This window comes from Labrus bergylta, chromosome 3 (assembly GCF_963930695.1).
Source record: "Labrus bergylta chromosome 3, fLabBer1.1, whole genome shotgun sequence".
Taxonomy (NCBI): domain Eukaryota; kingdom Metazoa; phylum Chordata; class Actinopteri; order Labriformes; family Labridae; genus Labrus; species Labrus bergylta.
Window position 1 is genome coordinate 14501300 of NC_089197.1, and position 69284 is coordinate 14570583.

The window sequence follows — 69284 nt, forward strand, 5'->3', positions numbered from 1 at the left end:
TTGCTCTGTGGACTTATGCATGTAAACTGAACCATGTAGAGATAAAGCTATTGTACCGATTGTCAGGTTGTTGAATTCTAACAGTGCGTGATATTTAGTTAGTGGATCATGTGTTTTCTCAAAGCAATTAATGCAGCCGTGAGATCAGTTTTGTAGAGTGAAAAGTGCCATACAATAAAAAACACTGAAGTTTTTAGTTACTTTCGATCAGTGGCGATTCTAGGGTATGTTGGGGCCCTAGGCAAAAAACAACTGGGGGGCCCTCCAACCAATGTCAGCAGGGAAAAGAGAGTTCTATGAGATGGGAATCCATGAGGGAGGTTTCCTACCGTCACTGCAAAAGTTTGCACATTTTTCACCACTGCTTTGGGGCCCCCCCTAATGGTCTGGGGCCCCAAGCAGTTGCCTGCCTCGCCTGTTGACAAGCAGCGCCTCTGCCAATGTAGTAAATGTAAAATGATTGTTTTGGAGCGATGGGGTGGTTACATGGGAAACAGTTCTGCTCTGCACCATCTGTTGAGTCACACAAACCTAATTACTAATGTCCTCCTTGCCCACTTATCCAGACATGCGTATGTAGCATTATATAAGACCTGGTGGAGAAGGGAAAGTAACCTCAGTCACTGTCATTTGGTCACAAACACCACAGAGCGATATGTTTTCCAGAACCTTCAGTTCAGCCCTGCACATGGTACACAGCATGCACGAGTACTACCACACCAACCAAATGGTAAAACCTGACGGGAAATAACAACATGATGCAAGCGTCCTCAGTGTGGGCCTTAGGACCATATCCTGTTATGGAGGCTCTGAGAGCAGACTGGTGCTGCCAGTCTGACGCTGACCACAGCCTCCCACTCCTCACCGGTCTGATTCACTGTTTACTTAGACAGGAAGGCCGTCCACTTCACAACATCATCTGCTGCTGCTCAATGTCTGTGACTCGCTTGTGGTTTTGGCGAGGGGGGGCGTTGTGTTTTCCCCCGACGGCCAAGTTTCTAAAAGCAGACACAAGTTAAAACCAAAATCTTGGAGGAGTCGGGCGCAGCCTCGGAAACCACACTGACTCGCAGCCGTCTGACTTTGGAGCATCATACACCCCCAACTGCTGGAAAAAAACATCGCCCAATTCAATCAGAGAACAAACTAATTAAGAGCAGATCCTGTTTGAGATGAACTCTGTGTGAATGAGAGGCAAAAACAGAGGCAAACAAGTTGTTTTCTTAAAATCAATAGGAATAATTCAATCTGAGAACCCTGAGGTGCTTTTCAATGTCCAGGGAAACGCTACAAAGTGAAGTTTGCAGACAGATTTCTTAGAAATCTCAGAAACTGAATGATTAATTAATGGCCAGATTCCATATAGAACTTAATCATTTATGTTCCCCTTCCCTTCATTCATAAATTAAAAACTCCTAAAATCACCAAAGTACAGCATTGAAGCGGGATCTGCTTGTTTCTGAATCATCTTAATTGGCCAGGTTTTGCTCACATACGAAGACTTTGACTCTGGTTTTACAGTTATTTCTGGCACAGACAGAAAAATTGATAAATACAATACAATAATAAATGTCAGATTTTAGTACCATATTAATAAACAAATGAAGATAATCTATACCTGCAAGATTATTTTTTCTTCTTTAAGGTTTATTTTGGTCATTTTATGCCTTTATTAAAAGGGATGGGACAGTGGATAGGGTCAGGAATGAGGGAGAGAGAGGAATGACATGCTGGAGGTGCCACAGGTCAGATTCGAACCCGGGCCACCTGCTTGGAGGACTACATCCTCTGTACATGGGGTGTGCCCTAACCGTTACACCACTGGGGCCCCATCCATTTGAGAGGCTTTTTAGGAATACGTTTGCCTCTAATGTGCACCTGCTAAACCTCTCAACATGATTACCAACCCAGGCAAAACATGTTTCCTCTTTCCTCTTCACATCACACTGACCCAGAAAGAGCCAAGAAATCTAAAACCTAGATCTAAAAAAAGTGTAACAAAAGGTGTTTATATAGTTTTCAACTGCATTTAGATATAAGGTGAAAACATGTCAAACAAAGCCTAAAGTCAAGGTACTGAGAACTATATTCACTATGTGGTTTCTGCACTGCTTCACTTTCATCAGGTTGGCATCATGTTGCCTCTCTCTCCCAGAGTCCAGACCCAGCCACGGCCACACTGTGGTGCAGTTTCCGCCCTAACATCACCAGGCGGGGTGAGTGTGTTTCCTGCTGTAGTAGTGAGTATAAATTTAGAGTTTTATGTGAATTGGACGGGGGTGGGACAGACACATGCTTGTGTTGGTGAAGAGAGGAATGTAACCTACTTTTCTGTCAACAAACTTGTGTTTGTGTGGCCGGCATGAGACAATGAGGCTGAAAAAGTGTGTGAAAAGAGACAATGTTGGTTGAAAACATGTGTCTAGTGTTGACCATTTCAGTTGCAAGTTGGTGTTATTGGGGAAAGATGACGCACTTAGGAATTCGGTAAACAAAGATCAATCTTGGAGCTTTGTTCTTCCAGCTCATTGATCACAGTTAATTAAATTCACCTGATCAGGTAATCAGGCTAGATGGATATAATGAAAAACCAGCAGAAAAGAGGGGCTGTGGAATTTGTTTTCACACCCTAAATGTTTTGTGAAGTGCATGGCTTACAGAAACTTTACAGGTTTTCATTTAAACCAATTAAAGTGGTAAGACTAAATATATAGTTATTCCTCTCTGGTTGTAGGTGCGACCCCAGCGGGTGTAAAAGTGTTAAAGCAATGAGCGGATCAAGGAGCACATTTGCCCATCTGGTCTCTGCTGACACCTAGTGGACTGAGAGAATCAATACAGTTTGTATAGTTAATTATACATCCATCAGAGGTGGGGTTACACCCTGGAATAGTCGCCAGTCAATATCAGGGCTGACAGATAGAAACAGACATTCACATCTATAGGAAAAATATCACTAATTAACCTAACGAGCATGTCTTTGGACTGTGGGACGGGGCCGGAGAACCCAGAGGGAACCCACTCATCCACAGGGAGAACATGCAAAACTCCGCACAGAGAGGCTTCTGTCTAACTGTGAGGCAACAGTGATAACCACTGCACAGCCTTCATTTAACATATGGGCCTGAAATGTGGTGGTTTACACCATTTTATATGCAAGAGCGTATGCGTTTTACATTTTGACATAAAAGCGTGCAAATTCTTCAGTTCATACAAACCATTAGATCAAATCCACAGCTCAGAAGGTGTACCAAGACCAGGAAATATAAAAAAGAAAGAATGTTTTTACAAACCAGTTTGCTTTGCTTTTATTATTAACAGTACAAACAGCACAGGGGGGTTCAGGTGTAAGTAGTGCATAGAGGCCTCTTAAAATATTTCTTTGACAAATATTTAAATGCTGTGTTTGGTGGGGGTCAAGTTTGTCACTTACTGTAATCCATTCTGAATGTATCCGAACCCCAGACAAACGGTCAGTTAAGCTTAAACAACATTCCTGCTCTATAGCATTCAACACTAACAGGGCAGCAACAACATATATTAACACTTAATGTTAAAGAAAATACAGCACACAGTTCTCCTTCGGGTCATTGTCTGACGACTGTAAAAGTGTCTTTGAGGATTTCCTTCTGTTGTCAGGGAAGGGCTAGAGTTTGTCATCACAGGTTGATAGTGAGATGTAACCAGCATTTGATGATTTAGTCCATGTCTTTGGTTTGTGGTGATCTTGGCAATGGCAGATTTAAGGGTCATAAAAGAGTTTTTGCAAGTTTTAGCCCATTAACTGAAGATCCCACATTCTCTATTAAGCCAACCATTTTCCAAAGCGTATTACAGTTTGAGAGATTTTTAAACAGATTTTGAAATGATTTGTTCCCATACAGACCTTTCCTACAGCAGCCTTGGAGAACAGATACACGTGTCATCACACAAGTGAAGACACAAAAGGACTCAAGCTACCAAGATGACTACATCTACAAGGCATGTTCTGTAAACAAAAGCAGAAAAGTGACAACAGTCTCTAATGCTTTTGGAAACAATTTAAACAAATAAATATTGACGATAATCTTAGTTGTTCCAGAAACCTAATTTAATTTCTTTAAGTGTGTTTGACTTCAGAACATTCACCCTAAAACTAAAAGGATTTCCGTTGCAAACATGCTGCAAACTTGGGCATTGTGATTTTAAAATAAAACCTTATGTGAAAAACATGCTCGGAAAAAAAGGATTCTCTAGCTAGGCAACAAACCGTTTTTAAGTCATGTCTTTTTTAAGTTTAAACTGTTCATTTGCCAAATCAATTAGCACTGTCAACTGCTTTATCATGAAGCAAATCTTCCCCTGTTTGGAAATCTTACCTTGTCTACCTTGTCTTTCTGGTTCTCGCCTGAAATGATCATCGAAATCACATGCACTTTGGAAAATGGTAAGCAGTAATGTCTGCGTGAATAATATCTAGTGAATTGGCTATAAACGTACAAAAACACCTGTACGGTCCATTAATACAGCTGACATACTTGGGGGGGGGGGGGGTCCCTACGTTCTTTTAGCAGGTTTGGCGATCAGCTGCCTCTCTCTCTCAAGCTCCTTCTCACGTTGCTGCTCCTTCTCCAGCGCCTCCTTCTGCTTCTGCTGCTGCAGCTTCAGAGATCTTTTCTGGGAGAACACAACAGACAACATTTAATCAGTAATAAAATATTTAGCTTGCATCCAATCTACCATAATGTCCTCCATTCCTTTAAGTTTTCCATTTGACATAGATAAGAGGTACCTTTAGTTTAGTTGTCTTTTCGTGGAGCATTATCATCTCTTTCCTTATGTTCACCAGTTTATTGTGGTAAACCTTCGCCTCTGTAAACTAAGGAAACTGGATTAGAAATCATTCCTCCTGCCTGATGAACAGAACACAAACCAATATAGAGTAGAAAATTAGATTATGGTTCAGCCTGAACATACCAGTGAATTGAGGTCCAGTAAGGCGTTACATTCTCGAAACTTTGTGACTTCTTGGTCCAGAGTGTCTAATAATACCAGCTGATTTTGTCTGGTAAAAAAGGGATGAAATAAATGTCATAAAGTGCACTTTTAACCACAACTTTACTTGTTTTGGCATCTACTTAGTAAATAGATAGAAAGATGACATTTTTTAATATTTGTGACAGAAAGCTAACTTTTAACATGACATTAAATGTACAATTGAACGGCAAATTTATTAAAGGTGAAAGGTTTTCATGGACGGACACAAAGCATTGAAGCATAAAAGCTACTGGTGAACATGTCCGTCCTGTTCTTCTCGTCATATGATTCTCCGTGCCACATTTGTTTACTGAAAACTGCAATCTGTGTATGTCAACATGTTTGTGTGAATCACATTTCTGAAAGCTGTGCGGGTAAAGACGGCTTGTTAAAAAAAAAAAAAGTGTTTTGATTTTCTTCCTATTTACTTAAACACCAAATCACAAAACATTTTTAAACAGTTCTTTTGTACCTTAATATATATGAGATCGTTCTCAATAAAAAACTTAAAAAGGAGAATTTCTAAGCAAGTTTGTGTGATTTCAAGTTTTCAGGGCAATGCTTACGTGAGCTCTTGTAGGGCTCGTTTAGAGTTCTGTAGATCAGGTAGGTAGTGAGATAGTAATCCCTCTGTGAGTTTGTCCACTGCTTTCTTATCTACAAACACATTCTCTACAGGGGATGAGTCCTCAACAGGCAGTGGTTCTTGATGTGCCAACTCTTGATCTGAGAAAAGGAGATAAGAAAGATGCACAAAGCATTCATGTCACGAAAAAAAGCCTTTGATAAATAAACCAAATGTCATGGTTATTGGTGTTCTGGTGGCAGCAACTTTAGCTTCAAAAAGGACTTTACTAAAATGTTATCATGGCATGCTTGAAATCTGAGAGGCTACCTTTCATCTTCTCTAATATGTCTGCCGACTATTAAGATGCAGGACTGAATTGCTCTGAAACTCAACTTGCAACCCTCACTGGTGACTTCGAGAAATGTTTTAAGAAAGGAGGTAGCTGTTTTTATTGTTAGTCAAGGAACCTCATCATAATAGTGTCACCTGTAAGTGAGTACTTTGATTGAGTCATAAACTTGTTTATTTTGAGTTTCTTTGGTAACTCAAAATAACTCAATATATAATTCTCCTGACTTAAAAACACCATTAACACTTTTTAGCCAAGTAGTCTAACCTTGATGATACTGTTCAGATTATGTGGAGTTCAGCCGAGAGAGTCAAGCTGTTTACACTGTTTGACAAACTTCAGTATATTGACTTTTACAAGTCAAGGAAAAGTAATGCTGCTATGTTGTTAAACAGGAGAGATAGTAGAGATGAGTTTGAGTCCAATAGTTGTAGCATGTGAGCGTTTCTGTTGTTAGACAACACAAGCCAGTTGTATCTTTGCAGAGTTGTTAATTTGGGGATTCATAAAAAAATCAAAACACTTCAGATTTCGCTCAGATTTAGTTTTTTCTCAATTTAAATAACACACTTTAGCTAATGCTGTTTTTGATTTGTTTTCAGGTACTTCTGTATGAATAAGCACCAAGTCAAATATGTGAGAGTATTTAGAAAAAATGTAGACATAAACTCTTAGGAAAGATATACGCCAGTCTTAATGAAATGAAAATGGTAAATAAGATAACAGGGACATGTCATGAACATGGCATAATCAACAATGTTTCTGACATTGAACTCGATAAGTACATCTTAGTCTGTGCCACTGCTGCTGCTAGATTTTCAACATTATTTTTAAAACATCACAAAGATTTGAATGTGTACCCGGGCAAAAGCTTAGACAGACATACACAACAAACTGCAAGTTCAACCTCTAACTATATAACATTATTTTCATGTATTGTGTCCCGTACAAGTTAGTAATTGGTAATCTCGGGTGATGTTATTATAGTAGGCTACCCAAAAGACTAGGGCTAAAGCTGGATTTCAATTATCTATATTCAAGGTCAGGTTGGACAGGTACTGACAGTACAGTAAAGTCCAGGTTGAACATTAACATACTGTAGTGGCAATAACAACAAAAAGTGCAACTGGAGAGAATTTTAAGTCATTTCCAACTCATGGTGGGTAAAAAAGGGAATGTCCGCTGTTAATTATGTTTGCAGTATTTAACAAAAACACGGCTGTGTTGCCTATTCTGCATCAGACGGACAACATCTTCACACACTTATGGTTGAAAAAAACTGTGTGGCTTCCACTAATTCCCTATCCCCATTCACCTGTGTCTCCCCCTTTCTACCTACCTGTAATTGCCAACTATGCCCTGGTGACGTTTGCAGCAGAAAACACACACACACACACACACACACACACACACACACACACACACACACACACACACACACACACACACACACACACACACACACACACACACACACACACACACACACACACACACACACACACACACACACACACACACACACACACACACACCTTCACTTTGATGAAGTTCACTCTGGGACGAAGGTCCTTCATCTCCCATCCCCTCTTCCTCCATTTGCAACGACCCTTTCTCACCCAGACTTGCCTGAAGAAGAAAAAAAAGCACCAGACAAAACAAATGATTACTCTTATTGTCATATCAAAAGGCAATTATCAGTGTATTTTCTACCAAAGCGGTTATAACGTTAGCTTATAACAACACAGGAATCTCCACGCTGAGGAAGTGTCCAGCTAGCTGCTTTATTAGTAACCACACGGTTAGCCACTCCGCAACCTGAGAACATTTAACTTCACTCAAAAACACACTTACCTGGTTTTATTTCTACTTTAAATTAAGTGTAAGGATAGGTGACTTGACTTCTTCTGACCAAAAAAAAAAAAAAAAAAAGCTGGAGAGAGTAGATAACTGCGAGATGTTTGTTGCTGCAGCTGACAACAAAAAAAGAAACGTCATGTGACTCTCGCGTCATCACGTGACTGCGTGATGACGACACCAGACTCGCGCTACTGTTCCGGATGCAGAGGTAGCTACTGTGTAACTCCTGTTGTGACTCTGATGTTTACATTAGTATTACCATGACAGTTCTACCCGAGGACTGAAATAAGTTTTTCAGATTAGGAGAACATTACAAGGTGAGTGTGCCTCGTGTTTTTGTACAAACTATTTAAAGTACAAGTGATGTCTGCAGTCAAAACTGAAAAAAAAAAAAAACCGATATGGCTAACCTGGAACCAGCTAGCGTGTTACTGCTTAGTCCAGGCTGTTTTCTGTCGGGACTATTGAACTCAAAAGTTTTATCAGCTCGAATAGAAATGCGAGTTACCCGTGGATGTGTCTTTAACACGTCAAATCAGGAGCTCGATAGCGACGTAAACAGGTTTGTCGAGATGTCATTGTTGAAATTGCTGACGTGAAACGGCGCTGTCTTGAATCCTGTTTCTCGTTTCTCTCTCCCTCTCTCTCTCCCTCCAGGTGCTAACATGGACCTCGTCATAAACACGTGAATGATCTCCCCCAAGACGACACCACCTTTCAGGCAGTGCTCACCTGGGTATATAGTTCCGCAAGATGTCAGGTGGGAACTTTTTGAACAGGGTGCGGTCTGCCTTCAGGAAGGCTCCGAGCGACTGGGACCTGAGCGACACGGCTCCCCTGGACTTCTCCGACGAGCTGGCGGAGGATGAGGCTCCTAAATTCAACAAGCTGAAGGTGGTGGTGTCAGGAGAGATGTCGGACTACTCTGCCGGAGCGCCGTCCAACGGAGTGGCGGTGAACACGCTGGTCGTGGCGGATGATGACGATGACTCCTTGCTCGAGTCCTCCTCCAGCATGGGCAGCCCGGGTCTGAACATGGACCCCTGTGACAGCTGCAACAAGAAGAGGGAGAGTATTAAACACAGGAGGGTGATGAAGAGGCTTGCCATTGCAGCTGTGCTGTATTTCCTTTTCATGGCAGGTGAAATAATAGGTAAGAAGGTGCAAAGTTAACCCCACTCTACATTGTTATTTTTTTTTATCACTGCTGGCCAGAGAGGGACCTGTCTTCACTTTATGACCCAACTGTCACAGTTATTTGGATATAAAAAAAAAAGGGGAACCACTGTAAAGTGAAGTAAGTTTGCCTTTCTTGGCTGCTCAAACAAACCCAATTTTACAATCACACAACAAATGAAACAGACAGAGACAATGACTTTTCATTCGCTTATCAACACAGTTTAATAAACGGAACAAATTGACTATGTTGACCCCTGTAAAATGTTGGTTAACACCATAAAGACATTTTCTAACCTACCCCTAGAGGTATTTTGAAATGGCTACAGATCAGTTACTCAGCAGTGCTTTATAGAGGCAGCCACTTTCCATAAATGCTAATGTAACATCATGAAACATTAAGCTTCATGCTAAAAGGCTATTTCACAGAGGAAACTGTGGTTCAATATCTTGAGAAAAGTGCAGGTTGTTTTTGTAGTTAGGCTGAAATTTGTCAGGATGACATAATGTGATCCTGTCCTACACATTGCTTGACTACGCTGTATCTCTCAGCTCTACATCAAGATTGTTTTTTTCTCAGTCTGCACGAAAAAGCACCCCAGGCCCTGACGATTGTCTATACATGTCAAAAATCATTAAAATCTATAAAGCAGGAACCCTTAAAGCCGTCCTGTCGACTTGCTTGTGCTAACATCTATCCATGATTATTGATTCAAATTCTAAAAGCACTTATATCTACTTTTCTTTATTTTTTTATCATGAAGATACCAAAAAGAAAACTGTGGAGCAAACTTAAAACAAAATGTTAATTTCTGACTGTGCTGAAAACTATCATGTTGATATGCTTAAGACAATTGTTTTAGAGCCCATACATGTTTAAATCTCATCATATAAAGGTACTAGTTTCATTATCCAGCTTTTCTTCATGAAAGACGAAGACCAGAACAGAATCACGTTTTTGCACAAAGTGTGTGACAGTTCAACCTCTTGTTAATTAAGATGTCATTCCCCTCGGGATATATGAGTACATACACTACTTTTGTCAACCGTTTCCACAAAATTCAATCATTGCCTACTAAGGAATAGTAAAAAAAAAGTAATGAACCTGTTGCCCCAATGACCATCTGTCAGTTCAAATAAATATAAAAAAAAACCTTAGCATGAACTTTGCTGCTGATGTATTTCTGCCACACGCATCTCGGCATGTGTTGTGTATCTTAAATCTGTCCCTCCACAAATTGCTCATATTGATATAAAAAAGATTTTTTTAATCAAGTTTTTGTTTTCCTTTCAGGTGGTTATGTATCAAACAGCCTTGCCATCATGACTGATGCTGTGCACATGCTAACAGACGTGGTGGGCATTTTGTTCTCTCTGCTGGCCCTCTGGCTCTCCACAAAACCACCCACTAAAAAGTTCACCTTTGGGTTGCATCGTCTTGGTATGTCTCCTATTTCAGAAGCCTTCTCATTTTTTTTTGCAATTGCCCTTCCTATTGCAATTGCTTCCTTCATGTCTGAGGCAAAGGAATACTTCTCTTCCTTCATGTCTGAGGCAAAGGAATACTTCTCTTTTTTCAGAAGATGAGTCATGTTTGAGGATGAAAGTGTGTGTTCAGCAGTGTTCAGACAAGATCAGATCTCAGAGAGGATACTTTAGATTCAGTTGGACAGTCAGGAGACATTCAGATTATTGATATTTCTGCAAAAAAGTACACAGCCCCATTGGCTGATACTCTGTACTGTCACAAATATTATAACTTATATATATTATAACAGCCAGAGTGTGTGTAGTTTCCACTATTTGAGTTTACCTTTGTTGTATAACGTTGGTGTGTAGATATAGTAGTCTACAAAATACTGCTTTTACAACCTGCCACTATTTATTACTGAGACCCACAATGTTGCAGAATGTCTGCAACCACTCAGATAAAGAAGTACCCATTATTTATACTCAAATGTAGAAAAGAGCTTTTACTTCAGTTTTATATACCGTACATATATCTACAAAGTTTCCTGTTAGCGTCACTTTAGCTTTTTTGAGTCAGGTTCCCATATTAGTCCTGCCAGTTAAAATTCAGGTTTTCTCCCAGCTTCTATACTTACTCAACTGATTGTGATTTTTTTCCTGGCCCAGAGGTGGTATCTGCGGTGCTCAGTGTGATGCTCATCTACATTTTGACGGCCATACTGCTCTATGAGGCAATTCAGAGGACGGTACACCAAGACTTCGACATAAACGGAGATGTCATGCTCATCACTGCAGCTGTGGGGGTGGCTGTCAACCTCATGTAAGTGAAATGCTGACAAGTAAACATCTATTTAGAGAAAAAACTGTGAGTGGCTCAAAAAAAGAGACTGAAGTGTAGTTTGATGTTAGTGCTGACAGCTAATCTGTAAGTGATTGAATCAGCAAAAATTTCACAGTTGAGTCCAAAGTACTGTTTATTATGTACTCTGTAGCTTTATGTTTTGTAATGTTTGACCACAACAGAAGGTAGGTGAATAAATGACTAGACTCACTGGGCCTCATTCACCAATATCTTCTTCAGGTTTTTCTATCGTTTTTCTTCAGAAGATTTCTAATAAAACTCTCTGTCAGATTAACCAAGATGTTCCTAACTGAGTGAATTGTTCGCAGAAGTGTTATTATCTTACCTACTTGTGATCGTAAGTTGAAGGCTCGTGCCTGTTGTTCCCAATTAGCATAGGTAACCGCCCACTAACTCCTATAAAAGGGCATGAGTGCCGCCGGGCCCTGCAGACAGAAACACATGCTGGTAGCAAAAAAAAAACAAGGTTGTGGAGATGCCTATCAGAGGGGTGAAGATGATGTAGGTGGAGCACCTGACTCCTAATGGAGAAGAATCTTTAGTAGTTCTGAAGTGGAGATATTGCTGCAGAAGGTCAGCAGCAAACAAGTAATCGTACACAGGATACACAAAAAAAGACACATGGGATGAAGTAAACATAAATAATGTTTGTGAATTGACGTGTTGTGTGAATGTTATTTATTTTGAAAGCAACAGATTTGTATGATCATAAAATATGTATTTAATACTTTATTTTATTAATTATGAAACTAAATATTGTAATGGGCTGCACAGTGGTGCAGTGAGCAGGGCTGACGCCTCACAAGCGAGGAGGTTGCTGGTTCGAATCCGCTCCCCTCTGTGTGGAGTTTGCATAATCTCCCTGTGCATGCGTGGGCTCTCTGGGTAGTCCGGCCTCCTCCCACAGTCCAAAGACATGCTCATCAGGTTAAGTGGTGACTCTAAAACTGCCCATAGGTGTGAATGTGAGTGTGGCTGCTTGTCTGTCTCTTTATTTTAGCGGTGTGATTGACTGCCGAACAGTGCAGGTTGTACTCCGCCTCTCGCCCAATGACAGCTGGGATCGGCTCCAGAACCCCCGCAAACCCCGAAGGGGAAAAAGTGGTTTAGATAATGGAAGGATGGATGGAATATTGTAATGTAGAAACCTTTAATATTATACAACTTCAAACTTAAATTAAATGCAATTACTGTCTTTCTGCCCGAGCCTTTCTGCACTCGAGTGTTAGTAAATTCTGTTCTTACCTAAGAAGAAATCCCACGTGATCAAACATTGGGGAATCCCAGAATCTTCTCAAAGAGTTCATAGGTAGGCTGTAAGATCAAATTTGTTATTTAGAACGATTGGTGAATGAGGCCTATAGACTGCAGTTAGTCCGCAGAATGTGAATTGAAAAGAACTCGTGAAATCCTCAAATAAGTCTTTGTTTTCTTGTGTCTTTAGAATGGGTTTCTTGTTGAACCAGGATGGTCACCTCCACGGTCACTCTCACGGCCACGGTCACTCTCACGGCCCTCCAGCTCCCTCCGGTTCAGCTGGGTCGGGTCAGCAGCATAGGCAGCAAGGCAGCTTGGCTGTAAGAGCCGCATTCATCCACGCTTTGGGGGATCTCCTCCAGAGTGTCGGGGTGCTCATAGCTGCCTACGTTGTCCGCTTCAAGGTACCCTGCCATTTTAAAGAAACGCTTACTTGCGGTTTACTTTTCATTTGAATTCTCTGAAGTGTTTTTACGCATTTGTTAAACATTTCTGTAGATATGGAGAATATTTATTAATCTGTGTTGTGCTTGACTCCTGACTTTAAACTTTAATTTTTTACTTATCTGTAATATTTTAAAGACTCATCAACTTGTAAACATTAATGATGAAATAAAATATTGACAGATCTTACATCTACATGTATTCTTAGCTAACGACAGATGTAAACCACGCAGTCCTTGTCATTTTCCAGTAAAGTATTTACATGTGATTGTTGGACTTGATTGGCGGCCCCTGGGTTAGAAATTTGATTAACTAGCAACATGGTCGAGAAATGTAAAAGGCTCTGAAAAAATCAAATATCTATTATAGAATCAAGTTGTGCTTAAAGCAAATTAAAAAATAACTTTGCCTGTAGCTGATGTGATGTAACCCCCTGACTTTACAGCCGGAGTTTAAGCTGGCAGACCCCATCTGTACCTACATCTTCTCTGTTCTGGTCCTCTGCACCACTTTCCGAATCATACGAGACACAATAGTCATTGTGCTGGAGGGTGAGTCTTTGGTCACTCTGTGCTTTCAGATTATCATGTTTTTAACAAGTGTTCAGCGATAGATGGTTTTGATTTTGTTTTGTTGTGTCAGGTGTTCCAAGACACCTGGACACTCTGCGAATCAGAGAGGACCTGCTGAAACTGGAGGACGTCCAATCAGTGGATGAGCTGAATGTGTGGGCGCTGACAGCTGACAAGACTGCAGCTTTAGTGCATCTCCAGCTCAGTGAGTAGCGGCCACATATCCAAACAATCAGTAATGCGCAGTATTAACTCTTCAAGCTGCACTGACATATGAGGCATAGACTTCTCATATTTATGTTTGTCAAGCTCCACGTTGTTCTCAACACTTGAAAGTGTAATGAAACGTATAAAAGAAGCAGCAGCAGTTTCACTACAGATGTGGGCATGTTATTAATCCAACCAGTGGTAGTCAGGGGTTACAGTAAGCAAACATCTAAATGAAACTACAAATGTGGGTGTGAAACAAAACACTAACCTCATCCAAAAAACATCCTCCCAATTTCATACACACCAAAATGTGCACATTTTATTTTAAGATTTTGTGTGTTTTAATATTTGAGACATCCAAATAACAGCATATACTTAAAACTCATTTCAACATGTTTCCTTCTATATATTTACATACATGTCTGTGTTCACAGCACCCTCTAGTGCCAACAACTGGGAGGAGGTCCAGGCAAAGGCCCGCCACCTGCTGCTTCACACCTACGGCCTCACGAGGGTCACAGTTCAGATCCAGACTCACAGACAGAGGCTGGTACGTAGCTGTGCACACTGCCAGCAGCCCAGCGCCTGAAGACAGACTCACGCTTACACTGACTTCCACAGACGGCAGAGAGCACAGCACACAGAAAGCTGATCACAGCTTGGTGCTATAGAAGGAGCCTCAGCATGTTTTCATTAGGGGGAAAAAGACAGGTGCCAAAGGACGGAAAAACTTCAGATGCATATTTCTTATAAAAGGATCACTTCATCCTTCAGGGACTTTATGCAAAGCTATGTGGGTGGAGTTTGAATTGTTCAAGTGTCAGCTTAGAAGAATGGGAAAAAAAAAAAACCATGCTCTTAATTCACCATTAAAGCCTATTCCAACAGGTTCCTTTTTTTTTCTATTTCACTCTTTTGATTTTTCACACTGCTTTTTTTTTTTATTTGATGTAAATTTGACTTGTTACTAGCTTGAAGACTGAAAACTAAGATCGTGTTAATGTACTAGGAATTTCAGCTAATGAACAGGTACCTCATGTCATCTGATAACTGTTGTCACATTAAATATAAGCTGTACTCACGCACATGAAGAGTGTCACTTCAGTCATCTCATCAAATGCACTCAACCATTAGCATTCTTCAGCAAAGGTCTCATGTAAGGCTGGGTTTTAGATTTTGTTTTGTTAGTTGATTTTGGCCGTACTGACCCACAACTACCGAAACTTTAAACTCTCACATCTAACTCTAGCATGTTTTTAACTACGTTGTAGAAGACATCTGACAATCAAAGTGTGACTGACTTTGAAGAAGAATGAATTCTGTTTGTTTTCAGCCTTACTCTCTTTACACTTTTTTTTTCATATCAATGATCGACAGTATGATCATGCAGACAGGTTGGAGACAGTTGCAGTATCTCAGAGTTGCAGTGTTACGCAGGAGAGCGATGTGAGTTGAACTCTGCCAATAAAGTTGTTCACAGAGTTTCTCTGTCAAGTGTTGAGAGGCTGTGGTGGGTTTAAGGATAAACCTTTCCACACCTCTGATGTTAATCATCAAGAGAAATCAGGAACTACAGTATTGTTTTTGTTTTAAAATAAAGTATTTAATCTGTTGTTTCTGCCTGTCAGTATCTTGGTTTGTTTTTCCTGAATGCATTTGTGTAGTGAAGTTTGTTCTAAAAAATTCCATCTTTTTCCACATTTACATGATCCATGTAAACTAAACTAAATGAATAAATATTAGTATAAATGTGAATTAAAAAAAACAATTTGCAAGCTGATGTGTGCTGGATATGTAGTCCCACTTTTCATCACTAGGTGGTGCACTACTACAATAGCTGAGAAATACCTGTCTTGACAGGCCCCTTTTTGATAAGATAACCACTATATTTCCCTGTTTAGCAGCTTTAACCCCTTCAATGATGGCGCTCATATGGGCTAGAGAGTATCATCAAACACGTCTTTCTGATACTCAAGTTGTCCATCTATTACTGGAAAATAGAAAACAAGTATGTTCAGAGAAAAACACGCTTGTTCTATACATTACAAACATTAAAAAAACTAGTTTGCTCAAAAAGACACGTCTTAAATTTACCAAATCGATCTTTTAACATACCATTTAATGTTTGTTTACTCGTGCTTTGGGCAATAATTGACTAAATATAAATATGAATAAAATAGAGCGTGCTGCGTATGAACTTACAACATCTTAAACATAACCTATTTAGTCCTTTCACCCCAAACAATATTCATAATCAAATTGAGGCCGTATCAAAGGTTTACTTTTTAAAAGCATGAGTAAAATGGGAGTGTCCCAGTTTCCAGGCAACCGCCGCCTTAACACATCACCCCAGAGGCAAAGTGAGCAAACTCCTCTGTTTATATTTCAGCAGAGACAGAAGTTTACAGCATCCACCTGACTGCCCAGCCTCACTTTAGAGTGCCATAAACTGCTGTAATGGCCCCTCAGTCACATGTAGATAACCTTACATGAACCATATCAAATAGAGATACATGTATGTATGTCTATTTATTATATTTATTTTTGACTTCTGTGACAAGTGAAAACTCCATCTTTCATTTCTCATGCTCTATGTGAGTAATACCTTCATCACTTACAGTACATGGTCACATGGTCTGTGGTGTGATGAAGGCTGTGACCCGGTCACGTACACACATTCTAAGACCACGCACTATATCCTTCCTCTTCTGTCATTGTTTCCCGAAATAACTTACAGTAACTTGATGAGTGAAACTTATAACTGTAGAATGACGGCAGAATAATGTATTAGAAACTATAAAATGTAGTAGCTGGAGATTCAGGGCTTGTTCATGGTACCTTGTGTTTATTTTCTTTAAAGCTATGAAATGTGACTGTGACTCTGAATGTGTAGCTTTAAAAACCAGATGTAAACTTATACAAATGAATCAAGCCTGGAGTGATTTAAACTGTCAAACAGTACGCATGCAAACCAAACATGTGTGTATGCGAGTCCAAAAAGGAGAATGATTTCCTTTTTAAAAAGCAGCTTCAACACACCAGGAAGCAAAAAAAACAGTGCCTCTCCCTCTTGTTGCAGCCTCGTAACATTTCCTGGTTACTGTTTAATAATTCAAGAGAAATCCTCTCAGATTCATTGTGAGGCAAACAGACCCACAGGCTGCAAATGCCAGACAGTGCCATGGTTCAGACATTTTAGTAGGAGGGAGGGTTTTCTAGTGTTTTTTTCTCTCTTCTCTTCAGAGACACCAAATGGACGTTAAAAGGATTGTCTCTGATTATAAAACACGATGGGAGGGGTACATCCATAAAGTAAGCTGATGAGTGCATTCGCTCATTGTTTCGATGGCAGTAATTGCTTTATTGCTGTCCTAGAAAGGCAACATCCAATCACATTCATGTCTGCAAACAAGTAACAAACATTTCCTGGATACACTTTTTAAATAACATGTGAAGAATGAAAGAGCACAAGAAAAGTTGTTCTTGGTGGGCGTCCCCTGATAGACAGTGAGTGAACATGAATGACCTCATTGAGTCTTTTACTTCTGATTATAACTTCAGTTGCAAACAGCAGCAAAGTCCATTTTTGGAGCGTTCAGTCATTGCAGATATCTTCATAAGCAGTAGGAGTTTGATCTGCTCAAATGATCAATGCTCAAAAATACACACATATCCAATTGCACTGCACCTTTGCCAGATCTAACTGTCGACGAGGATGATGTGTGACCGTCAGGGTTGAGGCCTTGCTCTTTTGTTAGTTAAATATTAAGATTGTAAATAACCTTCTTCTTTATAGCAGCCTGTAAACACTTGTACCTCACTGAGGAAAGGCAACAACAGATCTGATAACATGCAATGAAACACCTACAAAAGTAAATGATGAATGTATACCAGAAATAGCCTAGGTAAAACTTAAAATCTGACATTCCTCTTCTTAAATGAAAATCTGAGGTTACAATTATTAATTTAAAAACTGGGGAAAAGACAGAATATACAGAGGGCCTACATAAAAAGCTTGGAGACCAGAAATCAGCTCAGACTCCGAGACTAAAGCCAGCAGAGGGTTAGATTAGCTTAGCTTAGCCCATCTTTGTGTAGCTTAAAGAACGGCAACGGTGAAGCAGCCTGGCTTGTGTCTACCTTTTACACTTAAAGGAAATAAAAAGAACAACGACTTGATTCATACAATAATTTATTAACACTATACAGTCCATTACTTTCACATTTAGTTTTGTTTTTTTACATTTATTTGTACATTTACATCGACTGTGGTAGCATCTGAGATTCCTGTTGAACAAAACACCACAACCTGCTCAATGAAAATATAAAGTTATATTCTCTCTAAAGTTTTCATTACAACGACACAGCGTTTTTTCCACAAAAAGCGGTATGACTATTTAGAATCCTTGGTTTTCTATTGTTGTGAAGGGCTGACGTTGAGCTGGGCCCTCAACCCCCTGTTGAGTGAGTGAAACCCCAACAGTGGAGCAGAAGCATTTCCGCACACTGAGTGTCAAAGTGTCATAGTTTGTGCGGAAAGGATTCTGTTAGACTGATGGGGGGGCAGGAGAAGAACTCAGACTGTGGATCTTTGTAGCAGATGCTCGCCTCTTTTCTCACTTGTAGAGACTCTTCACCAACTCCAGCTCCTCCACTGGTTTCCACTTCTGATTGATGGTGATGAGCTGCAGCAAAATGTCAGACAAAGAAAATCAAGCTTCTTTTGATCTCTTTGCAAGTGTTACAGCTAAAAGGTAACATGATTAGCAGCATTATGGTCTGCATGTGGCAACATAAACATTTCGACACTGAATATGATTACTTTCTTACTGGCTCAGCAGATTTCAGCTGCACGGTAACGGGGATCTGCTTTCATTTTAATTTCCAATAAGAACAATATGGGGGTTTCAATAACTACCAAAACCTGATCAATCGTTATGTAATGATCAAAATGTTAGAAATTACCTTTTGGGGTTTTGATGGGTCCAGTCTCTCCCATGGTTCTGGGTTTTTGGTCTTATTCAAACTACAACCAATGATTGAAAATATCTAATTATCATTGAATACTTCCTACAAAGTCAGATTAGGCATAAAAAAAAGTACAACTTCATGAATTTCAATAATAAAATAAATAGAGTGGAATATAATTTGATCAAAGACACTCACATAACATCAGGTTTAGTCAGCAGAAAGTAGATTGCAGCGGAAGTGGCTCCTGTCGCGGCAAAAGCCATGAACCCAATCAGAGGGATCAGCTGGAACAAATGTGTAAAAATATGAATTATAAAATCTACATAATCACATACACACTCTATGTTATGCTTATTTTCCCCCTGCAAATCCAGTGTGCTATACAATGACTTCTAACATGGTAAAAATATAAACGGCTCACCTCCTTTTTCTTCATTAACATTTGGAAAAAACCACCCATTTTGTTGTTTTCTCAAATACCTTTAGAACAAAAATAACATTTCAATTTAATGATGCTCAGAGTCAAATGCAGTGAATGTAAGTCAACAAGTCCTACAGGCATCTGTGTGCAGCAGGTCTCACCTGTTGTTGCTGAGAAGTCCTCGATGTCTGTTAGTGCAGCATCCTGTTGAGTCGGCTGATGTAGGCTGGATGAAAGGTAGTACGGGGTGAGACGCACGTAGACAGACAGAGCTTCCTGGACTGAATTGCATCAGTGGAGGTCAATATATCATCGGATCCACTTTGCTGATGATCAATACATTTTCTGAGTGAGCAGCGCCCTCTTGTGGCCACATTTTAGAACTGAAAGTCAACAGCTGGGACACAGTTTGCTCAACAGCGACCAAAAAGAACAACAAGAGAAAACACCAGACAAAAAGGTCAAGTGATAATTTTTTTTATTTATACATCATTGTATAACTATACAATAATAAAACACAGAAAAAAATGATCATATGTGCTTTGTCATCTGGGAGGTTTTTGATATGTGTTGATCTGTTGGGCGGTGAGAGAGGGACTCATTTTGCTGAGGGACCGGAGGAAGTATGTGTGTTTGATGTCAGAAGCCTCCATCTTCTCCTCTTGAAGTGCCAAAAGAGCAGCCTGGAAAACAAACAAAAAAAAAAATGTAGGTATTCGGTTACTAAATGAGTTTGTTTTCGTCATCATGTAGGATCAGGATTACACTTTGCATTATATACTTTAAATGTAGGAAAGATGGCTTTCTTGTGTCAATGCGCTCTCTCTAATTTTACCTCTTTACACAGATTTTGCAGGTCAGCTCCAGAGTAAAGCTCCGTCTTTGCAGCCAGCTCCTCATGGCACACATCGGCACACACGGGCATTGACTTTGTACACAGCTTCAGGATGCAAAGACGAGCCTGGATACAGACGAGGACACATATTATTAAAGTTAAAGTTTAGCAAATAGAAAGTCCCGAAACCATATCATCTTGATTTGAACTTCGAACCAAGTTCAAGCTGGATCTCTAGCAAGAACAGCTCGTTATGATCTGATAGTGAGTTGAAAGTGAATAATCTCATATTTGGACAGATATGGTGTTTTGGAAAAATAAACTTTAGCTTCCGGTATCCCATCATGTTTTTGGGTACCTCTGCATTAGCTTCCATTTATGAGTATCCAGATAGCTGATAAAATTCAGATCATTCTTAAAACGTTTTTTACATTTGTGAAGTAAACTTATTTTAACTTCTCATATTTGTATACCTTTAAGATGGATAACTTACCTGCTGGTCAGGTGGTGGGACATAGATGATGTGGTCCAGCCTGCCAGGTCTGAGGAGCGCGCTGTCTAAACTTTCAGGTCTGTTTGTGGCAGCTATAACCATCACTTCTTTGTTACATACTTCCTGGCAGTCCAACTGCACATAGAGGGAAAAAATAAATTCAAAAAGTAAAATGAAATCACCTCTAGCTGATCATACTGTATGTTGTGTAAGGCAGTATGATTAGTAGGGTTTGAATCATTTCTGACCTTTTCCTGTCTGTGATCGTCCTCCACTCCCTCTGCCTGGAGGATCTTCTCCGTCCCTCTCCTCTCCAGCGTCTTCAGGCCGACTCCATCCATCTCATTCAGGAGGACTGATAAAAGTCGGGTCTGTACACCATGAGCTGTCTGACTGTTTGACCGGGAGCCAATCAGAGAGTCAATCTCATCAAGGAACAGGATACAGGGAGCACAGGCCCGGGCTTGACGAAACAGCTACATGTAGACACAGGTGTTCATGTGTGACACGGCAAAGAGGACACAAACACAGCTGACATTCAGAAATACCACAGAGCGATAAGATAAAACATACCTGTGCTAAAGCCTTCTCTGAGTCTCCGACAAACGGAGAGTAGAGATCAGCACCGCTAACAGACAGGAAGGCGCAGTGAGACGAAGTGGCTGCAGCCCTGACGAGTGTTGTCTTTGCACATCCTGGAGGTCCGTAGAGCAGCACGCCACGAGGCCGACTCAGACCCAGGCGAACAAACGCCTCGGGGTACTTCATCGGCCATTCAATACTCTTTCATGTGCAGCAGGAAGGCGGGACAGATGGGAAACAATTCAAATCAATACAATCTTGAGGCATATTTTCTTCTTGACTCATCATGCCTGAGTGACATCTATTCTTATTTGATTTGTCATTATTCAAGCCCTGCCACTTCTTTACCTGTCTTAGTTTGAGTTTGACTTGCTCGAGTCCTCCTATCTGCTCCCAAGATATTGGAGATAGATCCGTCCTGCCCAGGCTGCTCCTCAGGCAGGAGGGACGCACCGACTTCAGAGCCTCCTGGAAGTGCTTCAGACCCACCACCTGCTCTCCTGAACCCTGCAGACAACAATTAGAAAAAAAACACAGGAGTGATGACAGTCATTTTTATGCCAGGCAGCAATTTAGAGTAATTCAGTTTACTCTGTTCGACCAGGATAAACCAATCAGTATTAATGCTGCTTTTCATGGAGTCCTTGATACACACAGTGCACTAAATGCTGCTTGAATAAATAAGATTCAGTTCTTACAAGGGCAAAGCTTTACTATGACTAAATGCACTAGAACCTTACAGTGAGAGCAACATTTCAGTTTTTACCAGCCAAACATGACTTTATGTATACATTGTTTAGTGAATGCAAGTGCATCCTGTTACATACATGGTCAACAACATCGGTACACATGCATCACAACACACTTCCAACACTACTTCATATTGCAAGCCACAACTGAAACACAATTTGTAATACACTAACAAATGTTGGATTGCCAAATAACCTAAGACTTTTCCTGAGCTGCTAAATGAAGCTTAAATTTGAATTTTCTGAACCCCTGTATGCGATGTCGATATATATATATATATATAAATATAATTTGGTACATGGAAATATAAAGGGAAAGTGAATTAATCTTTGCCCATAAGTAATACAATTAAACCTGTTTTGTTTTATATTCGACACTTTGCTTGATTGCTTTATTTACCTTTGAGTTCTCCCGTATAGCATGCATGGCAGCCTCTCTGCACAGGGCGCCGAGGTCCGCTCCTACATAACCTGTTGTCTTCTGTGCAAGCTCTGTCATGTCCACACTGGGACACACAGGAATCCTTGCACACAGAACAGTCAAGATGTCTTTCCTCTGCTGCAAGGTGGGAGCGCCAATGATAACCTGAAGGAAATATAAAAAAATAAAGCCTCACAGATTGATTTTCAGTTTAAATAATATAAGTACCAAAAACATATCGCATCATCTGTACCTCTCTGTCGAATCTCCCGGGCCTGCGCAGTGCAGGGTCCAAGCTGTCCGGCCGGTTGGTGGCGCCGACGATGAGGAATCGATCAGACTGATTAATCCCGTCCATCAGCGTGAGCAGCTGAGCCACCAGGCGGTTCTCTGGGGCTGATGAGCCGGTTCTCCTCGGACACAGAGAGTCTAACTCATCTAAGAAGAGCACACACGGTCCCTCTTCAGCTGCACATCGAGCCCGCTCAAACACAGAGCGCAACTTCTCCTCACTTTCACCTGGCCGTGATCCCACCACCTGAAATCATCATTCTTAATTAATATTGATAACGTAGAAGTAAACTGTACAAACACTTTGTTGACACCTTTTACTATAGTCTATGATGCAAAGAAATAATCAAAAGCCTTACTCTGATGTGTAAAAATGCCACTAAGAATAGGCAATTTCTCCTTGAGAATAAAGCATTTTCATTTAGCCAACAATATATAAAATGACACTTCAGTTATAGTAGGAAATAGAGTTCCAAAGAGAATCAACTTTAGTCGTTATTCTGTTATGGGAAATTGGATTAAAAGTGAGTGCTTTGAGGTGTCTGGTATTAATAACTGGATTAGCATAAAAATAAATACATTCACTTCGTCTTTCAAAAACTCTTCACGTAACATTTTTTAGAAAAATGACTACATCATAAAAGCACGAAAATGTGGTAACACATAAAATGGATTATAATAATGTAGTGCAAACACATCAATTATATGAAAATATGAAAGGACGCCATCAATAGTTTTTACCTCCGGGCCTCTGACCACCACCAAGCTCGCTCCGACCTCCCCCACTACTCTGCGGACCAGCAGGGTCTTGCCCACACCTGGAGGACCCACCAGTAGCACACCTCGAGGACATGATACACTAAGAGAGCTCAGGGTGCCTGGATAGTGCAGGGGAAGCTGCAGCATCTCTTTTAGGGAGGCACTCACCTGAAATACAGCAATGAAGCAAATCACTGAGAATAGGAAATCACCATTTGAATACTTGTGAAATAACTGCATTGATGCATTGCCAACCTGCTCCAGACCCCCCAGTGGGACGGCGTCCTGGCTCTTCAGCTGGCTCCTGTAATGCCCGTCTGTCTGGATGTCAACTATCTCCACACCAGTTTTGGATGTGATTAATCCAGCGGTGGCAGAATCTGGAGTGATGCTTTCAATAACGACATATCTAATCTCTGTATCAAAATCCTCCAGGTTTATCACATGTTTCTCATGGACATATACACCTTTGAGCATGTCTTTAACGAGCTCATGAACAAGGCCAGGAGGAGTGTGTTTCCTAAAACCAACACTCTGGACCACCGCAGTTATTCTAACACTTTTAAGTTTGGGACAGGGTGCAGATGAGAGCTGGGAAGGCTCCAGGTTCAGATGTGTGGGTGGATGAGAGAGAAGACTAGGAGATGAACATTTCAAGTCCATCTGCAGAAAGCCCTCAGCAAGGTCAGGCCGGGGCCAGGCGGTGCACAGACAGCTCCCCCCGGGTACAGACACCTGTACGGGGGAGCCCAGACTCAGACCCAGAGATGACATCAAGCCTGGACCCAGTCTGCATCTCTGAGAGCCCCGGTCTGATGGATCCACCGACAGCAGCCTCAGAGACATCCTCGAACCATAAGCAGCTACAAGCCTCCCCTGACAGCAATACAGATAAAGTGAATTCTTATTAACAGTGAAGTTTAATCAAGCCACAGACTAAAAAAAGAAGGGGTTCACCCAGAGCCACCTACTATGCTGCAGTGAAACTTTAGCAAGGCAACGTGCTACTAGTTGTAGCTCACTACAACGCAATTCTTAGCGATCATATTATGAACTTTATAACAACAAAAGCATTCACATCGTTACATACCAGATGAACTGTGACGCCAGTGAATGGTGCATGAAGTGGTATCAGAGGAGCAGATGAAGCGTCGTCTTGTAATGTTTACAAAATCCATGTGGCGCTAAATTCAGATGGCCAACCAAAACCTTTTCCTGCGTCAGGGTGACTGCTTCCGTTTCCTAAATCTAGGAAGAAATAATATTTGGTATTATTAATTAAATAAATGGGATATTAGCCGATCTTTTTTTATATATTTTTTATTTTTTTACCATTTATAGTCACCCTAGCAAACATTAAATGAATGACGCCTTTTTGTTTCGGTTTATTTGTGTTGTCAATTCATTTTAAGCTTACCCCTGGTTTAAAATAGCCAAACATATATATTTAAAAAAATATATAAAACACAAAAATATAAAACATAAAAATAATAAAATGTAAGATTGACGATTTCAATAATTTTTAGAATGAAAAAAAAAAAATAGTCAAGGTCGTCTGTAACTACTAAATATTTGGCGCTCTGGCGTCACCCTGTGTACAGAAAAGAAAATGCAGTTTAAGGTAAAGAAAATAACCTAGGTAAGTCGATATTCCCAAATAACCATTCTGTTCAAGTTTGTGCCACTTAAACATCTTTGAATTTATTTCAGAGTTTCCTAGGAAACTATGGGTCAAAACCTTCATTTGAATTTAAATGATGTACAATATGTTCAATAAGTTCATCCAGCATTTCTTTCACAGGTGGTCTTGCAAAGTTTTAATGTGCGACTGTCACTGTGGTGATTTCTTCTGCAGTGGTGGTCATGAGTGAAGTCACATGGTTTGCTATTTATACGTAAATAGTGCAGCTGTGATATCGAAACTGCGGAAGGTCGTCTGTCTGTCCCTCCCTGCACGCAGAAGAGATAGGACTGCTCACAGCCAGACTCTGCAGACCGCTCACAGCCAGACTCTGCAGACCGCTCACAGCCAGACTGCTCACAGGTGACCCTGTTGCGAACGGGGAGTTGAGCCATTAACCTGCTCTTTCTGGAAATTTGAGAGGCAAGTCTGAGAACAATTACACATTCAACGACTCCTTCAATTAGTTATTAATCAGTACAAGTTAGTTGATGAAGGCCATTGGCAAAGGGTTTGATTCAGTGAAGGACGAAATGAATGAAAAAAAAAAGTCTAAACTTCTCAGAAACAAGACTCAGATTATCAAATGTTACCATGTCTGTGCGTTTAGTTGTATTTAACTAATGTGTGTGAGACTAGTAGTTCCAAACAACACATCTTTTACAGTTCCCTTGTGTAAGAATATGTGTGTCTGTGTTTGAGTCCTGAGCTGTCCTCTAAAGCCCCACCACATTTTTATCTTAACACTGTTTCATCTTCCTGGTTCCCTTTGCCCATGCCCACAACAACCAGGCCAGGCTTGGCACAGTTCCCCCCCCTGTACCGTCATAATTTCAGATCTCGCGGACAAGCTCGGGGCGTGTAATCAACCCTGTGTGTGTCCTGGAAGGCTGAAATGTCACTCTGCTGTCTGTAGGCCTCACAGCACAGACAACCTGTGTGTGGGCTCAGGATTTAACTTTTTTTAGGGGGGGATTCAGAATGTGTTTTCTTATTTGACAGCAGATGCATAAGTAGTATTTACTCCTCAACTACCTCTGCTTGTTTGTGTCGTTATTAAAGAGCCAGAGGGAGTATCAGGGCAGACGCTCAGCAGCCATGTCGACCCTCCTGCGCTGCATCTCCAGCTCTTCTGTGGTTTTGTTCCGGCGAGGGGCCCGTCAGAAGATACCTGGACGGAGGAATTTCAGGACTTTCCCTGTGTTATGGGACCAACAGGCCTCCAGAGGTAGGATATGCCCAGCTCTGTTAAAATCTTTCATCTTAACCTTACAATATTTTTTCACAGAAGACAGCCAGGGGTTTGCGTGCTTTCTTTTGCTTTGGATATCCTCTGTGTCTGATTTTGAAGAACGAGAGTTCACTCAAGGACACACTCCTCCTGGCCAGAAGAGTGGAAAACTCGGCACAGATCATGAACTGTTCGCTGCAGGTTGCTAGAGATCTTCCCTAAATAGGGAAAGCTGGTAGTGAAGCAGGCAGTGGCTTTGCTCTCTGGGAAGCTCCTGCTAAAATGTAAGAACACGCAAGAGGTCAGTTAAAGGTGACATGAAAATGTGAACGTGCACTCTGTCAGATTCTGTCCACAGACGTTTGTTTATGACATCTGTGTTGTTCTTAAGGCCCTTGTAACGGATTGTTTCAGACCGGTTTGGGAGTAACTGAGTGCTTTTTAGTTTTGAATTTAGAGTGTGTCGGTGTGGGAGCGCAGGCCTCTCAGTGTGTGTGTGCGCTGGCTCGCAGCCAATCACCTGCTAATAATGTCTCCATGGTGGCGAGGTCACCATGCCGTGTATGGAGAGAAATGTGTAATCTGACGCTGTTCATGCCACACAATCTCTGACGTACTCGCATGCTCTCCTGCGTTGTTGCACAAAAAAGGTAAATAGACACAACTCTTCCTGTTTTATATCATACGGTGATGTTGAGGTTCTAATATTCATCAGAAATTCATACTGTTCTCCAAGAAAAAGCTGTTTATGCATTCCTTGTTTTTTTTTTAAAAATGTTATGTACTTCAGACTGAGCCATCTGTTTTATGTGTGTTCAGGTGTGCTCTACAAGGACCTGGTGGTCGGTGTTCCTAAGGAGACCCTACAGAATGAGCGTCGTGTGGCGTTGTCTCCAGCCGGGGTGCAGGCGCTGGTCAAACAGGGCTTCAACGTGCAGGTGGAGAGTGGCGCTGGAGACGAGTCCAAGTTCTCTGATCAGCAGTACATCGAAGCTGGAGCCACCATCACTGATGTCAAGGGAGCACTTGGCTCTGATTTGGTCCTCAAGGTTTGTACACATCTTTTACTTGGTGTTGCTGTTTAGATTTTTCTGTGCACATTTTCTGTAAGTCAAAAATGTACTACGTCTTGTTTTTGCTGTAGGTTCGAGCCCCCAGTCTGACTGAAATAGACCTCCTGAAGCCAAAGTCCACCTTGGTTAGCTTTATCTACCCAGCTCAGAACCCAGAGCTGATAAAGAAGCTGTCGGAGAGGCAGAGCACTGTGCTCGCAATGGACCAGGTGCCCAGAGTCACCATAGCACAGGGCTACGATGCACTTAGCTCCATGGCTAACATTGCTGGGTAAAGAAGAACATATTTGTGTACACGCAAATATTTACAGCTTCAGGTTTCATATTTACAGAAAATGTGACAAATGTTTATTTCTTAGGTACAAGGCTGTGGTTCTGGCTGCAAATCACTTTGGCAGGTTCTTTACTGGTCAGATCACAGCTGCAGGGAAAGTTCCCCCTGCTAAGGTAACTCTCTACTTTAATGCGGCCTTTTAATTTTTCTTTACAGTCTACCTCAAATAGAATAATGAAAGTGGATGTTTCTGTTGTCCACAGGTCCTGGTTATTGGAGGTGGAGTAGCTGGTTTGGCAGCAGCAGGAGCAGCCAAGTCAATGGGAGCCATAGTGAGAGGATTTGATACTAGGTATGATATGGAGATAAAAAAAAAGACACGTTTCTCAGACTTCAGATTGAGTGAGCTAGCTATTAGCTACTGCGCTAATTTCAGCATATTTACACAGGTTGATTAATGCACACTGTACTATTTCAATTGATTAAACAAATACAAAAATCAATGATAGCTGTTATGATCATGATTTTGACAACGGCTTGTCTGTTTGATTGTCCGTCAGGCCAGCAGCCCTGGAGCAGTTCAAGTCATTTGGAGCGGAGCCTTTAGAAGTGGATCTGAAAGAGTCTGGGGATGGAGTTGGAGGTTACGCCAAAGAGATGTCGAAGGAGTTCATTGAGGCTGAGATGGCTCTTTTTGCCAAGCAGTGTAAAGAGGTGGACATTGTGATCAGCACTGCTCTGATTCCAGGTCAGTCACACTGGTACCTTCTCCCTGTCCTGTCTAATATCCTTTTGAGGTTCTAAAGCTGCACTAGCTAATGGTTAACTAGCTAAGGTATAGTAACCTTAAGGAGCTGGCATAGACCACTACAAAGCTGAAAGAGGGGTATATAGTGACACATAAGTTGTCAGATGTCACGATACAAGACTGCCAGTCAAGTCTTGCATTGCTCTGTGTCTGTTAATTGAAAGTATACAACAAATGTTTTGGTGTTTTATCCCCCCCTCCCACACACGCACACACTCACACATACCCCCCCCTTAAGACCAAAAGTGGTCGATGCATCTTAATTCTTGATACATGTCCAATGACTCTTCCTGTTTTTTTGGGGGGTTTTTTTTACAACATGGTATTGTTAACATTTCTTGCATCTCTCCTGCTCCTCTGTTTTCTGTGTCTGTGTCTTTGTAGGTAAGCGGGCCCCAATTCTGATCAAGAAGGAGTTTGTAGAGTCGATGAAGGACGGCTCTGTTGTGGTGGATTTGGCTTCAGAGGCAGGAGGCAACATTGAGACCACCAGGCCCGGAGAGCTGCACATTCACAAGGTTGGGGTTCTACCTTTGTAGCACATCTTTATGTTTTGTTCAGCCCCATGAAATATTAACTGTTAACCTATTTTCTTTTTTTTTTTTTAAACAAATTAGGGAGTAACACACATTGGCTACACAGACCTGCCCAGCCGCATGGCCTCCCAGGCCAGCACTCTTTATTCTAACAACGTACTGAAGCTGCTGAAGGCCATTAGCCCAGATAAGGAGTACTTCCACTATGAGCCCAGAGAGGAGTTCGACTATGGAACCCTTGACCATGTCATCCGTGGGACTCTTGTTATGAAGGTGGGTTTTCATTCACTGTAACTGTCTGCTGGGCGGCCTGGACATCTGCTGGCAATCGATCTCTCCCTCTCGGCATGAGCTATCAGATCCTGTCATGCTACGATTCTGCGCCAAATGAGCACTAAAATCCCAGTCCCGGCTGGGAAAGGCTCATGTTGGATCCCTGGAAGAATGCTATGAACTTTTTAAAATGCACTTTTCCAGGAATGTTGGCTTTGACACATTGTTTATGGCAGAGAAAGCATGCAACCTCAATAAGACATATCAGTTTACCCCTTGTTAAACTAAGCATTATTCAGGCCCCTTAAAAGAGAATTTCCCTTTCAGAGCCACTGGTAACTGGTTTGTGATTGCTGTTTGTTCAGTATAATCTCCTTTGCGGTGCATGAGTTTGTATTCTGAGTGCTCCAACCATCCAGGCAAGATCTCCCACAATGCACGACTCCAAAGTTTTGATTTCTGTTTCTCACGCAAAAGTCTGGATGTCCTTTGAGTTCTCACACGGTTCCACATGTCTGTCTTCTGATGTGTTCAGGAAGGCAAAGACATGTTCCCGGCCCCTCTTCCCAAAACAGCCCCCCCAGCCCCAGTGAAACAGAAATCAGTGGCAGAGTTGGAGGCGGAGAAAGCGTCTGTGATTTCTCCCTTCAAGCGCACCATGACCTCTGCGGGTGTCTACACTGCAGGTTAGACTCAGACACAGAGCCATGCTAGTTATCATTTTTGTCCAAAAAGAGCTTTCTGTTCTGATCACAATATCAAATTTGAATTAAATTATACAATGAACCAAACAAGAAGCTTTGTTTGGCTTAATTTTCTCAATCATCATTTCATCAGGATTGGTTTTACAATATTTAGCAGTTTCTAATAAAGCAGGAACAATAAGTAAATGGACAAAAAAAAATCTGCAACTACTTTGACAATAAAGGAATAATTTATGCCAATTTTAGATCGGAAATGCCCTACAGGTATATATGATGGGTTTTAGTTCCTCAGATGTGAAGATGTACTTCTTATCACAGTCATTTGAGTATCTTCATGTCTGACCTGCTGGTTAAACAGAAGTCATTGAAAGAGAGAGTTCTTTTTGAAGTGTACTTGTATGTGCCACTGGTCAATAGTATGTGTATGAGCCACAGGAGAACCGGGTCAACAGTCCTCTTAATGTGAAACCGTCCAGAGGGCGGCTGTTCTATCAAATGGTAGTTCCTATCCAGGTGTGCTACTTAGTGGCTTTGTTAAGATCTGCAAACATTATTTGATGCAGGCTTTTTGACATTTGAGGTACTCTTCCAAATCAAGTATCAAAACATGCCCCCCTTTTCCTTAGCATGTAAGTCTACTGTTTATGTCTATTGAGATCACCTGAAATCTTAAAGAATAGAATACCAAAACGTGCTCCCCATTATCTGAAAATGTATATGGAGTCAGTAGTGGTTTATTTTTAAGTTATGATGTAATGGGAGCTTTATTTAATTGGAGATGCGGTACACTCCAGTAGCTTTTTTGGACAAGGCAGGATATTGACAAAACATGGGCAATCTGACCATTTTCTTGATGAAGGGGGCATGATGACTGGCTTCACCTGTGGCTAATACACTGACTACTTGACATGTACCACATTCAACCTCACCTCAAAATCCCCCAACAGACACCTCCTGTTTGATGAAGACTTTACATACATTTTTATTGCTTAAAATCAATTAATGAAGATTATCCTTGAGTTAACTGATAATTTAAATTTGTTCTTTAGTTTCAGCCTCAGTAAAAACTTTTTTTTTTTGGTTCTTAAATGAGCCTTTTTTTTACTTCAGCACTGAAACTTCATTCATCTTAAAAGGACCTTTGAATGGAGACAACATAATGAGGAACAGTGGGGAATATATATTTTTAGTCAATTATGACATAAAAGTTGAATTCCTTTGAAGTATGAGTCATAACCCTTGCATAACCTGTTATATAAAAGTGTTTCTCTTTCCATTCCTTTTTTACCATTAAAATACTGGCTTAATTTAACAGGGAAACAAACTGAAACTGCACATTTTCCCACTACGACAAAAAAAAAGAAACGACACACATCTGTGCAGAGGCATACAACAACAAAAACAACAACACTGATTTTCTCTGTCTCTCTGTAGGTGTGTCCACCTGTCTTGCTCTAGGCATCATCTCCCCCAACGCAGCCTTCACTCAGATGGTCACCACCTTTGGCTTGTCTGGGATTGTGGGATACCACACTGTGTGGGGTGTGACCCCCGCTCTGCACTCCCCTCTCATGTCAGTGACCAACGCCATCTCAGGTCAGGACTCAGTAGAACACATTCTATAGATAAGTATTTTTGTTTGTTAATATTACATCTTCATATGTTAACAAAGGGGATCTGTCTGTCCTCTCTGCCAGGTCTGACAGCAGTCGGTGGTCTGGTGCTGATGGGTGGAGGTCTCACACCCTCCAGCCTGCCTGAGAGTCTGGCGCTTGCTGCTGCTTTTGTTTCTTCCATCAACATTGCTGGTCAGAAGTTCAACACTTCAAAACAATAAGTAAAAATACAGAAGAGCACTCCTTACCAGATAAAATAAAAAAAAGTATTTTTCTGTGTGTGTGTGTGCAGGTGGTTTTCTGATCACTCAGAGGATGTTGGACATGTTTAAGCGCCCGACTGACCCTCCTGAGTACAACTACCTGTACGCTCTGCCCGGGGCTGCATTTGTTGGGGGATATGGAGCCTCACTTGCTGCTGGATATAACATTGAACAGGTGATCATCTCTTTATTCCTCTCATACTCAAATAGCTTTGAAATGAACCAGTTATCAGACTGTTGTTGTCATGATGACACTGTTTAAGTTCAGATTCGATTTTTTTTTCTGTATGTTTATGGGAAAGGTACCAAAGATACTGGCTGCTTTGTTAGACCTAAAAATATATAAAAAAAATACTGAAATATGTCATTAAACTTGCCAAAATTCAAGCTGATATTTGTGCTCCTTTCATGAGGCTATTAGTCAAATTCCCAGAGATTACATTTTTTTTTTTTTAATGACTTTAAATATGTCTTGAAATAAGTGTCATTACAGTTGGTGATTATTTTTCAATCAATCGACCTTTCATTTCTGCTTATTGTTGTTGTTGTTTTTGCATCCATCATATGAAGGTACTCTAGTCAGTATTTTAAGTTTTAAATCAGCTTCAATCTCCAGAGTTGTAAAATGAAGCCAATGCAGAAGTGCAAAAACTAAAGTGTCAATTTGAGCCTGTCTCCGAAGTCCAAGGGATCTCCATATGAGCCAATATTTTAACAGCATAAATGAACATGTTTACAGTCTGGAAAACAAATCTGATTTGGTCTCTTAGAGCTTTACGCAGGTTTTTATTTTTTATTTTTTTTATAGCTCATCTGTTTTGATGATATTAAGGCTAAATAAGCTCAATAAGGAGTGTGGCTGATTTGATAGACAACTAAGAGAAAACATTTAAATGAAGTTAACCACCATCATTTAGCGTCATAAAGCCTCTTAAGAAACAGACAGGTAATGTTGCTGAGACTACGTCCATGTTTTGAGCATCGGTATTAAATCATACCTTTTTAATTTAAAAAAAAAAATTTTGTTCATTAATGATCATGTAAAGAAGAACTTGTTTTTTTGAATGACTGACTTGTTGTTGTTTTCCCACCTCAGATGATGTACTTGGGCTCCGGCCTGTGCTGTGTGGGAGCACTGGCAGGCCTCTCTGCACAGAGAACCAGTCGTTTGGGGAACACCCTGGGCATGATGGGAGTCGCAGGGGGCATCGCTGCCACCCTCGGTGCCCTGAAACCCTCTCCAGAGCTGCTGTCTCAGATGTCTCTGGCCATGGCCACAGGGGGAACCCTCGGTAGGTTTATCCCTGCTGCCTGTGATACTCTTATTGGTGATGATAGAAACGTATTTCCTTTGAAATATTTTAGTTCTCTTGTTCTGCAAAATACCTGCTTTGATGCAGTTTGTTGCTCATTGCAGCTCCGTCTAATTTAGTTTCATACATATCCTGTATTTGTCTACTATTTAAGTCCCTATGAAGCACGCTATGCTGTATCGTGGCAAGAAAAATCACCACCAACGAAGCAGCTCTCAGTTTCGACGAACATATAAATAAAGCTCCTTCTGATGTCCAACAGCTTGTTTAGAACAGTACAAGCCCATCATGAATGAGTAACATGTTTTTAACCTTGCATGCGAATCCTGCGGTCTTTGAAGAGTGTAAAGTTTTTGCTAATTCCTAACAGGACATCAATCATCCTGTCCAGATAGAGAGATGAGTGGACTTTATCATCATGTGTGAATGTTGTACATGTTAATAGTCATTTAGGGAAAGCAAAATGATGAATGGGTGTTACAATCTATACACACACACACACACACACACACACACACACGCACACAGGCGGCAGAACATGAGGTTTCACTCAGTGTTCAATTAGGGACTCTATGCTTAAAAGAAAAACACACAGTACTATACTAAACTTAGGACTCATTAGTTTTGAAGTCTTTAGTCTTTTTGTTAAGAGTGAAGTTACTGGAAACAGGTGTTTGCCTTAAAACCACTCTTCCTTTAACTTAATATTTTTCATTTTTGGGTTTCAAACATAGCCAGTGTGCATGAGAAGTTTAGTGTCTGGGCCTGGACTCAGACAGACTGACTGGAGTATCGCATAAAGATTTACTGATCTCTCTTTTTTTTTTTTCCTCCTTGTTTGGGCTGCAGGTCTGACCATTGCCAAACGTATTGAAATCACAGACCTGCCACAGCTTGTGGCGGCCTTCCACAGTCTCGTGGGTCTGGCAGCTGTTCTCACCTGCGTGGCTGAATTCATGATTGAATACCCCCATCTGGACACCCACCCAGCCGCCGGTGTAGTCAAGACCGTGGCGTACCTGGGCACCTACATAGGAGGCGTCACGTTCAGTGGCTCCCTGGTGGCCTACGGCAAACTTCAGGGTAACGTGGAGTATTTGAATAGTATTTTTAGCATCTCAGAGTGTATGATTTTAATAAAGACCTTGTGCCTGTAGTCAGCACACTTTGTTCTTTTATGAGTCTGATATTCACTTGAAACAGACAGAGTAATATCTAGATAATCACACTGAGCTATGTGTCCTCTGGTGCTGATTGTGTCTTTGATCTAGTTAAATCCAAAAATCCTTCACTAAATCCAGGCCTGCTCTGGGTTTTTATGCATGTGCCAGCAGACACTGATCTATTAGTTCTAGTGCAACTAATCAGGAGGAACACATGTGAGAATTTCTGGTAATTTGTTATTGCTGGGTCTGTTCGGTGGCTGCTTGGCTGGGCTTAATTGAAGGCTGCTGTCTGATTTAAGGACATTATAGACTCTAAGATTAGAAGCAACCACAGGCTGCCTGAAACAGTCCAAAGAGACTTTGATAAAAGTTCAATTTCCAGCTTCTCTAAAAATGTTTTTGTTTTTAAATTCAGTTAATTTATATAATTGTTTTGTGGTTGCAGGCGTCCTGAACTCTGCCCCCCTGCTGTTGCCTGGACGACACGGATTGAATGCTGGTCTAATGGCAGCATCAGTGGGAGGCATGGTGCCATTTATGCTAACCTCAAGCTACGAGACTGGCATGGGGTGTCTACTGGGAGTGTCTGGTCTTTCTACTATTATGGTGAGATTTTTTTTTGGTTAAAAAAAAACAACAACACAACAATGGAAAAAAACACTACCAACACATAGAGGATATAGTCTGCAAAGACCAAGGCACTTTTTCAAATAGGGGCACTTACATTTCCTCACAGGGGCTTTAAAACATCATCATAAGAGATCATAACAGATAAAGTATGAACTAGTAATATTTATACAAAGTTAGTTTTTTGTGGCAAAAATGTTTGACATTTGATTCTCCTACCTCCTCACAGGGTGTAACTCTGACAGCAGCCATCGGGGGCGCTGACATGCCTGTGGTCATCACCGTGTTGAACAGCTACTCTGGATGGGCACTCTGTGCTGAGGGCTTCTTATTAGAAAACAATCTCATGACGATTGTTGGAGCTCTGATTGGCTCTTCTGGTGCCATCCTCTCCTACATCATGTGTGTGGTGAGTAGTCACACACGGGTTAACCAACACGATATACTCCTTACCTGAGTCTTGAGTTTCATGTTGTTGTCTTCCCAGGCTATGAACCGCTCCCTACCCAATGTGATCCTGGGTGGGTACGGCACCACCTCCACAGCGGGCGGTAAACCCATGGAGATTGTTGGCACTCACACTGAGGTCAACGTGGACCAGACCATTGACATTATCAAAGAAGCAAACAGCATTATTATCACTCCAGGTACATACTGTACATGCCACACGAGACATTTTCTTACACTGGGTAAAATATTAAAATAATTTAATTAAAATAAACTTACAAAGGCTTGGATGAAATATTGAACAAAAGAAGCAATTTTTATATTAGCATCTTTTGTTGAGAGCATTGTTCTTTGCTGTGAACAAAGCAAACCGATGAAGGCTAGATTCAGTATTTAGATCGATTCCTTTCTTGCAAGAAAAACGTGGGAATGTCAGAGTCTACTCTACCAGTCTTGCACTGCATAACCATAACAATGGTAGACTTGGAGCCATCAAAGATTAAAAAAAAAAAAAAAAAAAAAAAAACCTGAGCCACTCAAATGGACAGCTAATAGTTGCTAGTGTAGCCTTGAGCTGCCAGAAATAAGGAAAAGTTTAAATAGGATTTGTAAGCCTGCACGCGGCTCTTTTTTTTTTCTATTGTTAAACTTGTAGTCTTGAGCACATACCAGATCTGCCTTAAGTGACATCACTCAAGGCAATTTAAGATATTTCAGCCACATTAAAAAACTTAATGAATGTAAAAAAAAACATCCTAAAGACTTGTCAAGTTGACCTTAATGTGTGAAATGGATGGGGTTACATTTGTATCTTTTTTTTTTTTTTTTTTTTTACATTATCAATCTCTCAATAAATCTATTTTTATTTAAACTGAGCCAAATCCCAGCTAAAGTTATCTCATGACGGCTAACGTATGGAGCAATTTCAGACTGTACTCTTTGAGATATTGAATCCAGGTATCCTCAAAGGATCAGAGGAACGTAAGGGAACTCATTCATTCCTCACTTGGACAGATGTAGAAAGATGTTTGGGTTGACTTCAGAGGCCGAGGTGGAGCTTTAATATGAGATTCTCTCATCATCGCAGAGCTTGGATTCTCCTCTGCTCTCCAGCTGCAGCTGTTCAAACTGTCTGCATCAATAACATCGACTATCTCTGTCATCTTATTAACTTGACCTGACGAAAAAGGCTCAGCACGACCGCTCTGCCAAGTGAGAATCAAAATGTTTTTGTAGCGGCTCTTGGAAAGCTTCAACGTTTTGAAAAGAGTTCGCAAATGTTCATGTTCCTGAACTGATTCATACAGCAGTAATTAATTAATCTGAAAATATTGAAGCCTGGACACCACAAGAGGGTGCAGTTTGTCCACAAATTATCCCCTAGAAAGGTGCTCTCTTGTACAGAGTATATACACAGTGAATGTGTCAGTACATGTTTGTTAGCAAAGAGTTAAGAACGATGCGTTTGATTTCTTTTTTGAGTGTGAGATGGTGACCACAGCTTGATTTATTAAATACAAAAAGCCAGACTTGTCCGACAACTGAGTACTTGTCGAGTGGCCTGAGTAAGGGGAACCACTCTTGGATACTTGGATCGATGTTGTTTTCAAGTGGCTCCAAACCAACGCAATGACAGCTGTGTGGTCTAACATGCTGCTTTGATTAGAGAAACAGTGAAAAGTCATAAGAGCTATTGAGTCCAGACCCAGGACTTCTCCATGCGCTGTCAACAACAAAGCACGGCAGTGAGGAAACAGAAGGCTCCAGTTTTCTGGGGAATTGGAAGATACGGGTTACGGGCGACTGGCTTCAAAAAAACTCAATTAGGGGTAATGCTGAACTCTACAAGATACCTGACCACCAGGGTTAAATAGGGGTTACCCAGGCATGGGGAAAGGAGGTCTTTGCACGCAGGGGACCCAAAGGCACACCACACATGCAAAAGTTTTACTGAGAAAAATGTATCTCAGACCAATGAAAGCACTGTGATTTAATATAGCGAGGAGACTTGTGGTGGATGAGGATGGAAAGAAACAAACCCTAGAGGGACACATACTTCTTTTTGTTCATGTTGGATTACTATGTTTTCATTTGAGTATTAACAAATTGTGTCAAATAATTGTGTTTTAGTTAATTAGCAGAACTGATAAAAAGACTCAACAACCAAGAAAATAGAAAAACATCTTTGATACTAGAGTTACAAAGCATACATCCTATTTTGTATATCTATATCTCTGTACATCTAAATCTGTAACTTTATCATAGGCCAGGAATAGCTTTCATACCATGTTTATTCTTTGTATGTTTTGTGTGTTTAGGTTGGGGTCTGTGTGCAGCAAAAGCCCAGTACCCGATTGCAGACATGGTGAAGATGCTGAAGGAACAGGGCAAAGCTGTCAGGTGAAAGTCTGCACTCATTCCTCTCCATCTCATCTATTTTATAAACGAAGAGGATACGGCTGTTTAAATGTTTGCCTTGAGTGTCCAGACTCACCAAGGGAGGCTTTAAAAATGTATTTTGTCATGGTCTCCATGTTGGGAAGTACTTACTGACTTAAAGAAGAGGGAGACGGAAGTTTGTCTTTCAAAACATGTATTCAGTTTCTTTCTGTAGTTTTTATCCTCTTGAATTTTATTCTCTGTCGGATTTGTCAATAAGAATCATAAAATATAATACTGAGAGAAGTCATTCTTCTGTGTAATGTGAGGGTTGCAGTTGATACTGTGATTACAGTTTGCTGAGAGTACTTTTACTTTGGTAGGATTCTCTATTACAACACGGCATGATTGCTTTGTAATGTTTTCAAAACTTTTTTAATTATATATTTTCATATTGACAATAAATCTAAATTTGTTTAGAAATAGACATGTATCACTGTTCAGGGAGTTGTAAGTGCTCAGTGCAAATCAATAAGTCTTGATGAGCCGTAACATTTCTGCATCATCTCTTATAGGTTTGGTATCCACCCAGTGGCCGGTCGTATGCCCGGCCAGCTGAACGTCCTCTTGGCTGAGGCTGGAGTTCCCTATGATATAGTCCTGGAGATGGATGAGATCAATGAAGACTTCCCGGGTAAATTCTCTACTTTCTTTTTTTTTTTTTTTAAACCTCAGAGCTGTCAGAATATTTATTACTGCATGGGTGTCACTTTGACCGGAAGGTGTCAAACAATAATACTAGATGAGTTGTGTGTAATGATCACATCCCTCTTTTATCAGCAGTCAGAGCAGCCTTGTGATGTGTCTTGGTATTTAGACATGCGATGTTATCAGGGCAACAGTCTTGTTTTCTTAGCAACCAGGCATGCTGTGTGAGACACATGGTTCTGTTTATGAGCGAGTGAGATAGATGTGGTTCTGGGGAACCCAATCGCATCAGAGAGGACAATTGCACAGCATTTAGTTAGCAGTTTGTGTGTTTATCTGTTGTGTATAAATGTGTTAACGCCTGTGGCCCACAGAGACAGACTTGACGCTGGTCATCGGCGCAAACGACACAGTGAACTCTGCAGCACAAGAAGATCCCAACTCCATAATTGCTGGCATGCCTGTCCTGGAGGTGTGGAAGTCCAAACAGGTTTGTCACTAAGTGATTCATCTTTACATGTAGTGCAGCTTCAGTATCACCACTTCTGTGTGGTACAAAAAAAGTGACTAAACCTTTACTTCCCTCAGGTGATTGTTATGAAGCGTACCTTGGGTGTGGGCTATGCCGCAGTAGATAACCCCATTTTCTACAAGCCCAACACATCAATGTTGCTGGGAGACGCCAAGAAGACATGCGACAACCTGCAAGCCAAGATCAGAGAGGTCTTCTACTAGTGAGCCCTCATTAACTCACCATCACGGACAGTAGAGGTCAGGGACACAGGCAGGTTCAGACACTAGATTTCCAGCTTTAGCTTAAAGTTCATATATTTTTGGAAAATGGATTAAAAAAAAAAAAATGTGCAGCAAATGAGTTAATTACAGAAAGTGTCCAGGACTCATAATTATTATATAAAACAGCATGAATAACTGAAGCACATTGTGTACCGATTTGTAAATAAAAATATTTAAACCTATCTGAACTCCATTTCTTTGAACATTACTAAATTTGAGATTACCCTTTGAAATATTTACCAATAAATGGCGGATAATACTCACTGTTACCAGGAGGGATTAAAGTGGTAAGAGAACTTTGCAGACTTCTCAGGTCCACAAAAAAAAATACAGCTCTAAAAATATAAAACATTCCTACACTTTCTTTTTGATAAGCACTTTGTATGAAGTCAGTGAGTCCATCTCCCATCTGATTTTTGCCACCATGGCACTTTTATTATTTTGCAAATGTTTTTTGTTGATTTGTTACTTGTATGCCGTGTTTGTTGCAACTGTAGGACATTGTTCAATTATATCTCTGACTCATTTGTAAAGAACACCTCATTTATTTAAATCAACCAGTAACCCTTTGTTTATTGCTGCATCATGTACAAATAGATCAGTCACAATTTCCCTTAAAAAAAGAATTTACCGTTAAAACCAGAAAAAAAGGATTTCATGTGAACCAACTCAGCTATTAAGTCTTAAGCAGCTGATTCCAGTTTTTCCTCTCAGCATTTTCCTGCAGAAGCCTTAGCAGTGTTGATGACAGAGTGCAGGTAGGAGTAGAAGAAGAGCAGGTTATCATATTCTCCTTTGTACTCCTCTGCAACAAAAAGCTCATGATAATCCTTCAGGAAATAATAAATAGCCTCAATGGTAGCAAGGTAGGTGTCTGGTTTGCCCTTCTGACGACGCCAGAAACAGGTTTTCCTCGTCTTCAGCTCTACCCGTATGAAATCTGGAGGAGAACACATGTCAGTCAGACCGACACGAGAACACAGAGTGACATCATGTTGAACAGCGCTGTGGGTGACGTTCATTTGCCCTTAATAATCAACAGCAGTCAGAGCTCTTTTGAAAAGCTGCACAATTGCAATCTTGCATGATTACCTTGCAGTCTCTCATCTGTGCTGATCTTGTTGGTCTGGTTCCATGTGCTGTCAATGAAGACCACCCTCTGTAGGGGATACACCCTTGACTCTGAGCCCTCTTTTTCATCTTGGGTCCCTGACTCTGGGTTCTTGTCGGTGTGTGTGGCGCCTTGACCTTCCTCCCTTTTTAGCCTCTTTACGCTGTGTCCATGAGAGTAGTCGTGTGACTGGCTGTCAGTCCTGTCATACAGACACTGCATCATGTCTCTAACTGAGACAGCACCAGGACCAGGGAACACCAACACCACCTGGAGAGTGTCATGAAACAACAGAGCGGTATACCAACAAAGATTAGAATAAGAATTTCAATGACTTGATGTTTATAATGAGGTGTTTTTCATATAACTAAATTTTAGCATTAAGAGATGAACATACTGAGTACATTTAAGAACAAAGCAAGTATATATATATTTTTTTACTAATTTACACTATGATTATAACTAGAGCTATGAACTTTACACTTGTTAAGTATAAAATATGAAAAGGAAAAACTGGTCTGATCTTAATTTCATTTGAATTGTTACTATTTTTTTCATTTGGTGTCTGTTATTGGATCAAAATCTTCACTTACAACAACAAATACAAAAATCAAATCTGCAGAAAAAGTTGCAACTGTGTGTGACAGGAATGAATAGTGACCGTATGAAAGCATGACTTGAAAGCATCTTCTTGCAGACGCAATATGATATAAATAAACTAAACGGGGACAGTGATGTTTTCCTGATGGGTAAAAGATGACAAATAATCACAATATGTAAAGGTGTAGCTGTGAATTAAACATCCTATTATGATGGGAAAAAAACAAACCTTGTCCTTTTCATAGTCAGGTATGCAGGGGTAAGTGTATATGGTGACATCATTGGGAGCGAGGATCTTGGCATGGATCGCTGTGCTCTTTCCATCCGTCTCATTTGGATGCTTGATAATGTCTATTTTAACAGGAAGCTGAACACAAATATACAATATGTAGAGTCGGGTTCAGAGGACCATGACATTTCAACCACAACATGATCACAACAAAATCTCACATCTTACCTCAAAGACATGACTTAACATTTTCCACCACATTAAAATACTAGTACTTGTAAAAGAACCAACCCTTAAAAAGAACAACCAAGTGAGTCCTAACCTCTTACTGACCTTAATTAAAGGGATATCTTGCAGGGTGACACCCACTAATGAGCAGCATGTGTAGCAGAAGAACATCCTTGATCCTCCACATTTAGTGCATTTCAACCTGCCTTTCTGCTGCGCGTTCTCCAGCACTTCATGTGACGCCAATTTTAGACCTTGGAGAGGCTGCTTGGCAAGATCACAAGCATCTGATGGATCACTGGAGACTGTTGTTTTGTCACGGCAACTAGGATGGAGACACTGGTCTTGATCCAGGCTACTCATGCTTGCTCTTTTAATGTTGACAGACTAGTGCTGGAATCTGGGTTCTCTATTCATTGCTGCACAACACTGACAAAAACAAAACGAGGAATTTTTTAGGAGACAGAAATAATCCAACATTTCCACAACTTTAAACGTCAGGAGCACAGTCATGTGGAAAATAAATTATTCAAGTGAGGGGCTGTTATTCAAAAGATCATACAGAAGACTTTTTCCCCCTGACAAATGAGTCATTTATTTAGGAAATGTTTGGTGTATTAAAACTGTGGTATGTTCAATAACTGAAATCCAAACAGAAATCTGGTTTTATGTTACAAGCCTTTTGTTAGTGTGCCTCAACTCTTCATGACCTTCATTTGAATTTCCTTCGGGATCAATAAAGTATCTATTTATCTGTCTATATATCTATCTATCTATATATCTATCCATCTGTCTATCTATCTATATATCTATCCATCTGTCTATCCAACTATATATCTATCCATCTATATATCTATTTATCTGTCTATATATCTATCCATCTGTCTATCCATCTGTCTATCCAACTATATATCTATCCATCTGTCTATCCAACTATATATCTATCCATCTGTCTATCCAACTATATATCTATCCATCTATATATCTATCCATCTGTCTATCCAACTATATATCTATCCATCTATATATCTATCCATCTGTCTATCCAACTATATATCTATCCATCTGTCTATCCATCTATAAATCTATCCATCTGTCTATCCATCTATAAATCTATCCATCTGTCTATCCAACTATATATCTATCCATCTATATATCTATCCATCTATATATCTATCCATCTGTCTATCCATCTATAAATCTATCCATCTGTCTATCCATCTATATATCTATCCATCTGTCTATCCATCTATAAATCTATCCATCTGTCTATCCAACTATATATCTATCCATCTATATATCTATCCATCTGTCTATCCATCTATATATCTATCCAACTATATATCTATCCATCTATATATCTATCCATCTGTCTATCCAACTATATATCTATCCATCTATATATCTATCCATCTGTCTATCCATCTATATATCTATCCAACTATATATCTATCCATCTATATATCTATCCATCTGTCTATCCAACTATATATCTATATATCTATCCATCTGTCTATATATCTACCTATTTATCTATCTGTCTATCCATCTATATATCTATCCATCCATCTATCTGTCTATCTATTTATTTATATATATATATATATATATCTATGGTGATGAACTCTGAATCTTTAGACTATTTCTTTCACAAAAAGTTTGAAGTTATTTTTCTTAGTAGAACTGCTCAACACTTTAGTGATTCTTGTAAATGTAATATATGCCTTGAGGAGAAAGCAAGTGAATGAATGTACATCAAACTAAGAACAATAAACTATAATATATTAAAGTTTAAGACTACAGTGTAAATGTGACACTGGCATTTAAAGGACTATCTGAAGGGCGGTGAAATCTGACAGCATTAATATTCACAGTCTGTCCCACAGCAGCTAACGCTACGACCACAGACTGAACATTAACATCCAGTCAACAGCGTCTGATTCATGCTAGTAAAGCTAGCTTCGGTTAGCACGCTTGACGGAAGCATTGATAACTAACGTTTACGTTTGACAGTTCAATGGAGAGCAAAGTCAAAAGAAAAGCCAACGTTAAAAGAACTTGTAGCAAACGGTAGTTCCGGAGATTGTGTGTTGTTACCATAAAAAAAAAAAAAAACGTGTCTACCTGGATGCAGTCAAATGATGTACAACAGCGTGAACTTCTTCTTCTACGCCGGATATTGCGGTTCAGTGTTGGAGGAAGGAGTAGTTGGCGGCTAATGTTGCTTAGCAACGAAGTGTTGCTTGGGAGCGACCTCACCTGCAGAAAGTCAGCGTAGATTCAGTACGAATAAGGTATTTACCGTACAGTCTGTGGTATTTACTTACTTAAAGTCTATTTAGTACAGCAGTAGGATCGTCGAAAGTTTTAGTTTTTGTTTTATTACACCAGGTAAAGTTGTTATAAGAGTTAGATGACATAAACGACGATTAAGATAAGAGTTATATTGATGCATTTTGTAGTTAGCGTGAGCAATAGCCTAATGTATAACATTAAAGGTTCTATATGTAACTTTTTAAATGTATAAATCTTTTTTTTTTTATCGCCCATTAATAAGCGAACGGTTAACTAATGTGAAAAGTCGATGTTAAAGGGTTATTTCATCCATTTGCATTAAGCTTTGTATCAATAGAAACCTGGTAGTATGTTTGAATGGTCGTGCATCCTGCCTTCAATTCCCCCTGAGATGGGAAATCTTTGTATTTCTAAGTCTGAAAATGAGCTTCCAGTGACGCAAAATGACGATTTTTGCGTCACTGGAAGCTGTTGCGGTTAGCGGGGTGAAACTACAACGCTAGTTCCTCATATTTTCGACCAGAGATCAGTGGGTGGGAACTCACTCCCAGAATCAAAAGTTAACGTCCGCCGTATTGCTTGGAAGCTATGCTAACAGGCTCTATGGAGAAAGCTGATAATGGCGAAAAAATATAAATATAGCTGCGAGACGGCTGCTGCTGACAGGCCGGTCTTGTGTTTTGGCTGCTGACGCCTTATGTGTTGAAGTAAATATGTCTGTACATGTTTTTATTACTATATTTCTACTGCTATTCTGTATATTTTGGAGAAACTGTAGCGATCGAATTTCCCTCTGGGATTGATAAAGTATTTCTGATTTGGACCTTAGTGGGAGTGGCCTGCGGTGCTGTGCATTCTGGGATTTGGTGTCTGTTCATCCACATGAGCCAAAAAGACACTTTCTGCACATGAAGGCACCAACTTCAAAATGTATTTTGCATTTCTACTACATATATGACCCAATGTCAATACAGATTCATGTTTCAATGGGTGAAGTATCCCTTTAACTGTACAAACTCATCACACACTCCCGGTCTTCCCCTCCACAGCCAGAGGCCGCCTTCCACACACTTCTATCCGCTCTAGGAGCTCTCAAAGGCGGACAAACTCATCACACACTCCTGCTCTCAGCCAGCACCTGTCGAGGCTGTCGTTTGTAGGATGGAGAATGAATACAGACACAGACTCCTTCACAGACTTGGGGGGCGGGGGGGATGAATCTTTTTTATAACTCATCAGATTTTATTTTATTAAGGAAAACGGCTATGCCCATATAAGGGTTGTGGCAGATTTGATTGACAGCTCTGCGTCAAAAAACCCTTGTAATTACTATTTGTATCTATAGGTATTTTGTTCTTTTAGTTATCTTATTTCAATGACTTATTGCTTACACTGCTGTGGATCCAAACCATTACTTAGTTGTTCATTGCTCAGATTTTCCATCTATTAGAAATAATTAGAAGGAAAATTAATGTTTAAATTAAACACTAACCCAGTCCAATTGTAATAATTCGTTTTCACTGCACTGAAAATATCCTGATCTGCAACCACTTTCAATCTGAGGGGCTATAAAGTCATGATGCATTCGCAGAAAGTGAGTTTCAAAGATATATGGCTGATCAAAACCTGATACTTCTGGAAAAAGTAGTCTAAAATATCAATATAAATTTGTCTTGTTCAAAGCAAGATGTTCTTTGAATGATGTAAAGCAGATTGTTCTATGTCAGATTTCAAAGATACCTGAGCTGTCACATTTCTTATGAAACAGACAATCGTATGCAGACTTGCATACGATGGCTAGCAGATGTGTATCGAATGAGCCCTTCCGTTGTCTGTGATATTAGTTTCCAAACAATAACAAATCTTCCAAACGTGTACTTGGTGCCGGGTTGATTAGATTTTGATCTGCAAAAAACAGTGTTTATCAAAATTAGTCAAATTATACATTTCCTGTCCAGTTCCAGGCTATATTGTATGGGATCTAAGGACCCTTCATTTCTCTTCTCTCTACAATATGGGCCCATCCTGATCTGTTGGTTATCCACGACAGGCTCAAGGGGATTTGTGTAGCTTCAGTTTTTTTTGCTCTGAATTATCAAATAGTTAGTATCATTGTTGAGTTTAAAAGTAGAAGTAGAGGATCAAATAAGCTGACCACATTCAGTCATGTTTGTTTTACTGTTGACAGGAGTCCAGATAAAATTCTAAGAAAACGGTCAGCAATACATTGTGTTCCTTTATATTCAATGGTTTTTGGAGAAAAAGAGGATTTTCTGGCACAAACTTCACCAACTGACAAGGTGCATGAAGAGTGAAAGGCTTAGAAGAGGTCAAAATGCTCCAGCAACATTTGTAGTAAGAAAATCAACTTTATTAACAATTTAGACCGACGCGTTTCGGCTCGTGGCCTTCATCAGGGTCATCAAGAAACAGATCTGTTTCTTGATGACCCTGGAGCATTTTGACCTATTCAATGGTTTTCATCACAAACTAATTATACATACCCCACAGCGCTGCTTTGACTGACTGACCTTTTATATTTGATTTTATATTCGGCATAGTGTGACTACTCAACAGTTGTGCATGTGTTTTTCAGGAAAGAACAGGATCTGTAGTCATTACAGCAGCTGGAGTGGTATACAAAGAAAGGAACCAGGCTCATGGGGAGAGACACAATAAAAGCTTGCTTGAGCAATGGTTTGTATTTCCACCCTTTACATCATTTATGAATTCACATGTATACACACCAAGATAAATTCCTAGAATAGAATACAGAGGTTTTTTTGTCAGTTTTAAAAGCATTTTCAACATGTAAAAAAACATTTAAAGCAAAGAAAAATGAAAGTCCAACAAAACCAAAGTCAGTATTTTTTATTAATCAAATGATACAGTGGCCTTAATTTACAAACTGTTTCACATTTTGTATTTAATTGAATTGTGTTACTATGACATAGCATGAAATATGTCAGCTGCTCACTTTTACAACTTGGACCCCATCTCAATATTCAGGTTTGGATTGTTGTCTTTTTGCTTTACTCCAAAAATGTTGAATATTGGTCTAGTTTTTTTTTCTTTTTGGACATTTTGCTTTTTGTTTTATTTGTAGATGGTGTAATAAAGTTTCATGTTTTTGGATGCCAGAGGTGACATTTTTTACATCCATTTCATGGTGGAATAAAAAGTTAGTGGTCTCTCATAACTTTAATGTTTTTGATTATTGTCAACATCTGTTTTGATCCTAGATTATTATCTTTCTTTGTGGATTGAGTGATCCATCGGGGAAAGTGTAATATTGTGGTGAATTGCTTCAGGTTCCAACCTTCCTTCACAATGATCCTACGTTCAGGGGGTTCCATACAAAGAGTCTGCAAACACAGAAATCCCCACATTGCATAACCACAGATTTCCTCTGTGGAAATGAAGGTTTATGGCCTTGAAATGTATCAAGTTCAGCTGCGTGTTCCCCCGCCCCCTTGGGGCCTCCCTTTTCTCCCCGCTGCCCCAAGACCACCGCTCCACTTCGCACGAGACTCCCCAGCCTCTCTCCCTGTTTATCTTCACTTTCCTTCCTTTCTTATCCTCCCCCTTTCTGTTTGTCTCACTCCATCTTTTCCTGCAGTGCTCTCACAGCCGGTTAAGACTTCCCTCAACCTCCCCTTGTCTGTACATACTGTTGGTAATATGGGACACATGGTGTTTTGTGTTCATGCTTCCACTAAAGTATAAATATAATTTCTTGTTCTAAAACTATTTAATGAATAGTAAATCATAGTAGGTCCATCAAATTGCACAGAAGCTTTTTTTTTTTTTTTTTGCAGAGAGTTAAGACATAAAGAAATGTAAATAATAAAAATACTCAGAACTGGTTTTGCAGTTACTAAAGTTATACTTGTCTTTGCTTTAAAACTCTATCTGATTGGCAATCAGCTAATAAAGAACTTAAGATTTCATTAACCACTGACTACATTTGGTAGCTTTTTACCCCTATGTAAGCATAACTAACACCAAATAAAAATAGTTAGACATGCTCTTTAAACAACATACCTACATACAGTACATTCAGTGACATTACAAGGCAATATATTTGTACAGTTAAGAGACTCTATGTCACTTCTGACAAGAGCAAAGCCAGTTTTGTAATTTGTCTGTTTTATACCTCTAATGCACAGCAGATGAAGAAAAGTGGATGGGAATCCCTCATTTTATAAAAGGATAAAAGTACCAAGATGATTTGTGATTTCAGGAGCATATTATTAAACAAAATCTGCAGGTCTTGGCACACCTTGTGAGTATAATTTACATGGCTGGCGTGACTGTGTTGCGTCTTTTATCTTGGAAGTCTGCAGACTCACATCTATGACAGTTTTTCTCGTATTCTCTTTGGCTTCAGCCTCTCCTCGTCCTGTTGGGAATACACAGCCTTGAATCTGAAATATGTTTACATTTTGAGCATGTTACAAATTATCTGCTAAGACTAACTTTGCGTGACTTGGCAGAAGCCTTCACCTTGCTCAGATGTTGTTTGGGTCAAACGTATTTCAGGGGTTGGCTCTCTCAATTTGACTGTCTTTATCTGACAGGGGTTCTCCAAGCCAGATGTGAACCCAGGCGAAAGGTAAACCTCATGTTCGCCTCACAATATGTGTGTGTGTGCCTGCACGCATGTGTTAATATGTATTATTTGTATGAGCTTATGTCGGAGGCACTCTGCCAATATGCCTGTGATGCATATTTGTTCAGATGAGACTCCACTTCTACTTAACACGCTATAAACCCAGAGGGAATAAATGTGACATTTGACCCTGTGGATGTATTTTTATCTTCAATCATAAATTAATAGATTTATCTTTGAGTTGTATTACTACATCTCAACCTCCCATATCAGATTGAATGATCTAATTCATGTAAGTCATGTATCCAAGACTGTCCATGGACACTTAAGTTTTCCCAAATGTTTCTTTGCAATGTGTCTTCAATCTACATAAAGGCAACAGCAGATCTGATTATCTTGTCATTAGATCAGCTAAGCTGGGAAATGGACCGCTTAATATCTCCTGAGGATTGTGGTTATATCTGTATTTGGAACACTTGTTACCCAATGTGAAATAGATTTTCTTTGCAGGCTTGTGGGAGTTACATATTGAGAGGCTGAATAACCGTAATGGTATGAAATAATATTTAAAGATTAGTGGAGGACTAATCCCTGAGCAGAATTTTTTTTGATAACCTCAAAATCTCAGTGAATAACACTAACACTGTCCTTTTTACATAATATGGTTTTATTGTGTCCAAAAATGTGGCCAAACCACTAAGATTTAAACATGTTTTAATTAAAAAACAATATCTTTTTTTGTAATGGTCGTCATTGAAATGATAAAAGAAAATTGTCTGTGCCATCATATCTGATTGGTTAAGCTTGTGAGGGTGTGTTGTGCTGACAGCACATTATATATAATTCACTCTTCATCTTACCCCAGAGCTTCCGTCTTTGTAGTGTCATTAGTTGCAGAATTTAGGCGTGGCTCATATGCAGATTTTTGTACCTGAAGTTGCATGAAAAAATATTTTTCACATTCACATGAAAGACCTGAAATGTTGTGAGAGGTTCGCTAGTGCTAACAAATCCACTCATCAACACTGCCTCAGTCATGGGTTGTGGATTGCCAGGTGTCTGCCGTGAAATAATACCTTGCTGATATGCAGAGTGGATGTTGATTAAAGGTGCAATATTTTGCAAGTCAACCAATGGTGGATTATTTTACATACCGGTAAATGTCAGATAACAACTGGAAACACTGACTGTGGATTTTGGAATATTGATGTACATGTCTAAGTTGGCAAATGTCTGATATCATTTTTAAACAAACAAACATGATCAACATATCATTAAACAAGTGGCAAAATGAGGTCATACAAATAGTTGTGAAATGTTTTGTTTGAGATATAATAAATGTACAATAGGTTGTCATCCCAGGCCATACTGCCCCTACAGGTACTGCTGATCATAAAGGTTAGGCAGTGACCGTCACAGTACTCTGTAGCATCTGCTTGGAGGTACCCTCTGGCATGTGTTCAGCTGTGTTTTCTTCTTCTCCAACACATGGTTCAGTGTGTTTTAAGGAAACCTTACGGTGTCTGTTTTATGTTTAGTTTTCTTCCTTTTTACAACAGGAATGGATCCGTTTAAAGATATCCTTTAGTAGAAGCTGTACGGTTTGTTTAGTTCCTGTCTAAAAGTGTTTCTGTTTGTTTTAAGGTCATCTTTATAGCATCTTTATACGGGGTCTGTTTTTCTAAAACATGGTTGCCTGTTTTATGGTACACTAAAGCTTATACTCTTTTTTTTCAAACACTTGAAATATTGTTTTTTCTTAGGTTTCAGCATTAATAATTACCTGTTAAAATTTTGTTGCACATCATTTAGGATTTAAATCTCCAACAATGTCGACCTTTTTCTTTTCCACATGAACCCTTCAACGGTCCTTATGTCAAAATGCTGTATTGTTTGACCAATCCATTCCCCTGGACTGCATCCTCCAGCTGATATTATCAGGCTTTGAACATATCACTCCCTTTATCTCAGGTAAGACATTCAAACTAAAGATTACATGGGCTATTTACCATATTTAAGTATTACTTGTAACTGGTATAAGTACAGTAAATGAAAAGATCCTAATTCAAAGTTCTATTTCCTGTGCCCTCTTGTGGTAGAAACATAATCTATATGTACCTCAGCAGTTGTGTAAAGAGTTTTCCAGGTAAACAATGTACATTGTAAGTGAATGGGACACTATAACATATGTATTGTATGTCTTGTTAAAAGAAAACAAATAGCTGACATCATAAATGATAAGGTACCATAATATTATTTCCTTCCCATGTGGAGTTTGAATTTGATCAGTTGTAGTAAATATGAATTGATCTCCGTCACCTGGTATGTATTCTTCTAGCGTTAAGAAATATGAACTCTGACAGTGTTAATATTGCATAGCATACACATGTATTATGTTGTTCATTTTGCATTTTAATGTGGATATCATTTCAGCAGCAGCAGAATATTTTAGCATGTCAAAATCACACCTCGATAAGGAAGAGGGAATCAGTGAACAGCTACAATTCATTTGATGAGAGTTTTCAATGCTGGAAGGACAGACAGTTCAACACAGATCATTCACAAACAGATCGTCCTACTTATATATATATATATAAAATCATTTTAATGAACATGCTATTGTCATCCACCTTGCCCTTGGTTTGTGTGCTCGGAGCACATGTACGAATAAAAAAACACAAGTCCAGCTTGCTTCTTGGTCAAGCCAAATCTCTTCTCTGGACCTTTCTGCTGATCATCACAGGTCTTCTCATCTGGCAAGGTGTAAATCTGTGAACAGGATACAGTCCCGACTGTGCGTAATACATTACACATTACTGTTTTATTAGAAAACACAAAATTTGATATGGAAATATAATAGAATAGAATATTCAAAATAACAATAACATTGAATAGGCTTTAGAGGATAACAATTGGTGTACCAATGAAGGCTATTTCAAATATATCATCATTTTCTCGTTGTAACATCTTTTTTGAGGATGTTTGGAATACTTTAATGGACCAATCTGATATCAGGCTTTGAAAATGAAAATGACAAAAAGAAGTCATAGATCACAGGAGATCACACTGGAGGAGAGTGGAGTCTGACATTGGTAAAGAGTTTATATGTGTCCCTTAAAATACAAGTTATGTGAGTGAAATCTTTACAATTTGCCTTGAATTAGTCCTCTGCTTTTTCAGTCCACCCTCCTCTCCTCTTCTCGGCACTTCATTGGAATGAAGTGGGATGCTATATGCTCCCTTCTGGTCTTCTTTCCTCGCATTGGCCTTCCCTTCTGAGAAAGGGCTATGAACATTTCTTTGCCATTTTTAGTCCACTTTGCAGAGGAGTAAGCATTGAAGTAGTTTTCTAGGAAAACCTCCTTGAAGTTGCAGTTTTCGTTGTAGATCCTCTGGAAAGGATAAGACAAATATTATTGCAATAATACAATACACACTTTATTTATTCTTTCTGTGAGTTTTTTTGTCTTAATTATTTAAAGGGTTGTGGGGCAGACATTGTTCTTTTTTTCCTGCTTGACTGCTTGAGCTGAAAACAGTGCATGACTTTTCTCACTGAGGAAAAATATTACCTTGCCTTGCAGCTGTCCAGCCTTGTTCATGGAGATATAAAACTGACTCTTCACGCCTTTGATAGCTAGGATGCCCCCCTCAGACACTGTCCTGATCTCCAGGATACCTGCCAGACATTCAGACAGTTAGGGAAGACATATGACGAGACAGATACAACTCTATTGACATCTAGTCTTCACTCCAGCTCCACACTGCGCTCAACATTCATTAACAAATGGGATGGAAGTTCCTGTGGTTAATCAGTCTGTGGTCTCTCTGGCTTTATTCAAGCCTTGTTAACTGGCCTGGGTGGCCATTACACAAACCACAACCTATGCCATAGCACATGTGGGAGACAGATTAGGCCTCTCTCTCCTGGGATTGAGAAAACTACCTCCTTGCATGGGCTTTGCACGCTACATTTTAGGCCGCTCTTCAAAACTGTGGGAGAGTAAAAACACTTAACTAGTTAGGATTTGAACTCTTTGGCCATTGTTGTTTTGAAATACTTAGTTATATCTTTAAACATAGAAAAGCAGATCATTTTACAGCAATATTTATAAATAAACAAAGATAATTGTCTTCCTTACACTATTTGCAATAGTGATTACAGTTTATATACAGGCTTTTACTTCTCTTGACAATAAAGGAGCTAATAACTTATCCTTCAGGACTAAAGTGAGAATGTGTTTTTACAATTAATCAAACATATATGCAGATCACTGTTCACAAGCAGATAGAGATCTCATTGGTTCAACAAACAATGTCAGATTTTGTCTCATCTTAGAAAAAAATGAACTCTTAAATGATGTCGGGAATGTAGAGCAATGACTCCCAAGTTTAAAACATTAAACCATTAAACTAAGATTAACAAAAAGTATGGACAGTAACATGGTCTTGATCATAGATTTTTTGGGTTATATAAAAACCACATCTTTCCTTTCTACAGATTGCAGAAATTCTTCCATTTGAGAAAAGGGAAGAACTCTATTAAAGCTCTTCAGACTGACATTGAGCGTGCGGCACTTTTAGTATTTGATTACAAACAGATGGCAGTCTCCCAATCTTGGAATGTTGTTTGTGCTCTGCTTGCACTTGATTTTTAACTTAATATTCCTGCCCTTTGACTGCGTGTTACCCCTGCTCTCTATTGCCCTATTGGATATTATTTATTATGACTAAAAAGGGCAGCTGATCTCAAATATCAAATGTATGCTATTATAGCAACACTAAATGTGTAAGCCCTTTGCATTCACAGTTATTGGACCATTTCTTCATAAACTTTACATTTTCTGCATGTTTTCCTCTCACGTTTTAAATGTTAGCTTATAGCTGTGTGTTTTTATTGGTTACAAAGCCAACCATCGTACAAGTAAGAGCTAGTGGAAAGATGAATCCCATTTCTCGTCACACATGCACATAAACATTCAAACATGTTGTCAAAATGTTGACCGCAGAGCTCTAAGACTAACCTCAGCCTGAACAAGATATGTGACCACTCAACAGTTCGGAGTTTCGGGTAATCTCTAAATCCAGCTTTTTGATTTTGAATCCAGTGTTTATATTTGTTGGAAAGAGTTATGGACAGCCTTCCAGGTATAGTGCATCATTGTACAGTACAATTTGATATTAAATTTAGAATTTTGTACAAATTTGACACCATGTAAAGACCAGAAAATGAATCAAGATAATGACTATTCACCTTGTCTCTACAGGCAAATGTACCATGTCTGGACTGGAACCAAAACACACATTCCTTAACTTGATTATCTGAATTTAATCTGTGCGTCCACTTTAGAACAGGTATAGAATCAAATCAGCCATTTATTCTTATTTAGCTGCACCTGACACCAGGTCTATGTTGTCAGGGTCAGAGTGACTAGGCAGACTAAAAAGTTTAACAACATCACTTCAGTTTAAAGCAAAATATCCAAGATGACCTATGTACACTTTACAAGCCAAAAAGACACACAATTAAATTCAAAAGAATTAAATCCCAATATACCCAGATAAAAAAGGACATATAGAGAGGATATTAAGGCTAGCAATTTTTGAAAACAGATCATATAACTAACAGGGCTTGGAGAGTTACTTGTCAAACAGGACCATTTAAGTTGAAAGGATCCAAACCGCTGACATCAGAAATACTACTTCCTACTTATAAACTAATGTGTTTGATGTGTTTGATTTCCCTGTTTTTTCTTTAAATTTGCTGTTTTCCAGTTGGGTTGCTTTGGTTTGTTATATGTGGGCAAACCACTTGGAGGTTGTTTATGTGCTCTTTAAAGTGGCTCAACACAACTTTTTATTTATATGATTATCACATTTTGGTTTAACTTGGATGAAGCCGTAACGTGTTCTGTCAGAGGAACCAACAGATGTTTGTAATTCCAATTTAGTATTTGGTTAGAAATTGATCTATGTTTTACCTTTTATCTAAAATGGATTGGTTAGCTTTGATGATATGTTTACATATTCAAACTTAAATCACACATTCAATGTTCTTTTTTTAAACTCTGTTGCATAACTTATTTTCTTTGTTAACCAATACTAGTGTGAGACATTCAAGTTTGCTTTCTATATACAAATCATACAAATCCTAATGTCAGACCTTTGGTTTATTGGCCAAGCAACACTTTTAAAATGCAATTAAGTGAGACGAGAAGCAAGACACTAGTGCACTGTGAAGTAAGCCTATGTATTTGTTGCAGAAGCCCATGGATATACTGTATTTGGCAGCCAAAAATAATGCAGCTCAAAGGTTCTCATTTTGACTTATTTTATTTCACTCTTGCTGTTGAAAAAGCTCACAATGAAATTAGCTTTTTGGTACTATTGGCTTACTGCACTCATTGATTTGATACAAATATGTCTGTACCAAGCGAGTCTATTTAAAGGCTTATTAGTTACACTTCTGTTTGTTTTCAGCATGCGGAAGCCCCATATGGGTATTTCCATTTCTGTGTTTCATTGAAAATGATTACACAAGCGTCTTACCATCCACTTTGAGGCATTTCCCTGTTTGGCCAACATTCCAGCCACAGCCACATTGTGCAATAGGAGGAAATGATATCTACTTAAAACATCCTCACCATGTCGGAGATTCCCACTAATGTCTGACAAACATAATTTGAAAAAATGTTGGCTTTATAGCAACAATGTTAACAATGAACTCTGTTAAATAACAATAACCTGGCATGCATTATTTGTTGAATTCCTCTTTCACTTTAATGAAACACTCATTTTGACTTTGCCCATTATTGTGGCTGAAGGTCAATACTATTGCTTCTTCTTTTTTTTTTTAAGATTTCTGCACATTTCTGGTCCCATGACCTTATTCTGACACTGAATGTGAACTGTTGAGGTCTTTATCAGACTGGAAAATTACATGTCTGTGCCGGTGTGAGTCAGTGGTCACTGAGACCTAGCACCCATCAGTCTACAAGATTCTTCAGTTTACTTCATTACCGCCTGTGTTTAGATGGTGTTATGGTTTAACAAGCCAAAGCCTCCACCTGCTTCATTTTACGTCTGTCACTTTGGCTGCTCTGACAGAGACACATGACCCATTAGCGCTGTGATTACACTGTGGAGAACAGTTGTACAATAACACCACCCACGTGCTTCTGTCACCTTGACAAGCCAAAGATGTGTTACTTACTCAGTGGAAATCACACAACAAAACTCTGCATGGTAGAATTATAATTTGGCAGCTTCTCAGAATAAATTCACACCTACAACCAGGATGTTTTCTGATAGGTTAGTGGTGTTTTTTTCTTAAATAAATTCAGAAGAGCTAATAGGGAAACCATTTGTTATTATAAGGTCATTTTTGTCATTCTTACTGTGACAGTTGGTTGGGTCTTGAGTCCCATTGATGTTGCCAAAGTCATCAATTGTTAGGAACCATTGCGTGCGGCTGAACAGCTGTCGGATGCGCACATCTCCTCCCTCCATGTAGTCATAGTTCCTGGTGTGGCGCTCGTGTCTGGAGCAGTTCATAATAGCGGCAAGTTGCTCTGGAGTGCAGTCACTGTAGACCACACACACACTGCCAAACAGGAAGATTGCGTGCAAGTACAGTCCCGAGAACAGATTTTGAAGGTTCCATGTCAGCATCCATTTGCGCATTATAATACAATGCAGTGGGGGTCAATGAACAACATACTGAAATGTGAAAAAGAGATCTGTGTGCTGTCCCTCAGCCCACCGGACCCCTGACCCTTGTGCTTAACCTCCGGCTCCCTGTTCCTGCAGCAGGGATCCTAGTAGGATGTTTAGGCAGGACACTTGTGGAGAGACTTTGTGAAGTTGGTTTTAAGTTGGCTGAGGCTGGAAATTGACAGGTGATAGTATGAGAGATGATATCTCTCTTAATCCTCACTGTGTTGACCGCTCCATCCTCTTGTGATTATAGTCCGACAACAAAGGCGTAATCCAGTTCAGGGACGTTATGCAGGACTCTCTAGGAAAAACAAAAGTAGATCTGTTTGATTCTAGCTAAGGCAGTAAAATGCAATAATAATACCCATAAGTACTTTTACAAGTTAAAAGATGTTTGTTGATGCAGCTGTCTAAAAAATACAGTTATATCAGGAATTTCCCAGTTTTTTACTTGATCTTGCGTAGACTTCCAAACTACTTTCAATGAGCACCTGGTTTTCTGTGATCACAAGAATAGTAATTCTATATTTCTAAGGGACAAATCAATATTGATATTGTTTATTTTCACAGGCATATCTCTCCCTGTAATGGACCAAGACACTTTAAATATTGCATCATTGCTGGAGAATTGCTTCACAAATTTATGGTCCGCTATCTGGTCAGTATCAACATACAGAATGTTTTTCAAATCAAACAAACTATACCGGCTCTCTTGTTTAAAAATGAGTAGATTAAATACTTACATGTGCTCTGAGTGATGACAGGAGTTTTCAGAGGTGCATTTCTTTTCAGCTGAGTTTTAGTTTGAAGAAACGCAGTTCTTAAGCCCAGTAATACAGAGAGTCTTAGGAAGCTTGGAGCTTCTGTCAATTCCCATGGATGTCTCCCTGATTCTGGCAGGCTCCCTCTGTGCATCTTCCACTGTCGCTGTGCACTCTTCTTAGATAAATGCCTCCTGCTGACCTCACTTGAGAGCAATTAGATCCCAACCAGTCAGCTGTCCCTGGCTCAGATGCAATGGAGAAACACCCTCTGCCTGCCTCTTGCTGTCACTCACCCACCGGACATGAGAGGGAGCTATAAACTCTTAGAACAACAGGCTCTTGTGGTATGCACTCCTAAATACTTAAAAAACATTTGCATGCACACTCACCTTTGAAAAAGTTTCTACAACCTCATATATAATATGTTTGCTATGCTCAATACAGATATAATAGTGACTCACGTTTACTTAAATGGTGGTTAAGATATTTGATCTGAAGATGAAGCTTTAAAGAATTTCTCCCCTATCATTTGAAATGTCATTATTAATTAGGGGGTTTACTTAGCTGTGCTAAATCATTGTTTAAGATTTACTGACTTAGTAAGTTATGGCCGACAGGTATCCATCTAAGGGGAGAAATACAGAGGACAAAACTGCTCAGAAGTAGTCATCTCAGCGTCATGGGTCATGCACTCTTTCACTTTTCGTGTTTGTATTTAAAGTCACATTTTATTGCCTTACATACCTGGCCTTTCCTTGGACTCACTACTTCAAAAGTTTATATGGGCCCTAATAACTTGCTCCCCTGGGGAGGTCAGGGCTGCTGGCCTGAGAGAGAGGGACTTCTGGCCACATCAGGTCTCCTTCTCGTCTCTAAACTGGGGGTCGTAAAGACCTGATCTATTAGGTGTCACTTTGCCTGTATATCTGCCCCTTCTATCACCTCAAACAGAACAAAGCATCAATTGTGACAGCTAATAAACTATGGAAACATTTTTCTTAATGAATGCAAAATGTCTTATTTCCTATTCTTTTCATAAATTGATGTTGACATCAAAAGAGATGTAGTTCCAGGACATAATGTGTACATCATTTATATAAATTACTTTATTTGATAGCTCAATTTAAAAAAATCTCCAGAGGGTTAGAACTTCATTGAACAATTGTCCTAAAACTGACAACTTCTAGTGACAAAGTGGTTTGTGTGACCCGAGGCCCTGTTTTCAGGTGCAGGTAGCACCTGGAAGGGTCCGTCGGGGCTAATTGCTGACAGGAGAAGGAGCCAGACAACTTCAATAAGCCATTCAAGTTGGCCTCAAAAGAAAGGAAAGGAATGACTTTGCCTGGTTGGGAAATGGGGGCCCCCTCTTGAAGACAGGCCTGGAAGAGAAGCTTGCAGACAGGAACTTAGTGGCTGTGCCCATTGCTTTTTTTTTTTTAGGAACAAAACATTTGTATGAAAGCATAGGAAGAGTTTAAATTTGAATAAAATGTCCTATCGAAAAAAAAAAAAAGAATTGCAAGGATCTGTTGGGATATGGTGCCATGCCTGGAGGATTAACCCTTGCAATGTCTCTTGCTTAGTGAGGAAGGACCTGGAGCCTTTGGAGGCAGTGCAGTAGACTGACTGGGACTTTTACCTTTTTATGCCCAAAAGGCCCTGCCAATGGGTTAGTACTTTTTTTTTAAAAGACATGGACTTTTAGCTGGGAATTGCTGCACTGAACATATCTAATTGGTTAGGTACTTGCATGGTTCAGAAGACGTTTCCAAACGTTTGCTTACTAACTTGTATAATCATCACAGTGCTTTAGACTTAGATGGATATGATTAAAAAATAACTTGGATCTTTGCTGTGTATAATAAGGCACTGACTGACGCACTTTTAGCAGAGAGAACAGCCACCCATCTCCCTGCAGGAGGTCGGTGGTTTGTTAAGAAACCCCGAAAATACCAAGTTACCATTTTACCAGGAGGTTAGGAACATCTCTTATGGAATTCTGTCTCATAACCCAATGAGGTACAGTGCCTTTAGGTCTTTTTTTGCATTTAAGATTGAGATTGAGATTGAGATTGAGATTGGCAAGTGGATTTGAGTCACAAAGCCCTCAATTACGAGTCGTTCAGTGTTGTCACCATGGCACATTATGAATCTCAGCATGACATTGGTGATGACTGAAGGAAGGCTCTGTCACTCCACCATCTCTCTGTTAAGTATCTGCATGTGTCATGATACCAATCAGTAGCTCAGGGAAAGGTCACAAATATCAGAAACACATATGCTGACACATTTATGAAGAGGTACAAGTTTGAGGTGCTTGAAGAACCCTTTTTTTTATCACTAGATCAGCAGTTATTCAACGACCACCTTTCTTTGGCTTAAAGTCGAACTTTATGAAGCAAAACTCTGAAATATTTGTAACAATAAAGAGGAATTGTGATATCCAAAGGGGAAATTACCCTTTGATGAATTGAACTATTGAACAATTTAAACACACACATTCTTTCAAATCATAATATATACAGAAAGAAAAGATATGCTATATATATTTTTTTTTAATAAAAAGTAGCTGTAGCTATACTTGTAGTAGTTATATTATTGATTGTTGTAGAATTACTAAGTGTAATACAAGTGAAATTGTGCAGTAATGCAATACCACAATAACAGCATCATATCTATGCTCCAGTGGGCTACTAGAATTCCTAGAAACCAAGACTTGAAAGCTTTATGTTGTCCTCAGCTGACATGTCAAGGATAGTGTAAAAACTATAATCATAAGTTACATCTCGATTCTCATGTGTTTGTGTGTGTGTTTTATGTGTGTGTGTGTGTGTGTGTGTGTGTGTGTGTGTGTGTGTGTGTGTGTGTGTGTGTGTGTGTGTGTGTGTGTGTGTGTGCGTGCGCGTGCGTGTGTGTGTGTGTGTGTGTGTGTATGCATATCTTTGTGTGTATATAGGTACAGTATGTGTGTAGTGAAGTGTGCAGGTAGTTTGGTTTTATAGCCCCATGGGTGCCTGCTGCTCTTCAAGGATCAAAGGCCCAGGACTGTCTGGAGTTTACAGTAGCATAGGAACTGCAGTGGCCGTAAGGCTAGCACACTAAACATGCGTGAGGGAGCCTCTTTAATTCTCAATGACTGGATCGCTTGACTCCCATCAGTCTGCCTCACTACTTTGTTTATCTCTCTTTTTCTTTATTTTACCGTCTGAGTTATTGGCTGTTTTGACAAGTGGAGGTCACAGCTTAAAATCTTACAACTTCTTTTGTTGAGTGTTTTGTTGGATGTTGTTGTACTCAGTGGAGAATCTGTGAGGGTTTTGATGATTGCAGTGTAACACGCAAACATGCAAGCATGCACTCAAATCCTGTTCCAACTTCAAATTCAGACTGACCTTCAGCTACAGACTCAGAGCCTCGCTGTGTAGTTGTCTGTTTCATCTCGTATAAACTCACAGCGGTATTATCGGTTGGTCTTTTTACCCTTTTAAAGTAAAGTTTTAGTGTTTATTAGGCATGTGTTGCTGTGCCATTGTACCATTTTAGTAGCAATTAGTTCAGACATGGTGGGTCAACATGATCGCACGCACGATAAATGAGGACATCATTTCCAACTTTCTAGACAAAATACACACATCGCTTTATCTTGTGAGGGCTCAATTGACAAGTAGTTTTTGAACATGTTTCAATTATCTCTCCCGTGCAGCACAGGCAGGAATAATACCACATTAGTTATCTCTCTGTTGCATCTCAAGAACCTCTTGGAGTATTAGCACATGAGGTTATCGAACATTTATTATAGTTTCCACTATTACTGCAGAGACATCAGCATACACGCTGTGTCTACTCTCAACACTCTAAAAGCATTCCTGGATAGCGAATAGCCTCGGTGTCTCTGTGTGTGTTTGCGCTTTACCCTGTCTTGTAATGATATGACTGCATTTATGCTGGGAGAATGGATTATGTCTAAGGTCAGTCTATTCTTAGCTCTGTTTTAGACTGTTTGGGTTTAGCTTTTGCTTTCTAAATTCCATGATAATTGGGGATCTCTGGGGATGGAGCCTCACAACATTAGCTCCAACTATAAATAACTAGCATACAAACAGACGCACTCTTACACAGACTATACTCTTATAAATATACACAATAGCACTGTGGTGCAACATTCATGGCAAAGTTTCTTTTTGTTTCTTTTTTTTGCAAGCCAATACATTTAACGTGTGAAGTAGTTTAGTTAATTTTTTATGGATTACCTTGATTTTGCAGTGAATGTCCTGTTTCTTCCAGGACAGTATCTTCACAAGCATAGGCCTAACCATTGGTTTTATTCATTTGAATCAGATGAAATGAAAAATGGTTATGATGGAAAGCTTAAAAATACGTCACTAAACATCTGAAAGTTGCACTCCATATTCATGTAGAGCTTCTTTGTCTCTTAAAATGCTTTTATTGGTTGAGTTGTGTTAAAAAAATGCCTTTTTGCAGGTTGTATATTGTCTCACTTAAACAACATGCTTCAAAAGTTGAGGCTGTGTTAACAATTTTAGGTAGAGAAAGAGTTATAGGGAAGCTTTGTCTGTGACAGAGGTTCTCTGTTAACACCACATGTATACACACTGTCTCACATATACGCATACAAAAACACTCAAACTCATGGTCTTTGAAGCTTCTCTTCCTGGGTCCTGCTGACACACTGACTGCTAGTGCAGTAAAAAAGGTGACACATGGTCTCAAATCAGGTTGTCATTGCAGCCTCCGCCTGCTTTACGGTGCGCGACGGTGGTTTCTAATGTTTGTAGGTCATCCTAAATAACAGTTATTACTTACAGGGACATCTTCTAAATACAACCTCAGCATGTTTAATTAAGTATCTTCAGTCAAACCTGATGTTAACTCACACTGAGCGCATCGGCGGCTTCAGATTGTAATGTCGCCTGGTCCTGTACATTTAGGGTAAGTCGTCAGATCGAACATAAAGACGAATCTTGCAGCACAAATCTGAATTTAAAATTCACTTTGTGAGGAAAAAGTCCATTTCTATATTTGTTTTGTATAAAAAGCATCAATTTGTTGGCAGGCAAAACTTCATGATGTGGTGGGCAGATGCAGTGCATTAGGACAAGTGTAATCGGCCTTGTCAGAAAATGTGAACCAGTGTTGTACTTCACTGTTGGGGGAATACTCTGATCCCATTTAATGCAGGAACAGCTGTCAGGGATCACAGTCTTAACTACTCACCGTATCTGTTCATGTATCAGAAAAAGCCAAGCTTGCTTATAAAGACCCACTCTTACGTTGTGGCTTTGAAGGCGAAGAGGTTCTAAAATAAGCACTTTGGATGTATGAGTTACAACAGAGGACAGTTTACACACGCACCTCTAAAGTACTAGCTGTTTATGATTTGAAGCATGTATGTACAAGATATCAGCTTTTTCCTGGGTATAGATGAATCATGGTGTTCAACCTGCTGTTAAAAAAATGTATTGTATTTTATAAGGAAGTTGTTGTTATCCCTCAGATAATATTTTAACTTCTTACATTGGATTCTACTACTACTCTGCCATTCTCCCTCAAGATGTGTTTACATTTGTGTGTGTGTGTGTGTGTGTGTGTGTGTGTGTGTTTGTGTGTATGTAAATATTTGTGTGTCACTACACCTGTTGTTTTGTGCTTTAAGGCAGCAGCCAACCAGTTTTTTTTTTAATTATTATTATTTTTTGAGAAATCTAACACACACTCTGGGGACAGTTTTTTTTTTTATTACTGGGCTATGCAAGGATTACATGGGGCGACACTAGCTTAGATGTAGCACAGGTTGTCCCATAATTTCAATTCACCTGCTCCTGCAGTCCACAGGTTGAGTCGTCCTGGGCAAGACATTGAACCCATAAGTGGTGTGTGAATGTGTTTAAGTTAGATCCCAATGAACCCCCTTGTACTTTTTTTCAGCCTCTGACATCAGTTTAAATGTGTGTGTGTGTGTGTGTGTGTGTGTGTGTGTGTGTGTGTGTGTGTGTGTGTGTGTGTGTGTGTGTGTGTGTGTGTGTGTGTGTGAAGATGTGAATTCATAGCATTCAGTCATGTGATCCAGGCTTGGATCGGAGCCTTGGAAGGCTAAACGAGCTCAGGAAAGTAGAGGCAACCATTGAACACAATGTGGAGCTGCCGCACGGGCTTTTGAATTTTCCATCTCAAAACTTGACATGTTAGGATCACCTGACAACCACATAAATATTAAGAGGTTGTGATGTGACCCTTACACAGCACACTAGACTTCACTTCAGTAATGTAAACTTATATTTAGTGGAGAATCCTTCCCCTTAGTAACATGTCAGTGTGGACTATTACTTGGTTTAAATGCCTAAATGCTTTGAAGGTTGAGAAAGAGGCCGCTTAGATCTGTGGGCGGCCAAGTCAATTTGGCAGTTTGTCCCCGAAGATTTCACTTCTGTATCTGAATAACTGTTTGATGGTATTAATTATTTTGCATCCAGTGATGGTCAACAGAGAGTGAATACTTCAAACTCTTAGGATTCTAACTATTTTCATTCAGTGGCACCATGATTTTGAATGTGTTGGTTTGAGAGTGATTTATCAAAGATTCTTGATGCATATTTCATATTTTGGCACGCATATTCACATAGCGTCCTCATGATAAATAACTTGTGTTTCCTTACACTAACGGTTTACTTTACCATTCATCGTACTGTATCGGGTTGGAAAACGATACATTTTTGTTTAAATCCTTATATGTTATATGTTATTTATGTTTTATTGCTTTTTTGCTTGCTCGGCCAGTAGTCGGTATGTTTAAGTGCTGTGGCCACATACATGAAGCACTAGTCAGTGCTTGTTCAACTTCATGTCTGGATCTGAAACCCGAAGCATTCACGGTACACTTGTTGCTAAAGTAAACTGTTTATTGGAAAAAAATTCACTGGGAAAACCTTGAAAATTGTAAAAAGCCAAATGCCAAATCCAATGCCAAATTTCAAGTACCAGTTAAGGGTAATGAGCATGGAGGTCTTCTAGTCTTTCCCGGACTCTCTCCTGTCTTGCATGCTATCCTTGTTCCGTCCCATGTTCTCATCTTAATTGTCACATGGTAAAAATAGATGACTATGTCTTGAAGTATATTCAGAAATTGTTGCCCTCATGATGTCAACATGGGTATCAGAATGAACCCAAATAAATTAATTGTGATCATAATCACTCCCAGCCACCATGTGTAATCTAAAGAGAGCTTCCTTTAAAATATTATCTGAATTAAATACGTCAGATAACACTCTGTACTCGAGAGATTGCTGCCATGACCATTTCCAGAACCACAGTTGCTTTCCTCTTTGACACAAAATGCTTCCAGATGAATGTCTCATTATTCTCTCCGAGTGCCTGGATTACTCTCAGTCCTGTTTATCTCACTTCATTGTTTTTGCTCTGGTCATTGGCTCTTTGTCATGTTAGCCGTGTCTGTATCTGTGTTTTTCTCGCCCTGCAGCGGTAATGCAGGCTGTTTTACAATTATAATAACATGTTGAAAACCCCTGCACGACATGCTTTTAAAAACAGAATAACAAATAGGGTGGTAATAAAATGCCATGGCTCGTCTAGGTGCAGCGCTTTACATTCTGGTCTAATCATAAAAAGTGTTTGGTGGGAGACTTCAAACAGCAGGGTGCAGTGATAATAATATGTGTGAGGTACAAACACACCGAGTGTATAAACTTCATGAAAAGAGCCATGTGTAGGGATCCACTGAGTTAAATGAAGCACTTAATGAACCTAGCATGAATCTGGCTTTTTAACAAGTATGTGAAAAGGAGGGCTGGGGTTTAGGAGGACACTTGTTCTTGTGGGTGGTTTGATCACAGGGTTATCAGTGAAGACATGTTGAAAGTTTCCTTTCCAAATTGGATGAAACTGGGCAGCCTGTACCCCAAGGAGGCTCTTTTCATTGAAGTATTCACTTTAGTATCCCTTCATGTAATTTTTAATAGATACAAAAACTATATAAAAGAAGTGAACACAGTGCACTGTGGCATTAACCAAAAGTATGTGGGCGAGCGGTTTGAGGCTAAAGTTTAGGCCGTTGTTGCCAGAAGTGACATCATTGGGATGAGAGGGTAGAGCTGCAATCCATGATGACACCTCCAACCTGATTGATGGGCTACCAATTACTCTAAATGGGCCCGTGTTTTAATAAATGAATATCACATTTTATTTGAGGACACATGAAAATGGGGTTTAAGACCTCCAACTCAGTAATGTACAGTAATCTAGCTAGAAGTCTGGGCAGTTTTTAATTGACTTCTATTCCATCAAATGTCATTTTGTAACCAGTTGATCATCCCTTGCTGGCCATTGGAAAGAATACAGGTTTATGGCATCCAGGTGCAAAGTGAATTTTTGTTATATAGTATTGTATATGGATTGATGTTCATCATTCATAAGTGCCAAAAAGTAATAACTATTACAATCAAGCCTGAAATCATTTAAGTATGTTTTCAGAGGTACCTACAGCCATCTGCACAACTTCACTTTTACTAGTGAGCTTCACCAGCACCCTACCTCGAGATACTTTGCCTTACTGTTTTTGTTCTCACTGTTGTCTTTGAATATGACACCAGTGGTATCTCTGCCAGCGCTCCTGCTTACCCACTAAGAAACTGTATCCAGTAACCATGCTAAAAGTAGAACGAATGAAACGTTCAGGTGGGAGCTTCTTGTTTTTAGGATGTGCTTACATAGTCACATAGTTCCAAGCCAAATGTAAAATCAGCTTTTAGCAATAAATGTCAGTTCCAACATTTACTTGATGACCTGTCTATTGATGGGTTAATTACTTTGTTACTGTTCTGTTCCTGTTTTATAACCAGATGTTCTCGTATTGGGAGCAAGAAGCTATTAATAATCATGTTTGTCAGATTGAGTAGGCTACACATATCAATAATGCCACTGAGGACTAAATAGCCTTTATTCATATATCATATTTCTGTTATGCTTTGAATTATTTTCACATATCTGCATTTTGAATATCATTCAGGACAAACACGATCAAGATCCTCATAAAATTTGCTTTACTTTTAGGACCTGCATTACTTGTGTCTATTGTTTTCCGCAGTCGTCTTTTTTCCTGCCTTTATTTGGCTCAGTGCTGTGTAACTTAACACATTACAGCAACCTATAGATCAGTGGAATTATCTATAACCAGGGGCAGAAATGTGTATCACATCACCTACAAGTGTGAGCATGTGTGTCTTTGCAGGCAAGGAACAAACTGAAAACCACTCGTAAAAGACATTGCTCTTTAGCTCTATACTGGTGGAGTAAAACCCCAGCAGGGATTTCCTTCAGTTTTCTATAGGCTAAACCTTTTTGAACAGAATTTGCACACCAATAAAAGAAGGCACATTTTTTGGCGCTAGATCCCTTCGATTGGTCCCTTTTGAATTGGTCCCATTACCTTTGTGTCACGGGTTGTGTTTGAAAAGTACTCAGTATGAGCAGGTGAGCAGAAAAGAACTCTGTGCCAGTGTAAATTGCTGATATAATAATAAATCTCCATAATTCAGATGAAACACAGTAATCTTTATGTACAGAGTATATATTATAGTGGTAAAATTGCTCACTGGTTTACAGCTTTTACTTTCACTCTTTTACAGTATACAACTGGCACTGGACAATGCATGTTTGTGAAGATTTTAGAGGCCAAAAAAAAAAAATTGTTGTGTCCAAAAAAGTTCACTTTAAAAGCATAAACCAAAGCCCAAAAATAAACAAAGAAAGTGGACGCTCTATGAATCACTCATATGGAACACTTGAGTTGTGGTGTGGTTTTGAGTTGTTTCAGAAATACAGACAGCAGGGGAGGCCAGCAAGGGAGAGGGAGGCAGCGAGCTGAGACACCTCTAGCTGGTCAAAGTGCACATATATGCACACTCATCAGTTGTCTTTCACTTTTGTATTCAGTGTAAATTTGTGACAATACAAAGCAGACAATAAAGACTCGTGATCATAATTCATCTCCCTCAAGAAAGAACCAAATGAGAGTCCTTCTGGGGCAGAGCTGGTTTTGGATCCGTCTGAAGTCCTCCTTAATCTTCTCATAGCTACTGACTATAGTGGAGCCATAACCATAACACTGAGTCACTCAGCTGTTCATTAGCTTCTGAGAGGAATGTCTGTGTCATGTGTTATGACAGAAGATAACAAGAGCCAGCATTTTGTGTTTTATTTTCATAACCCTTTAAAAAAAAAAAGATGACAAGTTCATGGATTCTTTGGAGTCATGGATACATATTCACAGAGAGCCAGGAGTTTATGCAAAGGGTTTCTCAAATCATGGAGCAAATCACACATCGTTCATCAAGTTTACATCGATTGCTTTCAACACCAACCATAATCTCATTTGTATTTACATTTGTATTTACATACACAAGTTAGTGGTAATCTATCATGTAGTTTCAGCAGATCATCTATGCACATGCTGTATGTTAGTGAATTTGTGTGTGCACACATGGCGACGCTTGTCCATGTCCATATGATGTATCCATGTGGTTCCATTTTTGACAAGTAAAGCACTGCTGTCTGTTGCTTTTAGGTAACAGGGGTTCTCCATCTCTGTCATGCCTCCCTCTCTGTCTCATTGTAAGGATGGATGTCTTTTTAATGGTGAGGGTGGGAGAGGCAGCGCCGAGCTGGAGAACAGGAGCTGATGTTGGAGGGAGAACAGACGTGTTACCCCTCTTTGATTTCCTGATAGCAGCTAACTCGCCAGGAAGTTTCTCTGTCTGCCTCATGAGATTGGCCGAGAACTTGCTTGGTGATTGGTCAATGAGCTATACTAATGGATGTTGCTTAGTTTTCCTCTATTACTCTTGCCTGTCACCCCTTCCATTTATTTCACCCTGTTCAACGTCACTGTCTGAGAATGACTCTGGAGAGGTTACAGGTCAGAGTTTCTTAGTGTTTCATTAAAGTCCTCTATCACCTGGGAAGCCAGCACTTGCAATACTGGGAGGAGAGTTTTTTAAGCAGGACAGAGATGGATGAACTGGGGTTGTTCGTGTGTGGAGCAGGTGTTGTCTAGAGGAAAGGAGCTTGTGCGTGTTGTGTATATGTGTTTGGGCGTGTGTGTCCAACAGAGACCCATGTGAAGTAACATGCATGCGAAAGGCCAGACCACAGGCCAGAGGAAATAACTTTTGTGAACAGTGATGTCCTGAACTGGCCTGGTTTATAACCAAAGGTGTGCTGCTGTCATCCGCTTGAACAAAACAAACTGCTAAACATACAAGGCAGCATGTGTTTCTGTTTACCTGTGACATCTGTTGTTGGGAATTAGTCATAAAAACCACTTGAAACATTTACTTAACTGCCATTCTACTTACTAACAAAGCACGCATAGTGGAAACAGTTAACATTTCAGAGTTAGCGTATTTAAACAGTTATTAAACTTGTGAAGTTAAACAATGAGTTGATGTTTTGAATGCAATGTTGCATAATATTTAGATGATCTCAAATTTAAAAGTTTAAAGATTAAGTATGATTTCTTGCACTATTTGTCACAGTTTGTTTTGCCTGGTGTTCTGTTGTGTGTTCTTTGGTGCCAACACACTCATTAATGTAATTTACATAATGAAGTATTATATAATACCATAATGAAGTATTATATAATACTATAATGAAGTATTATATAATATAATATAATGATAATGAATGTATCATTTTTAAGATGTTTCTTGACTTTAAATACTTCCTGATGATACATTTGTTTCAACCACTTGTTTTTTTAAAGCATTAGTTATTGGTATAAATATACAAGTCATTTGCTCGTGAAACATTCCCGAGGTGCGAACAATGATGCAAACGACGGTCACTTTCTCTTCAAATTATTTCAACCAATTTATCGTATAATGTATGACACTGGCATTTTTCCAGGAACACAGAATAAATAATTACCATGATTAGAATATACATATTGACTGACCATTCAGTCACTGATAACTCTGCCTTTTTGTTCTTCTTACAACTAATCAATTAATCACTGAGTCTGTATGATGTAAGAAAGTGAATCCAAAGTGACATCTTGACATTGCTTCTTTTGTCCAACAAACAGTCCAAACCCTCAGAGTCTTTTTTAATACCAAAAAGTAGTTGAAACTTACGCTTGCGAAATGATTGAAATAATTGACAATATAGTTGACGATTATTTTACCTTTGAACAAATAGTTGATAACCCGATAGATCATTGATTAATTAAAAATTGACTAAACCTGTATTAGATATGTTTTGTTGAGTACTTACATTACTTCAAATATTTCCAAAAGTTATGGGTTAGGGGTTTGAGTAGCATGGAAAACTCCCATGATTCCCTGCCAACCTCAACGTCATCTTTAAGTATTGTATTGATTGAGAGCCCCCTGGCGGCGGAATATACATACATATGCGCCTTTAAATTATATGCTTAACAAATTATCAAAGATATTATCCTTTGCCTTGTCGTTGTTGTGACAGGATGATACTGGCCAGC

General features: G+C 39.6%; 7 protein-coding genes across 10 annotated transcripts; 2 read left to right on the forward strand and 5 right to left on the reverse strand.

Moving 5' to 3' along the window:
- Nucleotides 1-3292: 3292 nt before the first annotated feature.
- bloc1s6 (biogenesis of lysosomal organelles complex-1, subunit 6, pallidin) lies at nucleotides 3293-8423 on the reverse strand. 2 transcript variants are annotated; one of them, XM_065952778.1, is made up of 6 exons: nucleotides 8302-8423; nucleotides 7469-7562; nucleotides 5583-5742; nucleotides 4957-5044; nucleotides 4772-4858; nucleotides 3293-4656 (listed from the first exon to the last, which is right to left on the reverse strand). In XM_065952778.1, exons 2-6 carry the CDS (start codon nucleotides 7530-7532, stop codon nucleotides 4537-4539), a joined length of 519 nt encoding a protein of 172 aa, XP_065808850.1. In that variant the 5' UTR covers nucleotides 7533-7562; nucleotides 8302-8423; the 3' UTR covers nucleotides 3293-4536. The 2 variants fall into 2 exon arrangements, with proteins under 2 accessions (XP_065808850.1, XP_065808849.1); XM_065952777.1 differs by lacking the exon at nucleotides 8302-8423 and adding an exon at nucleotides 7788-7942.
- On the forward strand, nucleotides 7965-15397 carry slc30a4 (solute carrier family 30 member 4). Its single transcript, XM_020627328.3, has 8 exons — nucleotides 7965-8110; nucleotides 8451-8946; nucleotides 10264-10410; nucleotides 11106-11259; nucleotides 12746-12962; nucleotides 13448-13553; nucleotides 13645-13779; nucleotides 14219-15397. Exons 2-8 carry the CDS (start codon nucleotides 8547-8549, stop codon nucleotides 14371-14373), a joined length of 1314 nt encoding a protein of 437 aa, XP_020482984.1. The 5' UTR covers nucleotides 7965-8110; nucleotides 8451-8546; the 3' UTR covers nucleotides 14374-15397.
- Nucleotides 15398-17959: 2562 nt separating this feature from the next.
- c3h15orf48 (chromosome 3 C15orf48 homolog) lies at nucleotides 17960-19437 on the reverse strand. The gene is made up of 5 exons (XM_020641232.2): nucleotides 19338-19437; nucleotides 19177-19235; nucleotides 18951-19039; nucleotides 18750-18810; nucleotides 17960-18469 (listed from the first exon to the last, which is right to left on the reverse strand). Exons 2-5 carry the CDS (start codon nucleotides 19213-19215, stop codon nucleotides 18401-18403), a joined length of 258 nt encoding a protein of 85 aa, XP_020496888.1. The 5' UTR covers nucleotides 19216-19235; nucleotides 19338-19437; the 3' UTR covers nucleotides 17960-18400.
- Nucleotides 19438-19637: 200 nt separating this feature from the next.
- On the reverse strand, nucleotides 19638-24539 carry afg2b (AFG2 AAA ATPase homolog B). The gene is made up of 11 exons (XM_020641224.3): nucleotides 24397-24539; nucleotides 23562-24182; nucleotides 23289-23474; nucleotides 22510-22794; nucleotides 22236-22421; nucleotides 21435-21593; nucleotides 21078-21287; nucleotides 20753-20980; nucleotides 20505-20639; nucleotides 20012-20137; nucleotides 19638-19859 (listed from the first exon to the last, which is right to left on the reverse strand). The coding sequence occupies exons 2-11, from the start codon at nucleotides 24150-24152 to the stop codon at nucleotides 19722-19724; spliced, it is 2244 nt and encodes a 747-aa protein (XP_020496880.2). The 5' UTR covers nucleotides 24153-24182; nucleotides 24397-24539; the 3' UTR covers nucleotides 19638-19721.
- A 712-nt stretch (nucleotides 24540-25251) lies between these two features.
- LOC109989435 (NAD(P) transhydrogenase, mitochondrial-like) lies at nucleotides 25252-39382 on the forward strand. Of its 3 annotated transcripts, none has more exons than XM_020641186.3 (22): nucleotides 25252-25410; nucleotides 26050-26215; nucleotides 27038-27267; nucleotides 27363-27562; nucleotides 27651-27738; nucleotides 27829-27917; nucleotides 28126-28313; nucleotides 28758-28891; nucleotides 28991-29182; nucleotides 29718-29868; nucleotides 31321-31482; nucleotides 31584-31694; nucleotides 31795-31940; nucleotides 32862-33057; nucleotides 33928-34161; nucleotides 34690-34850; nucleotides 35101-35280; nucleotides 35359-35518; nucleotides 37637-37718; nucleotides 38273-38391; nucleotides 38780-38895; nucleotides 38994-39382. In XM_020641186.3, exons 2-22 carry the CDS (start codon nucleotides 26086-26088, stop codon nucleotides 39138-39140), a joined length of 3216 nt encoding a protein of 1071 aa, XP_020496842.2. In that variant the 5' UTR covers nucleotides 25252-25410; nucleotides 26050-26085; the 3' UTR covers nucleotides 39141-39382. The 3 variants fall into 3 exon arrangements, with proteins under 3 accessions (XP_020496842.2, XP_065808852.1, XP_065808851.1); XM_065952780.1 differs by lacking the exon at nucleotides 25252-25410 and adding an exon at nucleotides 25812-25924; XM_065952779.1 differs by lacking the exon at nucleotides 25252-25410 and having other exon boundaries at nucleotides 25838-26215.
- A 228-nt stretch (nucleotides 39383-39610) lies between these two features.
- Nucleotides 39611-43592, reverse strand: dtwd1 (DTW domain containing 1). Its single transcript, XM_020641231.3, has 5 exons — nucleotides 43493-43592; nucleotides 41474-41797; nucleotides 41141-41278; nucleotides 40293-40581; nucleotides 39611-40140 (listed from the first exon to the last, which is right to left on the reverse strand). Exons 2-5 carry the CDS (start codon nucleotides 41729-41731, stop codon nucleotides 39911-39913), a joined length of 915 nt encoding a protein of 304 aa, XP_020496887.2. The 5' UTR covers nucleotides 41732-41797; nucleotides 43493-43592; the 3' UTR covers nucleotides 39611-39910.
- A 7074-nt stretch (nucleotides 43593-50666) lies between these two features.
- fgf7 (fibroblast growth factor 7) lies at nucleotides 50667-56978 on the reverse strand. Its single transcript, XM_020641243.3, has 4 exons — nucleotides 56735-56978; nucleotides 55673-56292; nucleotides 51848-51954; nucleotides 50667-51667 (listed from the first exon to the last, which is right to left on the reverse strand). The coding sequence occupies exons 2-4, from the start codon at nucleotides 55956-55958 to the stop codon at nucleotides 51452-51454; spliced, it is 609 nt and encodes a 202-aa protein (XP_020496899.1). The 5' UTR covers nucleotides 55959-56292; nucleotides 56735-56978; the 3' UTR covers nucleotides 50667-51451.
- Between the last annotated feature and the right edge of the window lie 12306 nt (nucleotides 56979-69284).

Coding starts and splice junctions, on each gene's coding strand:
- bloc1s6 (XM_065952778.1), bottom strand. CDS start 7,532: ATGGAGGAAGAGGGGATGGGAGATGAAGGACCTTCGTCCCAGAGTGAA. Junction 4,859..4,956: donor TACTGGACCTCAATTCACTG/GTATGTTCAGGC, acceptor CAGTTTCCTTAG/TTTACAGAGGCGAAGGTTTA. Junction 4,657..4,771: donor AAAAGACAACTAAACTAAAG/GTACCTCTTATC, acceptor GTGTTCTCCCAG/AAAAGATCTCTGAAGCTGCA.
- slc30a4 (XM_020627328.3), top strand. CDS start 8,547: ATGTCAGGTGGGAACTTTTTGAACAGGGTGCGGTCTGCCTTCAGGAAG. Junction 8,947..10,263: donor CATGGCAGGTGAAATAATAG/GTAAGAAGGTGC, acceptor TTTTCCTTTCAG/GTGGTTATGTATCAAACAGC. Junction 12,963..13,447: donor CCTACGTTGTCCGCTTCAAG/GTACCCTGCCAT, acceptor CTGACTTTACAG/CCGGAGTTTAAGCTGGCAGA.
- c3h15orf48 (XM_020641232.2), bottom strand. CDS start 19,215: ATGGGTGGTTTTTTCCAAATGTTAATGAAGAAAAAGGAG. Junction 19,040..19,176: donor TGTTAATGAAGAAAAAGGAG/GTGAGCCGTTTA, acceptor CATTTGTTCCAG/CTGATCCCTCTGATTGGGTT. Junction 18,811..18,950: donor CTGACTAAACCTGATGTTAT/GTGAGTGTCTTT, acceptor CATTGGTTGTAG/TTTGAATAAGACCAAAAACC.
- afg2b (XM_020641224.3), bottom strand. CDS start 24,152: ATGTCTCTGAGGCTGCTGTCGGTGGATCCATCAGACCGGGGCTCTCAG. Junction 23,475..23,561: donor CACTGGGGGGTCTGGAGCAG/GTTGGCAATGCA, acceptor GCTGTATTTCAG/GTGAGTGCCTCCCTAAAAGA. Junction 20,138..20,504: donor TCCCACCACCTGACCAGCAG/GTAAGTTATCCA, acceptor GTCTGTATCCAG/GCTCGTCTTTGCATCCTGAA.
- LOC109989435 (XM_020641186.3), top strand. CDS start 26,086: ATGTCGACCCTCCTGCGCTGCATCTCCAGCTCTTCTGTGGTTTTGTTC. Junction 26,216..27,037: donor GGACCAACAGGCCTCCAGAG/GTAGGATATGCC, acceptor ATGTGTGTTCAG/GTGTGCTCTACAAGGACCTG. Junction 29,183..29,717: donor GTGGGACTCTTGTTATGAAG/GTGGGTTTTCAT, acceptor TGATGTGTTCAG/GAAGGCAAAGACATGTTCCC.
- dtwd1 (XM_020641231.3), bottom strand. CDS start 41,731: ATGAGTAGCCTGGATCAAGACCAGTGTCTCCATCCTAGTTGCCGTGAC. Junction 41,279..41,473: donor AAGATATCCCTTTAATTAAG/GTCAGTAAGAGG, acceptor ATTTGTGTTCAG/CTTCCTGTTAAAATAGACAT. Junction 40,141..40,292: donor CACAGATGAGAGACTGCAAG/GTAATCATGCAA, acceptor GTTCTCCTCCAG/ATTTCATACGGGTAGAGCTG.
- fgf7 (XM_020641243.3), bottom strand. CDS start 55,958: ATGCGCAAATGGATGCTGACATGGAACCTTCAAAATCTGTTCTCGGGA. Junction 51,955..55,672: donor AGACCCAACCAACTGTCACA/GTAAGAATGACA, acceptor AATGTCTGGCAG/GTATCCTGGAGATCAGGACA. Junction 51,668..51,847: donor CTGGACAGCTGCAAGGCAAG/GTAATATTTTTC, acceptor TATCCTTTCCAG/AGGATCTACAACGAAAACTG.